At 32.4% G+C, this 72,089-nt stretch overlaps 1 protein-coding gene across 1 annotated transcript; it reads right to left on the minus strand.

The window, feature by feature from the left end:
• Positions 1 to 28,778: 28,778 nt before the first annotated feature.
• On the minus strand, positions 28,779 to 33,520 carry LOC120079430 (protein SUPPRESSOR OF MAX2 1-like). The gene is made up of 3 exons (XM_039033604.2): positions 31,408 to 33,520; positions 30,792 to 31,098; positions 28,779 to 30,685 (listed from the first exon to the last, which is right to left on the minus strand). The coding sequence occupies exons 1-3, from the start codon at positions 32,619 to 32,621 to the stop codon at positions 29,042 to 29,044; spliced, it is 3,165 nt and encodes a 1,054-aa protein (XP_038889532.1). The 5' UTR covers positions 32,622 to 33,520; the 3' UTR covers positions 28,779 to 29,041.
• Positions 33,521 to 72,089: the final 38,569 nt, after the last annotated feature.

Consider the following 72,089-nt stretch of genomic DNA (forward strand, 5'->3'; position numbering starts at 1 on the left):
AATTTTTCAAAAATTAGTTTTCTAATCTAAAATAATATAAAGAGAATATTATAGAACCTTTTAAACCTATTTTTCTAAATTTGGGGATTAAAAGGGTATATTTTGAAAATTTAGGGATCAAATGCACATATTCTAAAAAATTTGAGGATAAAAAATGTAAATTTAGAAAATTAGAGACCAAACTTTTTTTAAAATAAAATACTTTAATTACTAATTTTATTCAAATATGTAATATTTGTCCATCTAATACCGATCTTAACCAGTTTATATGGTCGTTATATGCCCTCACATCAACGAGAAATTATTTGATGAGGCCATCATAGTATGACTAGTAATTTTTTATTATTGGCTTATGAGAGAGAAATAATATTTAGGAAAAATGAAGATTTTTGAATCCACATCTAATAGTTATTATAATATAATCGCGACTTCATTAAATAATTTTTCCACGTCAACATGTTGATATTTATGTACAAGTTAAAGTGTGAAGTTGTCGTTTGAAGAGGTATACGACGGGACGGTAAATGATAGTGGTCAAAAGGTAAACGACAACGTCAACAAGTAGACGATAATGTCAAGCGATAAACGATAACATTTAAAAGGAGGTAGACGATAGAGTCAAGTGATAGATGATAGCGTTTAGAGGATTTAAACGATAACGTCTAAAGAAGGTAGATGATAGCGTCAGGAGATAAACGATGTTGTGTAGACGATAATGTCAAGAGGTAGACGAGCGTAAGCAATAGACGATGTCGTGTAGACGATAAAGTCAAGAGGTAGACGATAGTATTTAAACAAAGGTAAACGACAGTTTTAGCTAGGTTAACGATAAGGCAGAACGTACACGACAGTGGCACGCCAACCTTTTCTTTATATTTTCTTGTATATTGAAATGTATATAGGTGTTGTATTTATACAATATGGAATCTCTAATTTCGGAATGCAAGAATAACTCAACAAAAAAATGGTTTGTAACTATCCTATTCTTTTGGTAAATCCTATTCAATTGGTAAAGAGGTAAGATTGTAATTTATGAAGTCTTGCACTGCTGACGGCGCTGTTGAGTGGATTTTCCTTTCGTGACGTGGCTTGCTGTGTTGGCATCCTTAACATCCCCCCTCAAATGAGAGGGTAGTTCTACTACACTGAGTTTGGATTGAAGGTGGAAGAACTGTGAGTGTGTTAAGGTCTTGGTGAAGAATTCCGCGATTTGGTCGGAGGAAGGGACATAACGAACATCAAGCTGACCGCTGAGGACTTGATCACGAATGAAGTGAATGTCGATCTCAATGTGCTTGGTCCACGCATGAAACACCGAATTGACTCGTGTAGGTTGTCACACCACAGGACTGGAGCTGACTTCTGTTTGACACCGATCTCAGAAAGTAGTTGTTGCACCCAGATGATTTCTGCAGAGGCATGAGTAAGTGCTCTATATTCAGACTCTGTGCTGGACTGGGTGACAACGGATTGTTTCTTTGAGGACCAGAAGACAAGATTACCTCTAAGAAAGATGCAATAAGCAGCAGCTAATTTTCGATTGTCTATGTTGGTTGCCCAATCGGCATCGAAGAAGGCCGAAACAGACAAGTCGAACCCATGTTGAATGTAGAGGCCAAAGTGTCGAGTGCCACTCACATATCTTAGTACTCTCTTCACCGCTTGCCAGTGAACGTCCGTAGGTTGCTTTAAGTACTGACTTAGATGATTAACCGCATATTTAATATCAGGTCTCGTGGTGGTTAAGTACTGTAGGGCGCCAATCGTGCTTCGATAGATATAGGGATTGTCAAGAGGAGTGCCATCGGAGATAGAGAGTTGCTTGTTTAGAACACTCAGAGAGGGTGCCGATTTGAGATCTCCAAGGTCAAGGTGGTGGAGTAGGTCCTCGACATATTTTTCCTGATTCAGTATAACTCCATTGGCGACAGTGTGTAGTTGGACTCCAAGGATGTAATGGAGTTGGCCAAGATCATTTAGAGCAAACTTGGAGTCCAAGGCTATTACAAGCTTGTTGATTACCTGCGGATTGGTGCCCGTGATGATTACATCATCAACGTATACCAGTAAGAGTATCAAGGCAGAAGTGCTTCGGTATATGCAGAGAGATGTATCAGAATTAGCATTCTGAAAGCCCCAGCTACATAGTGTTGTCTTCAGTGTATTGTTCCAGGCCCTTGGCACTTGCTTGAGGCCATATATGGCCTTGTGTAAACGACGGACATGATTCAGTAGTTGAGGATGAACAAATCCTTGCGGTTGGCACATATAAACTTCTTCATCGAGTACCTCATTAAGGAAGGCGTTATTGAAATCTAACTGTCTCAGTTTCCACCCTTTGAATACAGCAAGGCTAATGATGATTCGGATGGTGGACGCCTTTACCACTAGACTAAATGTCTCGAAGAAATCAATGTCCGAGTTTTGATGAAAGCATTTTGCTACGAGTCATGCCTTGTAGCATAGAATGGAGCCATTAAAACTCAGTTTGATTCAGAATAACCACTTATTCCCAATAATGTTCATCGACTGTGACAGAGGAATTAAAGTCCAGGTCTGATTTTTCATCAGTGCTTGAAATTCATCACTCATCGCGTTGTTCCACTGCTTGGTTTTGAGCGCATTAGTGACTCGTGTAGGTTCACTTGGGGACCAATCTTTGTGGGTTTGGGAGGACAGTATTTTGGGTTTGAAGATGCGCCTTTGCACGGGTAATCACGGGATGAGTGTTTACGGGTATGGGGTGTGGGATAGTATCAGGTGAAGACTAGGCAGTGGACGACGAATGTAAACGATCGGTGGGTTGGGTGGTAGGCGATGGTGAGTCAGGAGGTAAACGATTGAAGGGTAAATAATTGGGTTGTAAACGATCGGTAGGTAAAATATCGGTGGGTACACGATCGGTAGGTAAATAATTTGTGGGTAAGCGGGTGGTGGGTAAACGATCACTGGTGTAAACGATCGCTGGGTAAATGATCGCTGGGTAAACTAGTGGTGGGTAGACGATCGGTAGGCTGGGCATTACACGATGAGGGTAAACGATCGTTAGGTAAACAATTGGTAGGTGAATGATCGTTGGGTAAACAATCGCTAGGTAAGAAACTGGTGAGTAGGCGATCAGTGGGTTGGATACTAGAGGATGAGGGTAAACGATCATCGGATAAACAATTTGTGGGTAGACGATCAGAAGAGGAAGGTGGGAAGACTGGGCTGTCTGTAGAGTTATCAGTTGGTGATTGGGTGTAGGTTGTTTTGATAATTGGTGAGGGTGAGGTTGTGGACGTAGAGGGCATAGAGTCACTGTGCGGTGTGTCTTGACTGAGGGGTAGCCAGGAAACCGGGTGGACGACAACTGCTTGCTTGGCCAGTCTGCAAGCTGAAGGAGACACCTTACATGGAAAGTCAGTTTCATCAAACACCACATGCCGAGATGTGAACAACCTACCATTGGGTTGAGGCATTTATAGCCTTTGTGATTCACAGCAGGGCTGAGGTAGATGCACCTCTCTGTACGATAGCTCAACTTATGTGAACTGTACGATCTCAGGCAGGGGAAACATGCACACCCAAATATTCGAAGCTCCTCAAACTTGAGCTTCTTTTTTAACATCACTTCCATTGGAGACTGTCCATTTAGGACAGGGGTGGGAAGGCCATTAATCAGTATAGTTGAGTATAAGAAGGCATCCCACCAATGATGTAAGGGAAGATGTGCTTGGGATAGTAGGGTTAGCCCTGTCTCCACTATGTGTCTGTGCTTCCTTTTAGCCCTTCTATTTTGTGCTGGCGTATATGGACAGGTATACTTGGAGGCAATGTTGTGTTGATGACAAACTTTGTGTGTCTTGACAAATTCTCCACCATTATCCGATTGTAGGGACTTGATCAGTGTATTGAACTGAGTTTGTATCATGGTGAGAAAGTGTTGAAAAGCTGCAAGAGTGTCACTTTTTAACCTCAGAGGATAGATCCATGTGTACCTGCTGTGATCATCAACAAAGATAGCATATTTGTACCCATCTGTAGATAGGAGAGGAGCTGGACCGCACAAATCAGTATGTATAAGTTTAAAGGTTGCAGATGCTCTTGAGTTAGAGTTAGGGAAGGCTAAAGAATGCGATTTGCCATAGCTACAAGAATTACAAAATTTGAGCTCTTCATTAGATAACATAGGGAGATTATAGCCTTTGATAATAAATCTAGCGTTTTTTACGAATGATGACTAAGTCTTTTATGCCATATAACCTTAGACACTATGCTTCGAAGATATGCTAAGAGTAGGTAAATTGTTATTCTTGTGCACTAGCTGCGATGGTACTCCGTTTTCTACTGACTTCGAGCTGACTTCTGCACCTTCTAACTGATACAATCCATCTTTAAGTACTCCCTTCATTACTGTTTGTCCCGCACCCCTGTCCTTAACAAGATAGTAATCCGTGTGAAATTCAATAAACACGTTATTGTCTTTTATTAGCTTAGATATACTGACCAAATTTTTTTCTATGGCAAGCATACGTAACATATCATTCAGTTTCAAATTGCAGGCATCACTAGACAAATATGCAGTTCTAACATGAGAAATTTCGAAAGTATTACCATTAGTTACAGTGACTGCTTCAGTACCTGAGTATTCAATCAGGTTGCCAAGATTGTTGAAGTCTGAGGTAACCTGATTGGAGTCACCATTTTCAGCATACCAATTTGCATCAGTCATGTTCTCTTGTTTTATCAGAAAGGGATTACTTCTATAGGCAGTGGCTAGGGCTGTTGGATGAGATTGAATGTTTTTGGTCTGGTTGTTGGGGAAGGGTTGCCTCTTGTTTTGAAGAGAATTGGGAACAAAATCTCTGTTATACCTGTTGAAGTAGTAGAATGCTATGTGTCATACCTTCCCACAAACTTAAGACACAGGTTTGTTGTTGTTTCTTCCTCTGCCTCGACCTCTACCATGGCCTCCACCACCTCGTTGTCCTCCCCCAGTGGATTGGTTGCTGCTATTAGTCTTGTTATTTTGGTTGACATGTCTAGTATTTGTCATATTCACTGACGCATTACTGACTTGGTTGAAGCCTACTGTCGTTTTTTGGTTTAACTGATGTTCCAATATCATTTCATACAGGAGAAGTTTCGATTGCAAATCAAGCCATGACATGTCCGCTCTCCCTTGGATCGTGGCCACGATGGCACTGTACTCTTCATCAAGTCCTAGTAGCACCTATGAAATAAGAGCTCTTGGTGGCACTAGACTACCACCTTGCTCAAGATTGTCATCATTCATTTTCATAATTGAAGGTACTCTTCCATTTTCAAATTACCTTTTCTGGTTGTTTGAAACACATTTCTCAGATAATCCTCTTCAGCCTTGGACTGAACACCAAAAAGTTGTTGAATGTTGACCCACAGATCCCTTGCACATTCACATCCCATCACTTGAATGGCAACTTCTGGTGTCATGGAATTATATAGCTAGCCTAGGAGGAGTTGATCTACATCCATCCTCGCTTCGTATTGAGGATTTACCTCAATTATTGTCGATGAGATGGAAGCACCACTGTCAGAGCTTCCTTCTACGCTACGCGGAGTTGCTCCTGCTTCAGTCGATCCAGTCGGTATGCTCTCACCGACTGCAGGTTGCAAAAACATTGGTGGACAAACTTTTTGTCTGATCAGGTGCCCTTCGAGTTAGTAGCTCCAAATGATTGGAAGCGCCAAGTTTTTCCATAGAAGAAAATTGCTGCGATCAAGTTTGATGGAGGTTATCTAATTGAGGAGTTGGTTTAGGGGTGGGCCGCTGAAGTTGGCTGTGTGAGGGTGGTTCCCAGGTTTCCTTAATTGACGTTGGTCCTTATGAGCTTTGATACCAAGTTAAAGTGTGAAGTTGTCATTTGAAGAGGTATACGACGAGACGGTAAACGATAGTGGTCAAAAGGTAAACGACAATGTCAACAAGTAGACGATAGTGTCAAGCGGTAAACGATAGCATTTAAAAGAAGGTAGACGATAGTCAAGTGATAGACAATAGCATTTAGAGGATGTAAACGATAACATCTGAAAGAGGCAGACGATAGCGTCAGAAGATAAACAATGTCATGTAGATGATAACGTTAAGAGGTAGACGATAGTATTTAGAGGTAGATGATAGCATCAAACGATAGATGATGTCGTGTAAATGATAAAGTCAAGAGGTAGACGATAGTATTTAAACAAAGGTAAATGACAGTTTTAGCTAGGTAGAAGATAAGGCAAAAGGTACACGACAGTGGTACGCCAACCTTTTCTTTATATTTTCTTGTATATTGAAATATACATAGGTGTTGTATTTATACAATATGGAATCCCTAATTTGGGAATGCAAGAATAACTCAACAAAAAAAATGGTTTGTAATCATCCTATTCTTTTGGTAAATCCTATTCAATTGGTAAAAAGGTAAGACTGTAATTTATGAAGTCTTACACTGCTGACAGGGTTGTTGAGTGAATTTTCCTTTGGTGACGTGGCTTGTTGTGTTGGCATCCTTAACAGTACATAGCCACTATATATTTTAAAACAATTAATAGAAAGATATAATGATGTAAGACTATTTTTTAAGTTTAATAAATTAAATAAAATATTTGATTAAAATGCTATTTCTGTCTTTGTATTTTAAGATTTGTTCAATTTTAATATTTGTGCTTTTAAATGTTTAAATTTAGACTCTGCATTTTTAATAAGTCTTAAATTTAGTCATTAGAAAATTAAAATTTACCAAAATAATAACAATTCAAAAAAAAAAATTTCCAATTTTTTTTTTTTAAAGAAGAGAATAACAATAAAGATTTTTAGAAAAATCAACAACAAACTAATAGTTGAGTCTATTTTTATATTTATTGAAAGTAAAAAATCTAAAATGAAAATACAGAAACTAAACCAAAACAACTCTCAAATTACCAGGGTTGAAATTGTATTTCATCTTAAAATGAATTTGAAAGTTTGCCCCATTTGTTAATCTATTGGTTTTTGAAAATTAAGTCTATTTTCTCTCAATTTCTAATGATTTGCATATTTTTTAAGTTCAAGATTTGAATTCTTAACCAAAATTTTAAAATAAAATCAAGTTTTTAAAAACTATTTTGTAAAGTTTTCAAAATTTAGCTTCACTTTTTCTTAAAAATATTGGTAAAAAATAGATAAAAGAGTAAGAAATTTAAAGATGGAATGATTATTTATAGGCTTAATTTTTAAAAACTTAAAATAAAAAACTAAGATCACATTTGAATAACCATTTGGTTTTTAATTCTTGAAAATCTATTTTTAGTTTTCAGTTTATTAAAAGATAACCTATTTGGTTACTTTTTGATTTTTTTTTTAAACAAAAAAACGAAAAACATGTTTGGTATCTATTTTATCTATTTTAAAAAAATGTAAACAAAAAATACATTTGAGAATTGCATTTTCTGAAAAAAAAAAAAAAAAAGAATCAAAATAAGTTTTGGTGATCTTTTTAGTTTATACTTCTTTTTTATGATAATGAAAATAAAACTATTTTTACAATATCTTTTCATCTAAATATACATAGTTACAAAATTATATCTTTATTTTAAACATTTTTTTAAATCTATATTTTCAAACCAATTTAGATTTGAACTTTGATATTGTTTAAAATAATGTAAGGTATTATTGTTAATATGAAAAAGGAGAATTAAGGTGGAAATGAAGCTTATGACAAGACAATATTTTGGATATCATCTCTCCTTCCATTTTATATAAAAAGTGGAAAATAAAGAGCCTTTGTGGATCGAAAGCAAGGATCATGGCATGATGCTTCAAGGTTGGGTTACAAGGGAACTTTGATTTATAAGATTTCGTTTGGTAGAGAATTTAAAAACAAAAAATTCAATGAAAACAAAGTTCTATTTTATATTTTCAGATATGCATTTGATACTATATATTTATAAATCATAAAACTAGTCGTAGTAACCGATTAATATTTACCTAACAATAAATTATTATTAATTTATTTATGAATATGATTTATGTTAAAAAAATTTATATAATAATTATTTTATAATATTAAATTTATATAAATTTTATTTTATAATATTATGTAATTTATATACATTATATAATACATATTATATATTTTTTAAGAAATGAATTGAACATGACATATTATATTTCTAAATATTTTTATTTTTATTTAATATAATTATATAATTTATAATTTATAATTCAATCTGTACTGTTTGGATCATAGAATCTAAGAATAATTTTCAGAAATAGAATTGGATTGTCTTCCAAATGCGTATTTGTTGAACTCAATGAATCTGAAATATAAAATATAATTTGAATTATTTACCAAACAAGTCCAAAACCGGGAAAATTAAAATAATATAGTAGTTTTGAAAACAATTTATAAAAATATTGTACTTTTAAAATTATTTAGAAAAATATTGTTGTTGTTATTTTTGTTTTTAAAAGGTCTAGGTTGGTCGAATTTTCAACACTTGATCTTTACATTTTTTTAAAAAAATAATTTTCAATACATCGAGTGTAGGTCAAATTTTCAACATTCGACATTTTTTTTAATTTTTTATTTTATAAAAACAATTTCTAAAAATATTTTATCATTTTATTATTTTATTTAAACTCTAAAAAGAACAAATTAAAAAAATAATATCTCATAAAAATAAAAAAAGTGTAAATTAAAATATCTCATTTATATAAAAATAATTACAAAAATCAATGTGTCCCACAAGGCGAACGTCGTCGATTTCGAGCTGGTTGTCATCGTCGAATTCGAATTTGAGGTTGTTCTGGTTCTTCTTGATGGTGCTCTAGTACCTCTGCAGGCGCTTCATGATATAAATATTCATTATGCTCTCCATGATCCCGACCATGTCCATGCATGTATGAAGACAAAGGACTAGCCTCTGAGTCATAATGTCCTAAACCAAATGCTGGCATCATCATCATCGGACTAACATAATCAGTTTGACTATGCGTCTACATCATAGGGGGCAACTCTTCCACATCATGGGCAACCTCATGAAACTCATCCTCTTCCCGTACAGGTCCTCTACGTCTAGGATCTGGTGGAAGAACAATATGTATATCGTACATATAATATATCTCCTCCATATAGCTTTGATTGTCACTACATATAGCAAGAACCTGATTCGGATCATTCACAACATCACTGAGTCTACTGTTGTTCGATCTCTGTGAATTATAAAACAATTAGATAATATTTAAAATAAAATAAATTAAAAATAATATTTATTCATTTACCAGATGACCCACAACTACTCTCGAACGAGTAACGAAGCGCCTTGTGATATTATTATACCAATGAATATAGTTTTGAGTGACATCCCTGCCAAACTGTTCAATAGAAACCCCCACTGCAATAAACCTTGCATGATAGTGCCATCGCACTCCCAAATGTGCAACTTTTTCGGACCAATTTACAGTCCTTAAGTCGATATCATGCAGTAGGGGTTCGGTATTACAAGGCGATGGGACATCCTGCTGAAAATCGAATTGTCTCATCACCCTGTCAGGACGATGCCACTCACCAATGTGAAAACATATGAGAGGACTCATCGTTTGCCATATGTTTTGACCATTCGTACAGAAATTGGGTAAAGTATGCATAATAATTTTGTATGGTTCCCAAATAACCTGAAACAAAAAATATTATATTGGAGAACATTAAAGACATACAATAAAAATGTGTATAAAATAATCAATTAGGTTCGGTGTAATGAACCTGATCAGGTGGAAGCAGATCAAACATGTATCTGTACTGGCTGATTACATGTGTGGCTGTCCTAGTCACACAAAATTTGTCTCTCTACCTAAATTTTTAAATTTATAATTTAGAATCTAAATTAACTAGATCAGTGATATAAAAATTAAATTTTATTAAAATAACATACCAAGAATTGTAGGCTCGTCCAGCCTGAGAGTCATTAACATGTTGTAGTTGTGGAGCCATTGTTGGAAATCGCTCCCAAGCCCATAGTTGCAAAAGTATGAGAGGCCAAACTATCTCACGAACCTCAGGTCTTGTTGCTTTGTATATTTGTCTATACAACCATGCCAAACATGCTCCACCCCACGAATACTGCCTTGCATCATAGAAGTTAGCTAATAGTGGCAGGAACATCAAGTAAACAAAATGACTTGATTTGTCGGAAAACAGACTTTCACCTATCATTTGTAGTATATATGCTCGCGCATATCTTATGACGATTTCCTCGTCTGCATCATCTGCGAGCTCACAGAATTGTGTTCCTAACCATATCAAACTTAACCTCGATTCTTTAATTTTATCGGCAGGTGGGGTCACACCGAGGTACAGTTGACAAACTTGTGACCAGTTATCGTACATCACTTCGGTGACCGACTCACCATCAACAGGTAACCCCAACAACACTTCTATGTCTTGTAGAGTGATAGTGCACTCTCCAACAAATAAATGTATGCGTCTCAAGCCTCCATCGCTCGACCAAGGCTGTGATCAGATGCCAATCCAACTGAATAAATCTCAATCGGCAACCCATAGAATCCAGATATGCGCAGTAGCGGTAATATTCGAGGGTGGAGTGGGATAGTGCGCTGGAGAACTGCCTCTCGACGCCTGTAAGATATTTCTCCGATAGTACGATCTCACCATACAACAGATGATCGATGAATGGATTGGTCGTACAAAACATTAGGATCGACTGGTCCTGGGTTTAAAGCCATGATCTGAAAGAAAAAAAATATTTATTTCTCAATTAAAAAATATTAATTTCTCAATTAGAAGAATAATGTACAACTTAATTAACTTAATTAAATAATGTACAATTTAATTAAAAGAATAATGTACAACTTAATTCAAAGAATAATGTACAACTTTATAAATTATAATAAAAAAAATTGAATATACAATAAAAGTATCTACACTTAATTAAATATACCTGATAAAAAGATTATTTATTTCTCAATTAAATAATGTACAACTTAATTAAAAGAATAATGTACAACTTAATTAAAAAATAATGTACAACTTAATTAAAAGTATCTACAATAAAAAAATTTGAATATACAATAAAAGTGTCTACACTTAATTAAATATACATGATAAAAGAAGTATTTATTTCTCAATTAAAATAATAATGTATAACTTTATAGATTACAATAAAAAAATTGAATATACAATAAATTATAATAAAAAGATTGAATATACAATAAAATGAATATATAGTAAAAAAAATATTTATTTCTCAATCCCTAACTATCTGGAGCCCGTCTTAGTAATGAATGATACTTTCTTCGATTATGGCCTAATTGATTACAAAATCCACATTGTTATCGAGTGACTGGCTCTGTCCAATCAATCTCGTTGTGATAACGTGAACTTTTTGGTCTACCAGGTTTTCTCAACAGCGATGGATCAGGATGTAAGACGGGCATATTAGGGTGCGTGATCTAGTAGTCTTCATGTGGTACAGGTTGAAATTGAAGAGAGTAATATTCAGGATACGTTTATAATTTATAGTAGTCCTCAATAAAGTTTTCATAGTTCATGTTAAAATGTGAGAAACGGTCATAAAATGCGAGTATGGAATGTCGTATGCTTGCCACTTGTTACATGAACACTTGTTTAGCCTCAATATTTGAACATTTCCTCCTTTGGTATTGAGACTATGACGTCTGGTCTTCACATGAAACACACCTTCATACCGATCGTATGATTGTACTTCATGTTTACTAGATCTTGCAGCCCATTTATTTATTTTCTCGTGTACGTACCTGGATTTTTACTCCATTTAGTATTATAAAATATGCTTGAAATAAATTGTTAATAATATATATATATATATATATATATATATATATATATATATATATATATAATATTATCGGATGTATTTATCTTGACGCCAATGCATCTTTATTTCTTCTCTTCTTTTCTCGAAATAATTCACGCATTTGAAGAATGTTATTTTAGCAAGTGCATTTATAGACAACATTCGAGCTCCTTTGAAGGCTCCATTTATGCACTCTGATAGATTTGTCGTCATCCACCCATATTTGAACCCTTTATCATGTGCTTGAGTCCATTACTCTAAACTAATGTTGTAAAAAAAACTCAGACAACTCCGATTTATTCTTTTGATATCTTCAATTGCTTTATTGAACTTCCAAATTTGAAACTGATACCCGAAACGATAAACATAATTTTTCAATGTATTAAATCTATACCTTTTATTAAAGTTGCTGACGATATATCGTAAGCAGAAACGATGGTGACATTTTGGTCTTGTCTAACCATTTGCTAGATTGTTTATTGCTGTGATTATGCCAACATGTCGATTTGAAATTAAACACACCTCTTCGTGTGTTACAATTTCTCTCAAGTGTTTCAGGAACCATCCCCATGAGTCTGCGGACTTTTCATCAGCAACGGAAAATGCAAGTGGAAGAAGATGTCCGTTCAAGTCAACTAATGTAGCAATCAGCAATTTTCCTCGATATTTGCCGTACAAGTGTGTGCCACCTATCTGAATTATCGGCCGACATTTATTAAAAGCTTCTATACAATGACCAAATGCTCAAAATACAGAAGTTAGGATAACATGGCCTTCAGTAAGCATTTCTTTTACTCTTCACTCTACACGTGTTCCGAGATTGGTCTACTTAACCATATACAACCACCTAGATAACAATTTGTAAGACTCATCCCAATCACCGAACACTTTAGCCAACACTTTTCTTTTGCCCTCCCATACCCTATGGTAAGGAACATGATATCCAAACTTTCGTTTGATGTCGGACTACATTTGTGCATAGATGGTTTTTCTCTTACGATATCACAGAACTCTAGTGCAATCATTGATGAATCCAATTGCATATGACTTTGATTCAGTTCTAAATAAAAACATGTATGTTGCTCATACGATTTTTTTTTTATTGTACGAAGTCTCCATTTGCAACCTTCCTCCCACTTCTTACACCGAATTGTCCAAATCGTCGGTGTCGATTCCACAACCTCATATGGTGCGTAACATTTAATTGCAAAATATTTGACTGCGTGTTGTAGCATTTCTTTATCTTAACAAATCATCCCTTTATACAATTGAGTATTGTTAACGTCCACAAGGACTACAATTGGGTCATGTTCTCGAATGCTATCCAGTACATTCATATCCAAATCGTTGAATGTATCTAAAAGTAACTCATGTTCACGATCATCGAAATCCAACTCTTCAAATTCATCGTCCGTTTCAGTTTTGAAATCTCTATATAGGTTGTTAGCCTCCATATCTTCATTATCACATAGCGATGCAATTGACTCCAGATCAGGATCAATACATTCAGTTGGATCTTCAAACTAACAAAATGATGTATTCAAGTTTATATCCACTCCTATCCTATTTACATTTGCATACAAATATACTAAATTCGGCAATGGTATTGCGATTGAGAACATCAAGTTCATAGCTTGTGCATTCGAAATAGGAAATGACATAAACCTTATCGATCTTGATGGTTCTAGGTTAGGATGTCTATATATTATTTCTATCTGATTTGTTCCCATATCTACACTAAGTGACATCCCAACCATTTCAATGAATTGTTCAAATACAATTCCACAGTTCACATTTATGCTAAAACTCCCACTTGGTGGTTGGTCATAGTCAACTTTATCAATACAATCAATCATATTACCATTTGTAAACAACAAAAATCCCAAGCATTTTGCCCGCTATTTTCTTTAAAAAAAAAAAAAGACAAACAATACATTACTAATTGTTCTACTAATTATCAAACTTAAACAAAAACAAACCACAATAAAAATCACAATAAGAAATATATATAGGAAATATAAAAAGTTTGTGGGTAAAAAAATATTAAATTTTGTATTAAACTAAAAATATTAAACTTTTTAGAAAAATCACAATAATTTTATATTATATTTTTTATAAGAAGTATATTTAAAAAATTACAATAATTTGTATTAAACTAAAAATATTAAACTTTTTAATTTATAAACATCAACTTTTTAAGTTTTATGAACATCAACTTTTTAAACATAACAATAAATTAAACATTTTATAACTATTTTTAAACATAACAACAAATTAAACTTTTCAAATATCATAAGAAATTTATACAAAAATATCACAATAATTTTGTATTAAACTAAAAATATTAAAGTTTTTAAGTTATAAATATCAACTTTTTAAACATTACAATGAGACAAACTTTTTAAAACTATTTGTTCAAATTTCATACAAATAAAAAATTAAATTAAATTAAACTTTTTCAAACTATTTTAAACTATATCTTCAAAGTTAATACTAGAAAAATCAAATATCATAAGAAATATATTTAAAAAAATCATAATAATTTTGTATTAAACTAAAAATATTAAAGGTACAAACTTCACAATTTAATGGGGGAATGTTATCATAAGAAACATAACAATAAACTATACTTAAATACAAAAAAAAAAAAAACAAAATATAAATAAGATTAACATATTGGTATAACATCCCAGCCATAAGATTAACACTAACAACTACTAAGATTAACACTAATAGAGAAAGAACTACTAACATCAATATGTAAATATTATTGAATTCAACATGATAGATCTACTAAATATAATAAAACTAGTAATAAATAAATAGTAAACTCACAAATTTAACTTACTTTTTTTTTCTTTGTTTTCCAAATAGCAACAAAAACTATATAAAAAAAAATATAATAGTATGAGAATAGGAACAAAATGTATAGTTCTTTAAAAAAAATGAAATTTTGTATAGTAAAAGGTAGAAACCTCACAATTTAATGGACGGATGTGGAAGAAGAAGAAGATTTGCTGAAGGCAGTGAGAAAATGTGAGAAAATGAGAGGCTGAAGGCAGTGAGAATGAGAGAACGAAGGCAATGAGGAGAAAATGAGAGGCTGATCTTAAAGGCCAAAAGACAATAAGGAGAATGAGGGAACGAAAGCAGTGTGAGAAAATGAGAAGAGAGGGTGGGGTTATAAACTAAAAGGTCGAGTTTTCAAAACTCGACCCACGGGTCTAGCGTTGGGAAAATAATATGGATGGCACGGGACGAGATGCTGACACGCTGCAGAGATTCGGTTTCATTTTAAAGGAGGTCAACAATTCAAATCACTTTGACGCGCGCTGCAGAGATTCAGATTCTTAGCTAAGCGATCGTGTAGGAGTTTGTAGGCGATCGTGTAGTGAGGAAAGAGAGATCTTGAGAGACCATCGCAGCGTGCAGCTCATCGTGTACTTCAACTATGCGATCGTGTAGTAAAGCTTAGCGATCGTGTAACATTTGGTATACGATCGTATAGTAAAATGTAGCAATCATATATGTTTTGAGAAGACGATTGTCTAATTGTAATAGCTAAGCGATCATGTAGGAGTTTGTGGGCAATTGTGTAGTGAGGAAAGATAGCTCTCAAGAGGCCATCGCAATGTACTGCTTGTCGTGTACTTTAACTATGCGATTGTGTAGTAAAGCTTAGCAATCATGTAGCATTTGGTATACGATCGTATAGTAAAAGGTAGGCGATCATATAGGTTTTGAGAAGGCGATCGTCTAATTGTAATAGCTAAGCGATCGTGTAGGATTTTGTGGCTGATCATGTAATGAGGAAAGAGAGCTCTCGAGAGGCCATCACAGCATACCACTCATCGTGTACTTCCACTAGGCGAGCGTGTAGTATAGCTCAACGATCGTGTAGTAAAGCTTAGTGATCGTGTAGCACTTGGTACATGATTGTATAGTAAAAGGTAGGCGATCATATAGGTTTTGAGAAGGTGATCGTCTAATTGTAATAGCTAAGCGATCGTGTAAGAGTTTGTGGGCGATCGTGTAGTGAGGAAAGAGAGCTCTCGAGAGTGGAAGTTCAGAAGACGCTGTCGCGGAGAGGCCATCGTAGCGTGCTGCTCATCATCTACTTCCACTAGGCGATCGTGTAGTAAAGCTCAACGATCGTGTAGCACTTGGTATACGTTCGTATAGTAAAAGGTATGCGATCGTATAGGTTCTGAGAAGGTGAGCGTGTTATAGTAATAGTTAAGTGATCGTATAGGAGTTTGTGGTCGATCGCAGAAGATTTAGTAAGTGATCATTTAGTCATACTGAGCGATCGTGGAGAGATTGTAAACGATCGTTTTGCATCTCATAAGTGATCGATTAATCTTGTTTGATTTCTATCGTCTAATAAAGAAGTTGTTCATCGTTCACTTGTTCTTTCCCGAAGTTTGCACCTATTGTTACGTTAATAAAGAATTACTAAACGATTACATAGTAATTTTACTAAACGATTGTGTGCGATCGTGTATAATTACTAAACGATTCTTTAATTTCCTTTAGGTGGAGGGTTTGTTCTATAATTTTCCATAGACCCTCAACCTCTTTCAAAATTTATCCTCTTCCCTCACAAATCTTCTTTTGTTTTCGACAGGTCGAGGGTTGAACCCTCGTCCTCTTCTCAATTTTCTTTAGGTCGAGGGTCAAACCCTCAATCTCTTCTTTAATTTTCGACAGGTTGAGGGTTGAACCCTCGACAAAATATTTTAAACAAAATCCCCACCTCGAAAACTCCAAAACAACCATAGATTTCTAAATAGTTTCAAAACCACTATATTTCCCTAAATTGTTTTCCTAATCACAATATTAAAAAAAAAAAAACTCCATCCAAAACCTATCCTTTTTTATATAAAGCAAATGTGTGTATTTTAAAAAATCGAAAATACCATTTTTGAAAATATTTTTTTAAAAAAAAATTTGTAAACATTTTTTAAAACGTATTTAAATTTTGAAAAATAGAAAACTTAATTGGTTACCAATTGACAGACCGTTTTTAAAAAAACTAAAAATTTGTAATAAATAACCAATTAATTATCAAATGACCTTTAAATAGTTATCGAGTCTTTGTAAATTATAATACATATTTTCAAAATTTACAAGTGAAAATATAATATTTTAAAATTTTGAGGACCAAAATCAAATTAAAAGATATTTAATTACTTGATGACCAACTTAAAATTAGAGATTTTCCAAAAAAATAAAAAAATAAAAATTAGAAATGGGTATTTGGCACTCCAAAAAGTTTAAAATAAGACAATATATCTATCAATCAAAGAAATTTGAACTTTTAAGTCACATCTCTATTATTATTGCTTTTTTTCTAATAATAGTTGGATAACAACAAAGCACTTCTGGTCACATCACATCCATACAACTAAATCAAACATATAATAATAATAATTTCTCCCTCTAAAAGTTTTGGATTATTTTGTAATTGAAAAATATTTAAATGGATTCCACTTCATCAAATTATCTAATTATAATATATCTTGTGAAAAATTATTTTTATTTATTTTTTGAAATATTTTTATTTTTATTTTTATTTTTTTTTGACGTGAATGAAGAATGAGAAAGTATAGAGATGAGTGCATCCGACCATTATCACTTGTGTTAAAATTGTTTGGATGAAAATCAAAATTCATTGCTAGTGGTTAGCATATTATTATTGTTTTTTTTTCTTTTTTTTTTTTTTTTTTTTTTTTTTTTGTGATTGCATCTATGTAATATTTTATGTTTAAAAAAGTGAGTAAACTTGGTATAATTAAATATTATGCATTTCTTCATAAATAGTACTATTTTTTTAATTTAAAAATGGCATCTTTACAACACTCTTGGACTACCTATTTGTTATTGGTATTTCCATTTCTTTTTAATTTGGTATTTTTTTCCCCTCTTCTTGTAGTTGGTCTATCATAAAATTAACAATTACAATTTGTTTTTTTTTATTTTTTTAAATAACCCCTTAAAAATTATTTCCTAAAGTTAACAAACACTATCTTTTTATATATTCTTACCAAATGTTAATACTATATGTACTTTGAAACTAAAAATGAGAGGTAGGGCTACTTTATTAGTTTGTTGGAATGTTTTTATGATTTTGAATAGATAAGGACCATCATAGAAGGTCATATTTAACCAATTTGGTACTTTGTTCTTATTGTTCATTTATAGATGAAGAAACCAATTAACTAAACAAAAATGTAGTTGATATAAAAAGCCCCTTTATAAGGAATTTCTAACTCACATCTTTAGTAAGTTTTAATTTATATAAGTTTAAGATTGAGAAAAATAAATTTAGTATAAATCTATGTTTAAACTAGATAGAAAAATTAGTTATAGAAACTTAAATGGTATTTTTGGCCGACAATTTGAAAATAGAGTTGTATTTCATGTGTGTGTGTGTTTTTTTTTTTTAATATTTCATGTGATTTTAGATATATGTTTGGTAATGGATTCGAAAATTAAATTCCAAATTAAACAATTGTTTAAATTTTGTTTGATAATATATTTATAAACATAAAATTAATTATAGTTATCAACTAAATATTAGGTTAAATAAAAATTATTATAATTAATATATGAACTTAGTTTATGTTAAATTTTTTTAATATCATATAATTAATATATTCTAATATACATATTTTAATGAACAAAAATGATTACGTTTAATAGATGAAATTCTATCTTTGTTAATGTCTTTATCTTTTTATTTTTAAATATAATTGTAAATTTTAAAATTTCAAATTCAAAATTTGAATACGCGGTAAAAATCGAATATTATTTTCAAAAATTACACTATTTAGATTGTAGAATTTTTTGAAAATAGAATTTAGATTATCTACCATACATATTTATAGAATCCAATAAATTTGAATTGTCAATTTAAGAGACCTTTAAGTTTATAAAGCTTGAATATGACCAACAGATTCATAGTGCAAGAGATAAGTTTATATAATCTCATCTCAATTGTACATCATATGAATTAAATTTTATCTCTAAAGTTTCTATTTGAAAAAGAAAAAAAATGATTAATTGATCATAATGAAGTGGGGCCATTATTTATTAGAGAGAAATCTAATAAAATGAAGGAGAACACATGCATGGTTGGGCTGAAAGGGGGGCTTATGCACATTTATTTCTTTAATGAAATGATTGAAACTTTTTGGCTATAATAAGATAATGGGTGTGTTTTAGAGATATACATGCTCTTTCATTATCATCATCAAAACTTTGGAATAAAGTTTTGACTATATTATTAAATTTTTTAAAATTTTGTGAATATTTTAAGCAATATGACAATGTTTAGCTTTATTTCATATAATATTATTATATAGAGTCTCATGTTAACCACAATAAGAACTTTATTATATTTTAGTTAGAATATATTTACTTGGTGAAGGATGATGAAAGAGATAATCCATTATTGTCTATATATGGATGTCCACAAACTATTTGCTTTAGGTAAAAAATAAACCTCTTTTTAATGCAATAGGTGTTATCTTGAACATAAGATTCAAATTTCCTTCGAAAAAAATAATTATTAATATTTCAACTTCTCAACATATAGAATATTTTGATGGAAATATCATAATATATATCTCATGAAGATTATGAGAATATCAACAAAAATATAAAAGCAACTTCAATTGAAAAGAAGTATTTTACTCTTTCTAAATCAGTTATTATAAGGTTTTTTATTTTCAGTTTTAACAACATTTTTTATTCCTAATTTTTTTAAAAAATAATAACTAAGTTTCTAACCTTTTAAATTTAAAATGTACTTTTAACTTTTTAACCATTTAATATTTAAATTTTAATATATAACAGATTTAGTTTCTATAGGAAAAAAATATTATTAAAATTTAGTGATGTTTCTAACCGATGTAAATCAATAAACTAATTTTAAAAACTAAATGAGTCTATTAGCTTAAAAAAACTAAGGGTTACATCATAAATATTGATATTTAATTTTTTTTTTTTTGGATTTTTCATGATGGGGATGAAATTGTTAAAATTTTAAATTATAAAAACTAAAGTGATACATATTAAAGTTGAAGAATTAAATTAGTACCAACTTCAAAGTACATAAAATAAATTGTTGTAAACTAGAGTTTATGGATTAAATTATTACTTTCATCAAAGTTCAAAGACTAAGAGTGATTTTGATCTAATATTATATTCGATAATACTTTTGCTAATTTTTTTTTTTTTTTTTTTTTTTTAATATGCTTCTATTTTAAAAATATCAATTTGATATCTTTATCAATGTTAAACCTTTTGATTTATAAAACTATGACCGTGTGGTGATAAATATTTTATTAATTATCCTAACTTTCTTGATATTTTTATTTTATATAATATTTATTAGGTTAGAATAATGTATATGTTATCTTATTGGTGATAACCCAACTAGCAAAGATTAGTTGGGTAAAGTTGAATTTAACAATAGGTTTTAGAAAACAATATAATATAAAATTTTAAAGATTAATTAAATCCTTAAATTCCCTTTAAGAATTTGCCTTTCTCCAAGGAAAATAAAAAACAATAGAAAATACAATTACCTTTTTAACCTACTTTGGCTTTAATTAGAGATTTTAGAAAACATTCAAAAACACGCAAAGGTAAACCATCTTTATATGATCAAAAGGTTATAATAATAGATTATTATTTTTATTATTTTTATTTTTCATTTTTTATTTTTTAAAGTTGCTAAGAAAAAGTTTAGTTCCAAAGTCAAACTGATCAACCCCTTTAGTTTTCACCTTTTTCCTTTTAATATATATAATTTTTTTTCCAATTTTTAATTTGTTTCAGGTAATCATATTTTTTTTTTTTTTAACTTAGATCATATTTTTCATTAGGGAAATTTTCATAGATAGAAAAAATATCAAACTATTTATAGAAATATAAAAAATACTGATAGACACTGGTGGACTTCTATCAACGTCTATCACATAGTATGAATGATAAATTTCTATCCGTTTCTATCACTAATAGATACTGATAGACACTAATAAATTTCTATCAACCTTTATCAGCATTTATTAAAGAAGATTAAAATTTTGTTATTTTGTGTAATGGTTTCCCTTATTTTTCTATTTTTAAAAATCTCCCTTTTCATTCTGAAAAAAGTAATAAATGAATAGTAATTTAAAAAGTTGGTCTCAATGAATTATGTTTGTTGATGTTTACCTTGTATTTCTTACTTGTACTGACATGTGGGGTCCACTGTCCAATCTATAATAAAGAATGCAAACTGATTGACGAGAGAAGGGTGATCAACTCGTTTGCATTTCAAAATTATGTTATCGTTATCGTTATCGTTATGTTAGTGTATTGTGTTACAGTATAAAAAAAATATAAATCTGTCACATTTACTGTTACCATTTAAGGTTAATCACAAATATCTTAGTTTGATCAAATCCATATATTAAAAAAATTTATATTTATAACATATTATATGTTTTGTTTCATATTTCGTAATTACATTTTAGTTCCTATATATAAATAATTTTTTTTACATCTTACAAAATGAAGGAATAAAGATGAAACAGTCAATCAATCCTACAAAATAATAAAAATATAAAATAAAATGTCAAAGGTAAAGTGCACCTAGTTCTCAAAATTAAAAAAAAAAAAAATTACTATTTTCACGAGTTTTGTTTCACATATTGCAAAAATACATAATCATCAATTAATTTTAAATTTCATACCAAAAAGAAAAAGAAAAATGGCTTAACATATTCAAAATTAATTTTCCAACATTTAAAGTGTGAATGGAGGAAGCTAAAATTAAGGGATAGAGATGGAAATTGAAATTTGACCAATCTTTCAAAAAAGAAACAAAATACAATTAATTAATGAAATAAAGAGTTTTTTTTTTTTTTTTAAAAAAAAAAAGAAAGAAAAAGAAGAAGCAAAGTGTATGTATTAAATGAAAACACATGCATGTCAATCAATGAGGGTCAAATCAAGAATCTAGAAGCACACACACATATATATAATTGATAAAATGCAAAAATAATTTTGTCAATATTCACTTGAAAAACATGAGAAATGAAATGACCCTTTTTTTCTTTGGCCTAATAAAGTGGGTTGGGTGGTTGAACATGCACTTCCTTTCATTTTTATGCCTTATTTCTTCTATTCAAAATTTTGTTGCCCTCATCCACATCACCATATGCATGGGGATTACATATTGCATTTGTTTTCAAATTGGTAGTTAGGTTTGACAATAGTGCTTTTTTTTTTTTAAAAAAATTCTATTTTGGTAGTTCATTTTTATAGAAATCTATTTTTGCTTGTGTTATGAAATCGTTAAGAAAAAAAATAGAACAACGTAAACAGTAGATAAGTGACACAAAGGTTTATATGGTTCACTAACAGTATGTTGTTAACTACGTTCATGGAAAAAGGGTGAGAATAGTTTATTATTAATGAGAATAATCAAAATATAAATCAAGAAGTGCTAGTAGAATTGAGGAATTTATATAATGCACTTCTCTAAATCTTAGGGTCAAAAATCGTAAATAATTTAAATAACATAAATGCGAATTCAACTTGATCGTTCAGAGCACCAAATAACATATTTGAGGCATTCAGTAGTCCCTAAATTTGAAAACTTTATGTCTTACTTTGGAAACTTTGCCTTGGAAACATTTTTGTACTTACCATTAATTTTTATATATAAATTATTAGTTAAATTACATGGTTGTTTAATTTTGAGGGTTATATAATAGGAATGCTGAGTCCATATATCTAAAATAGTTTTTTAAGAAAAATATCAAATTAATTATATCTCTAAATTTTTTTGTTGTATCAATTAAACTCATCAATTTAGTAATTAATTACCCCCAATTTTTTTCTTATATATTCAATAAACTAAAGAAGATACTGGATTGATAAATTATTTATTATTTATTTTTTTTTTTGGGGGGGGGGGGTGACATTAGAGGTTTTTTTGGTTGAAATTTATGAAATTTGGCAAGGTTAGTCAAGGATTAATTTGTGCCTTGATCAAGCTCTTCAACGTTTTTTACAAAACTTTATTTTATTGAAATTAACGAGTTGATTTTTACTAATGGACAAATCAATGAAAACTAAATCGAAATAAAAAATTGCAACATTTACTTAAATTTAAGATCCATATAATGAAATTGAAAATTTAGGACCTATATATTTGGAAATCTGAAAATAAAAATTTGAAAACAATGGATTCAATGATCAAAGGCATATATCATATTTTCATATATGTGTTTGGTAACAAATTCGAAATTTCAATTTTAATTTAAACATTTTTCAAACTTTTTTAGATAATATATTCCTGAACTATAAGACTAATTATAGTTACTCACTACATTTTAGGTTGAATATAAATTATTACTAATTAATTTATGTTTTTAATGTTAATAAGTTTGTATAATTATTGTTTTATAATATAATATATATTATTTTCTTTCATCTTTAATATAATATTTTGTATAATTTATGGGTTGCAACTTTTTCTTTCACCTTTTAAAATTTTTCTTTTTTTTTTTTTAAATAAACAACAATTAAGCAACTACATTTTTGGTAGGAATATGGTTGAATAAAATGGAAAACTAAAGAGAAATCAAAACTTTTGATTCCTATTTTTTCTTCATGAATCTCATCATCATCATCATTTTCTCATTTTCTTCATTTTCTTATTGTTGTTATGTATTTTTTCTCTATCGTCATGAATTTTTTTTTTAAATTGAATCTTTCCTATCTCAACAGTCAATGGAATGTCACCACATGTTTTTAACACTACCACTTTCAATTCCTCCAACTTTGGCGGACCATTAGAGAACAAATTCCAAATTTTCGCTAATTCTTGCTAGAAAATGTTCCAAGAAACAAACTCCATATTTTTTTTAAATTTTATTAATTTTATTTTGCTTTTGTTTTTGTTCATTTTTCTCAACTTTTTGTTCCACCGTTCAACTACATACTTACTTTTTTAAATTCGTAACACTCATTTGTTATGTGAATTCAATTAAATAAAAATGTACTTTACAATTCATATAAATATTGCACTTATTGTAAACAAAATATTATTATTTATATAATCAACAACTTTAGCATACTTTAACAATCATGGAGCATATGAGTTGAACGTGCACAAAAATAGGGTTGTCATTAGGGTTTAGTTACATGTTCACAAATAATAGGCTATATATATATAATCATAGCCAACAATGAGCCAATTTCAAGCATACAAAAAAAGATAGTTCATTAAAATAGTTAATTAAGTTGGTCAGTCCTACCAAGTAGATGCAAATAATACCTCTTTCTAGACTGTGCTGGGAATGTCAAAGCCCAAAGTTGTCAGATAAAGGTGGTATTGTAGTTGGTCGCTGGAGTTTTTCGTCGAAGGTGGTTGTCAGAGCCCGAAGTTAGTCGTTGGTGTTGGTCAAACAAAGGTGGTCGTTGAAGTTGATTATCAGAGGTGATTTTTGTCGGAGTTTGTAGTTAGAGATGGTTATCAAAACTCGAAGTTGGTCACATGAAGATAGTCGTCGGAGTTGGTCACCGGAGTTTGTTGTTGGAGGTGGTTGTCGGAGCCCAGAATTGGTTGTTGGAGTTGGTCATGTGCAGATAATTGTCGGAGCTTATCGTCAGAGGGGTGGTTGTCAGAGTTGGCCGTGTGAAAATGGTCATCGAAGTGTGACAATGGTAGTCGGCGACGGTGGTTGATGAATGGAGCCATTGAACATTACAAGAAAGATCACATTTAATAGCTTTTGACTATAGCACTTTTCGACCAAAACAAAGTTGTGGCTTACTTTAACCAAAAAAAAAAAAAAAAAAAATTCTAGGAGCATTCTTTTCCCATAGTTTTGAAGCACAAGTACAATGAAAAAACGAAGACGAAAACCTTGTCATGCTAAATATTGAAGATGTATTGTACTTTATGTATTAAAATATTTTTACTATAGGTGCTTATGTAATTTATTTATCTGCTTCTTGTCAATTATTTATTTAGGATGTTGTTGTGTTCATGTGTGTTAAGGCTCCCTCTGGTATGATGAAGAATGGCCAACAATAAACTGATTACATCATAATGGATTACTTATCATAATATTGATTTTTAGTGATGACACTTCGACACTTTTTAAGAAGTCTTGAGAGTGAAAGTGTTGGGCACTTTTTAGATAGTTTTTAGAGGTAAAGTGGCATTTTGATTTTTTTTAGAATTTTGTTGTGTGAGTTGTTAGACTATGCTTAGAAAACTTTGTTAGTGACTGCTCTTCCTAGAAATATGCCCTTTGCAGATATTTCTTATTGTGTTAAGTTTTTGGAATTTGTTGGTATGGATTATTTGTTATGTTTCATTTTTAGAAGAGACACAATTAAAGGAGACCAAATTCTTTTCTTTTTAATTAGTAAGAAGGTAGACTTGCCAATAAAACATGATGCAATTCATGAAGGCCAAATTCAGAAATGAAAATGCAATCGGTAGTTCAATTTCATGACCTTCTAACAAAGTTTTTATTATTTTATTTCTTTATTTCAATAATTTTACTTAACTTTTATTATTTATTGACTTTTTATAGGTTGGTGATGGACTCAATAGTGCATGCAATGTCTAAATCACTAACACAACTAAGTTGGAGTTATTTGGATTTTTTATATAAACATATTTTGTAATTTATAAAGTATGTTTTGTTTCCTCTCCAAATATCTTATACTCATACTATATCTCTTTTTTGTTCAACATGAATTGTGTGTGAATGCTTGTTTAAATATATACATTTTGATTATGTGGATTACAAATATTTTTTATGATCTTTTATGTATAGCAAAGTATAAAACACAATAATATCAATATGAATATATATATTTGATAAGCTATAAAAGATGTAATTATAAGTATTCAATAAGGCTATAAAAGTTTATAAAAGCTATGAAAAGAAAAAAATATTAAACATTTTGACAAAAACAATTTTATAGTTTTTTTTCAATGCTATCTTTCATTTTACAAAGATCAAATGTGCTATTTAAAGCTTATCCTTATAGCTTTTACAAAAGGCTATAAAAAGCCTAGCATTTCATAGCATTTACCAAGTACTATAAAAGAAGAATTTTTATAGCATGTAACAAAATGTTATAATTTTTTTTTTTACTTTTTATAGCATTTTAGAAACGCTATAAAAAGCCCCAAACTTTTAATAGCATGGGTTGCCGCAACTTTGAATAAAATGCTATAAAAGATCTGTTATAACATTTTTTCGAAGCTATGGCAAGCATTTTTTTTTTTTCATGTAGTGGAAAACATTGGGAAAAGAAAGATTTGGGGTGAGCTAGTAAAATATACCAACTCAACTCCACCAACATTTAAAGTTGGTGAAAGTTGGTAGACCAAACATTAAGTTGGTATATTTTACCAACTCAACTTAACTCATGTTAGTGAATGAAACACCCTCATAATTGATTCTATTCTTTAAAGTAGACTAAATGGTCCATAAAGTAGTTAGGGCTTCTGTTTTTATATGGTTAAAACTCAAATAGTTCTTAAAAAGAAAATCAAATGATTATATCAAGAATAATGTCTTGTAAAAAGATCTCAGAAGGTAATTACAATATGTAGTACTTTTAGAGATAATAATTAAGTGTATAGCAATATTTTTAAAGAATTGCAAGTAAAACTTATCAGTGATAAACTCTATCCTTGATAGACTCCTAGAGCTGGATCTAAATTTTATTATATTTGCAAATTCTCTTGTAGTGTTATATTTGCTATACTTTGGATATGATTAGTATATCTGCAACTAGTCAAAGCATTAGCGTAAAATTCTTTCAAAATTTCCTTCACTTGTGCTTGTTGAGAATGACTAGTCAATTGTTGGAATGATTGGTCATAAAATTATTATTTGCTTTTGTTCTGCATTGAAATATTTATAAGTGTTTTAATTCCCTATGATATGCACAACATTTTTCTTTACTTAATTTAGATCTAGAACATCTTTTGTATTTAATTTAGATCAAAAAATGTTTTTTGTATTTAATCGAGATATGAAGTGTTTTTTTGTATTTAATTCTGATATGAAACATTTTCTATATTTAATTTAGATAAAAAAATGTTTTGGTTTGGGTTTTTATAAGTGATTGTCTGAGTTCTTTAGAAGGCTCTTAGCTTTTGGTAATGTCTTTCTTTCTATTTTCATTCTAATCTTAGCAAAGTTTCCACTTGATTCCAATCATTCTTAGATAGATGCACATTTGAAAAGGGTGTTGCATTAACCTTGGGAACCAACTAGTAAAAAATGATCTAGTACCAAAGTCGTATTGAAATTTACTTTCTTCACAGTGATCATGACACAACAATCAATAGTGCTCAATTGAGTTTATTTATTAATCAGGTTGAACAATCTCAAGCATACAAGTGTCATGTTTTTAAATTCCTTAAAAATTACAAAACTCCTTTTGTGCATCAATGAGAATACAAAATGATTTGCATTTGTGACTCGTTTTGATAAAAACTCTCAAGTTGCCTTTAGAGTCACTACAAAAAAATATTCCATGACATTTAAAAAGTACTGTTGCAACTAATATTCGACATTCCATGATATTTAAAAACTGTCGTAACTAATATTTGTGGCAGTTATTTTCAATTATTGTATTGTATATCAAAGTAAAAATATTAACGATACTTTAAAAAATATCATAATTAGCTTTTTAATGATAAAAATTCATTGTCAACAATAAACCACTACTTGACAATTGTAAATTGTCAACTGTCAAATCGTACTATGACAAGTTATCATCGTCTTGTTTTTCCTTCTGTATATTAATTAGAAAAAGCATATATATATATATATATATATAAAAAGAATGTTAATAATAGTCATAAATCAGTGATGCTTTAAAATACAAAAATCTCTACGTTTTCTCACTGAAAGTAAATTTTTTAGTATTTATGATATTTTATCCTCTCTTTACTTAAATTGGCTATATCCTTATACTATAAAAAATCATTTTTGTTGTAGAGTACTTTATTTCATAGTTAAATTTCCGAATGAGACTCAAGTATAATTTGATTAGAGATATCAACCCTTTTCAATTTAGTTGACTTAACACCACTAAACACTTTAGAATTCTTATATTTTAATAATTAGGATGCTTTTCAACCTACATCTACCTTTAAAGCAATTAAAAAGTTGAGTTTAATTAACTATATTCTAATCTAATATATAGTTATGTCACACCTTTAAAGCAAATATGTCATATCAACATTTTATTATCAAAGTTCATGAATGTAATTCAATTTTCTTACACTTATAAAAATTAAATAGACATAAATGCACAGCTTAAATATAATTTAGACATATACAATTAATTCAAGAAATTAGATGTTTAATTTTCTAAGCCTCATGTTCGTAAAAAACAGCCATAAGTGGTCAAAATTCATAGGCTAAATGTATAGTTTTACTTATATCAAAATATATGATTAGAAAAGAAATAAAGAAAAGTTACGACCCATTTGAAAACATTTTTGTTTTTTGTTTTTATTTTTGATAATTAAATCTATTGACACTATTTTTCTCTCCAAATTTCTTCTTTTGTTATCTATTTTTCACCAATGTTTTAAAAAATCAAACCAAAATTTAAAAATAAAAAAAATAATTTTCTAAATAGTTATTGTTTTTAGAATTTGACTAAGAATTCAAGATGCAGACTATTGAAAGAAATTGGAATGAAATGAGCTTAATTTTAAAAAACAAAACGAAAAACAAAATTACCAAGCAAACCTAAATGGACCATCAAATCAAAGAAATTTGATTTTGAAATCGTAACTAATATGACAACTTTACCCTTACTTTGTAACCCATAAAAAAATAAGAAACTTGAGCTATATTGGAAACTATTAACCGTCACCCACCTTATTAATTCAATAAAATAATATCTATAATTCTTTAATTCCTATAAATTTGGAGGTAGTAAACATAAAGAAATCAAATAATTTAAGAAAAAATATTGGGAAAAAGAAAAAAGTAAACTTGGCCTAAGCCCTCTCAGGCTCCCTCATATGGCTCTTTTAACTTCTTTTTTTTTCTTTCTTTTACGATTTTACCCTTCCATTCAAGCATATTTACATCTCTATCCAACAAAGTTACAAAATTCCAACTGCTATGAACCTCGGCACATCTCACAGTTTTTCCCCCACAACCACCTTGATGCTACAAGGCAGCTGACTTTCTGAGCTCCGGCAACCCAAGTCGCTGTCGGACTCCAGCTTAACCACCATGGACTCAAAGGCATTGGCAGTCGGAAGGCGAGCTTTGAGCTCTTTCAAGCTTGGAACGAGATACTTCTCGGTCCATTCATCGACGTTCGTGTTCCCGAGCCATACCCCACTAGTGATTTTCTCAAGAGCATTCTCCTGTAATTCAAGTGAAATCTTCTCTCCAACAATGGATGAAAACTTCTTGTTGATGGAGCTTGTGATGTTGTGCTTGATTGGAGAGAAGTCCACTGGTTTGAAGACGATTGCATCGTCGACTGTATTGAACATCTCTCGTGATGCTGAATGAGTCATGAATGATAATTGTCGAGTGTTGAGGCCGTGCTCGGTTTCGTGATCAGTTGTTACGTCACTGGAATTCAATGATCCGTCTGTTTTCTCATCCTCTGCATCTGCAGATTCGTTGAGATCAAATGCTATGGCTGAACCAGTTTCTACTCTGGGTTTCAAACACCGTTCTTCACCGTGCGTCCATTCGCCTCGACGTTTAACTGTCTGCTCACTAACGGATAGTTTCAACTGCCAAGTTCTTCTTGCTAAACTAGCAAATTTCTCTTCCTCGAGCTGATTCCCGTTAGACAAGTGTTTCATATCATCCGGTACCCAGGTTGCTGTAAGGATGAAGATGATATTACCAAGACTGATTTCACGGCCGTGAGAATCGGTGAACCGACCTCTCTCCATGGCCCTTCTTATGCTTCCACAGACCAACAGATCAGATTCATCGAAATCGTCAAGCACAATGACAGAAAATCGATTTCTTCTAACCGCCTCCAAAATTCTATCTAACACGGTTCTACCACGGATACTGATATCTGATTCTCCATCACTGCGTTTTGAGCCAAGACAAATGGTTACAGGATTGGACCCAGATACCAGCTCTGCAAGAGCAGTTGCCATCTTCTTCTTTCCAACTCGGTCGGGACCCAAGAACAAGAGCCACATGTCTCCTTTCGGAACCGTACCTCGTCGTTTTCCATTTCCCAATTTGAACTGAGTCACACTTGTAGCCAAAGCAGATGCTGCTTCTTGCTGCCACCATACCTTCTCCAGTATACCTTTAAAAAGCCTCTTGTACGAGTCAATATCCGATGTATTGACAAATTTACTACTCCGTAGTTCGCAGACTTTGTTCTCGGGTTCAGAAGATATGCAACCCAGAAAGTCCTTCACACGCTCTTTGTGTGTTTCCTCAGCCAAGATTTCACCAACATTCTTTCGTCCAAGAGCCAACTCTGTCCTTACAGGGCTATTCGGTCGCAAAATCGATACAACTTTTTCAGATGGTTTACTAGCCAGAAGTGGATTTGTTTTCAGTTGCAGGGTTTCACCAAATCCTTTATTCAATTGTAACTTTGGTTGGGAAGGTTGATGCCCGAGCAAGTTCGGACCGTACAAACCTGTTAAAGGAAGAGACACCGGTACAGTTCTCTCTGAACCAAACTTGTTCAGATTATGGAAATTAGGATGAAGACGAAAGCATATATCGTGCCATTTCTTCTGTAGTTCTTGAGTCTTTTGCTTTCGCATCAGTTCTTTATCCAAATTCTGAAACAGGAAAGATTGCTCATTTAACAAATGCAGATTACCAATAATGATTACAATAAAAAAGAGAAATGAAAATGATTAAAACAAGAATCGTAGTAGAACTTACATCGGTTGTTTCGGGTTTCTTTGCATCTTCATCTTGGGCCTTTGCATTCTGCAGCCACGGAGGGAGAGTGGATGCTTTGGCTCCTTCCGTTTTAGGTACAGAAGATGGTTTGTCCAGCTCATTGGCCACAAATTTTTCCAGTTCCCGTTCATAATTTTGCATACATTGAGAGCAACAACTTGTTTTCTGAGAAGAATCCAGGTTCTCATGCATCACTGGTCGCATCGGAATGGTGGTGACTGTCGGAAATCCCTTGATCGAGGATAATGATTCAATCGGACTATTAAGAATCCCAGTGGTACCAAGCCTAATAAACAGGACACAGATTAAGTTTGAAGAATTCAATATAAACCAACGACAGAATTTGAGAACTTCAGCTGTTCTAAACTCAAGTTGAATCTGAGAAATGAAGAAGTATCTTTCTAATTAGATTGAGAATCAAAATTTCATCTAATTTGGCAATTCGAATCATATCGGTCAACTCCTAACCACTTAATCAAATCAGATGCAAACTACTACCACAGCTAAATAATTCAAAGCTACAAAAAAACATTGGCAAAACTTGAATAAGCTATTCGTTAACAGGTCGAAATGGATCAAAGACTGTGAACAATACCTCGGAAACAATCCGGTAAGAGGTGCTCGGGCAGCAATGGGCACAGCCTGCAAGTCCCAATCATTCTCCATGGAAGGGTGATAGACTTGACACCTTAAATATGTCTCACAAGTCGCAGTACCAATCAACCAAAGCCGACTACCGCTACCATTGCCATACTTGGCAAGAAGCTTCCCCATCTCCGTCACTGCAGCACGCCCACCTTCCGAAACAACCTGCTGCTGCACCGCACCCGACCCCGAACCACCCCCGGTTGCAGGTGGCTGCTGAACCAGCCATTTCAAATCCCCCATATCAAGAATAACCCCTCCACCACCATTTAAATTCTCCATTCTACTCTCCACGAAATCTCCCAATTCCTTAAGCCTACCAGCAATCTGCAACCTATCAGAAGAACAGATCTCCTTCTCCAAATGAATTATCTGAACATTACCAAGTGTCCCATCCCCCAATTCTCTATTCTCAATTCTCCTCAACAATTCCTTCACCACGGCCTCCGGCTCCGACTCCCCCACGAGCACCGGATTCCTCTTCTTTGATCGGAGCAATATATCAAACACCTTCCGGACTTCCTCCCCCCTCTGCTGCACCGGTGGGGCGACGCTCCCCTGCTGTTGCAGCCGTGGATTTAAGTACAAATTCCTCGGCGGTCCTACCGGAGAAGGTCGAAACCCCAATCCCCCAATCGGCGAAGAACTTGCCGGGGCCGGTGAATTCATGGATTGTTCAATGGTGGCCTTAACAGCGGGGCTAGAAAAACTAGCCTCCCTCATAACACGGCTCACACTTGGGTCATCAAGAATCGAGATAATTAACTGTTCGAGCTCAACTTTGACGGCTAAGAGCGGCTGTTGCTGTTGCTCCGGACAGCCACGGCGCTGGTGAGCTTGGGCGCGCTTAAGGGCAGCCATAAGCGCGTTGGAAATGGGCGGCTCAGCGCCGGGACTAGCGTTTTGAGCTGTCGGAAGCCGCTCAAGGGCAACGCTAAAACAGAGCTCAAGAGCTCGGCACTGAAGGGGATGCGAGGAATTTGGGTGGGATTTGATACAAGCTTGCCTGAGAAACCCACTCGGTGAAGAGAGAAGCGTTGCAGCCACATGAAGCGGCGTCGTTTGGCCATGGTTCCGGCGACCGGCTTCAGCTATGGAATGATTCAGCACACTCGCCGCCTCCGGCGTAAGAGTCTGCTGAATCGTACTTAACCCAGCTCTCATTTATAGAAACAAAACAAAACCCAGTTCCGAAATTTGCTCAAAAACCAAAGGAATGAAAGAAATCAAAGATTAAAGATGAAAAACCCAGATGAAGAAGGTCAATGAGCAGATGAAATTAAGAAATTCCCATACCCAAGAAGGGAAAAATAAAATTAAGAAGCTTAAAGGATTTATGAAATTATAAAGATCAATCCATGAGAGTATCCATTTAGAATCAGAACCAAGTGTAAGAAGAAGAAAGAAAAAGCAAAGGGGGAAGCAAAGTCAGAATTCAACAGAGAGAAAGAAAGAAAAGATCCCCTGATTCACAAGAACATCTATCTGTTTCCTTTTTATTTTCTTTTAATCTCTCTCTCTCTACAACTTTTTTATCAGCATCCATCTGGAAGAATAACCCAAAATATCCTAGACAAAATTTCCTGAGTAATAATTGGAAATAGTAAAAGAAATTAAGGAACAGAAATGTGAAGAAGAAGAAGAAGTAGAAGAAGAAGAAGAAGAAGAAAAAAGGGGTCTCATGAGTTTCATCTTTTGAAATATGATTTTACAAATCTGAATAAAACAGAGGCAAGTGAGTAAAAATTTGAGAAAAAAAGGAAAGAATTTCTGGAAAATGAAGGAATTGAAAGTACTATATAATCAGTTGCAAGGATTTCTGGAAAATGCTTTTTGGGCAGAGTAAAAGAGCTCTTCTTTTGGTGTCATTAAAAAAAAAAGAAGAAGATTAATAACTAAAAATAAATCAAAAATGAAAAAAAAAATGAAAAAATGAAAAATATATTCTTGAATGTAAAGGAAGAAGCTTTTTTAAACCAGTTTTGTCTCAATATATTAGAGATAATGGAGAGAGAAAGAGAAGGGGTCAGATACTGCCTTTTTTAGAGAGAGAAAATGGGGATTAAGGCTTTTTTTTTTTTTTTTTTTAGGACTTTATTGGATTTGACTCTTTATAATTTTATTGTGAACAAAATATTTTTTATCCTTCTATTTTCATTTTCATTTTTATTTAGTTTTTAAATTTACAATTATCATCTTTTTAAATTTTAAATTTGATTTTAATAAAGTTGAATTTTATTTTCATTTTGTCTCTTAATTTGAAGATTTATATTTATAAACTTGATTTTTTACTAAACATTCACTTTTATTCTTTAATGTTGATATTTATTAATTAATTTTACTATATTTTTATAATTATTAAAATTAATTTAAAAATATTTTTAATTAATTTATAAATACTAACACCAAAGACTGAAAATAAATATCTAGTAAAAATTAAAATCTACCAATATAAATCTTACATATTAAAGACGGAACTAATTTAAAATAAATTTAAAATCTTAAAAGATAAAAGGGTAACCTTTTAGAATTTAGAAACTACATTAAAATTAAATTAAAAAATTAATAAATAAAAATATAATATTAAATATAGTAAAATTTCATAATCTATATGAAATTTTACTAAATTAATGAAATAGTTTTTCAATAAAATAATAATTAGAACCTAATCTCACGCGCCTTTTTAGGGGTTTTGAGTTTCATTTGGAGTCAGTTAGCGTGGATACACGCGCTAAAATTTGGGTTTAAAACAAAAACCTTTTTTTTTTTTTTTTGTGCACCAAATTTCAGCTTTTCACACGCAATCGCTGCAAAGGCAATGCACGGGTTTCGCCTTTTCATACTTTGCACTGTCTTTTTAACTTCCTCTTTTCTCTCTCTTAATCATATTATTATCTCTCTCTCTAACTTTTAAATTTTTCCCTTACCCTTTTTTTTTCCTTACAATTAAATCTCCCCACCTCTCTCATTCTATCTCGTTTCGCTGATCGTTACGATTAAATTGATAATTTTATTTGAAAAAAATAAAGATATTTTATTTTTTATTACTATTGTAATCGATTGTACAAACATAGATGTAACTAAAGATACATTTAACTATGGTTAGTTTTATATTTTTCGGATACTTAAAAAGAAAATTTCAAAAGGTATTTTAAATATTTATTTTATGAGTGTTAAAAATAAATTTTGAATAGGATCAATTTCATGATTATTAGGAAGTAGTTATATTTATGACGTCTTTCATAGAATAACACACTGATATGCAATAAAAATGAAAAAGATATTCAATGTTAGGGATGATGAAATCACAATAAATCTCTACGAAATGGTATGATATTGACTACTTTGGACATAATCTTTCAGGAGTTTGCTTTTAATTTCACTCCAAAAGGTCTCATATATATTAATAATATATTGTCCCTTACTTATACGCCTACGATTTTTTCCTTATCTAATGAATGTGGAACTTTAGTCATACTTCTAAGAACCAAACTACAAGCAAAGTAATCAAGTCAGTAAATCACGATAATAAGTCATAAAAATATATAATAAATATACTAATTCACCTCAAACTTAGAACTACGTGTTCTACTATAATAGAGATTAGAAAATCCTCACATTTTCAAGGCATTACATTTGATAGTTTATGATATAACAATCAAATAAACCCCTCGACTTGGAATAACTGCCAATATAGTATACATTGTATTGCTTTTCACGGCCTAAAAATGCGAAAAGAGCTCTACACATCTCAACACTATTTTCTTGATCCAATTAGTTCATTTTTTAGGTTGACTTATAAATTTAGTTTCTAGTTTCAATCGGGTCACTATTATTTTAAAAGTTTTTATTATTGTTTTTTTTCAACAATGTGAAGGGTGGAGATTCAAATTAAACATCTAACATTTTGGTCAAAAGAATACATCTTTAGTTGAATTATATGTTCACGTTGGCTCAAAAGTTTCATTTCAATCTCTTTGATTTCAACTTTGTTTCAAATAGTATTTTTTTTTTAATTAAACCTCACATAACAACTTTAAATTATCTTCTACTAGAAAAAACACAAAGCAAAACAAAAATCACCGTATTTCTTTCTTAATGCTTTTTTTTTACTTAGTCATATACCACAATGCAATCAACCAACAAACTTAAGCTTATAGTAATGGCTAGGACGAGTTTTAAGGTTTGAACTATACTAGAAAACTTAAATTTAATTTTTGGGTTTTCTTTTAAAATAAACAAAGCAAATAATTTCTAATTAATTCTATTATTTGAAAAATGTGTTATTTTTATGTATTCAATTTGTTGATTTCCATGGGTTATGTGTGTATATATTTGATCTTTTAACTAAAAACCGAATCTCAAATCCTTATTGTTTTTATTTCGATAACTAAATGATGATATAGTATATCCATATTGAACTAATATTTATCTGTTGGTATTATGAAGAGTTGAGTAGAAGAGCCAAAGTAAGCATAACTTAACTAACATTTGAATGCATTAGTGGTCGAGAGATCTATAGTTCGAATCTTCATAATCCTATTGTACTAAAAGAAAAGGCGAGTAAAAGAAAGTAGACAATTAGACAAAATAAAGTAACATATATGATTTATGAAAAAGTTTTACATGTTTATTCATAAATAGAATATGTTACATGTACCACTTTATTATAAAAGAATTTTATTAGATAGAAAATTATACTGGTATTAATTATGATACATTTAATAAAGTGGGATTTTAGTTTGAAATTTTAATAACCTTGTGTTTATATAATGATATAAAGTTGGAACATGAATTTGTACAATGTAAAATATATTTAGGTTATATATAAATATGCAACTTTTTTTTTAGCATTAGACATATAGAAGTGGGATTAAAAATCCAATATTTGGATAGAAAATATAATGTCCTATCTAGTTGCACTATATTTAGATTTACAAATTTAATTTATGTAATTTGTATTTGATTTGTATCCTCTTTTTTAAATTTATAAATGCAATTTTTACATGAAGCCTAAATAACAAATTTATAACCTATGATACATAAATATATATATACCACAAATCTAATTAATTAAATGGCCCTTAATGTATACCAAAAACAAAATTATAATACATAATGGATTGAAATATAAACCCTAAAAAAAATTAACCAAAGGTTAGGAAAAAGTTATTAATAAAAGAATAATAACAATATAGTGGAAAATTCTAGATTCATAAAATTTATGAATTATTATCTAAAAAATGTGATATTTATGATATATTTGAAATGAAAAAGAAAGATCTCAAACATTGAATCGCCCTCATTTCTAGGGAAGCAAACAAAAACACAATTGGGACTTGAGCAAATTGAAGTGAACACATGTCACCTTTTCAATTGCACCCATATCTCAAAAAAGGAGAAAACACACAATATCACCTTTAAATTATTCAAATAATATGGGCCAAAATGGAAAGAAAAAAAATTAGAAGGAATTTCAGGGGCTTGTTTAATAAATATTTCTGTTTCTCATTACTTGGTTTTCAAGAATAAATACACTTGTTGGGTTTATGTCACAATTTATATTTAATCAAAGGTATCTTTATAATAATTCCATGTATAATTAATTTGAACTAATTTGAACTTTATTGATAAAGATATATACTTTTGATCAAGAAATTAAAGATGGGATGGGTTGATATATGTGTGTGTATATATATATATATATATTTGTTAACTATAGGGCACAAAAAAACAAACATTATTAAATTCAAAAAGGCCTTCTATTATGCAAGAGAAAGAAAAATCGGTTTTAAATTTAGGAAGAAAAAAGAAAGGAAGATAATAATGATCATTTGTCCCATTGTATGATTCATTTTTTCAATTGTGACAATTTTTTATGGTTGTAAATATAAATCTTTAAGAGAATTAAGGAAAATATATCTAAAGAAATAAAGAAAATGAATGCAATATATAAGTTAAAAATGAAGGTAATAGAAACTCTTCAAAAGAAAAAAAAAAAAACAAAGAAAGAAGGCAATAATATTAATCTTGATATTAAAAATTAATTGTTATATTGGTTGATCAGTAACAATAATGAAAATTTTATTTCCCATATCTTTGCTTTGTTTTTATGTAGAATGTTACATTATGTGAACAGATAGAAATATAATTCTAATATATAGTCTACAAAGATATGTAGCTAATGAGTATTTGTATATTATTGATGCTAAAATTTGAAAAGAAAAATGTACATCAACAGTGAATTTGTGATATAGGAAAGATGTGACTTTGTAAAAGAAGGAGAATCTAGATACTAGTGTAGTACTTGCCACAATACCTTTGATGTCTAAGTTCGTAAGAGACTTTTAATTGTAGCAAGAGTTTTAGAGACAAGAATGAACTTACTTTTTATGAAGTTCTAGTGATATGTATATATATTGGTCAATCGAGTCAGGATTTTCCCTTTGATCTGAATTATTGGTGTGCAGATCGCCACTTTCAAATCGAAGGGTCACTCTCGACCTCATCTCAGGTGGAGGTTGAGGATAACTCCTCATGAGCCTCGGTTCGTGGCTTGCCCGGTCCAAGGTCCATTTGAGTCTTGAGTCGGGTACTTCAATCTTGAATTTTTCCTTTTATCTCATTTGAGCCCGATTCTCCTGGAGTCCAAATCTATCCCTATCATATACATTTATTTGATTTAGGCTAAGTGTATCACAATTCCTAATCTTTTACACAATTTCAGATTAGCTCTTTAATTTTTTTTATAGTTCTCAATTGTATCCGTAATGCATTGAAAATTCTCAATGAAGTCATTTGAACAAATATTTATTAAATTTTACAACAGTTTATGTATAATCAAAGTAATAGTTTAGGGGTTTTCTCAAAAATAAAAAATAAAAGAACACAAATAGTAAAATTTAATTATGGTTGTGATAAATTGTTATCAAAATCTATCATAGATAAACGCTGATAGAAATCTATCAACATCTAATAGTGATAAAAACTTATACAAGTCTATCATTGATAGACGCTGATAGAAGCCTATCAATGTCTATCTGTGATAGAAACTGATAAAAGTCCATCATTGATAGAGGCTGATAGATAGGGGCCGATAGAAGTCTATTAGTGTCTATTAGTGATAGAAACTAGTAGAAGTCTATCATTGATATTATCAATGATAGAAACTGATACAAGTCTATCATTGATAGAGGTTGATAGAAGTCTATAAGTGTTTATCAATTTTTTTTTTTTTTTTTTGCTATTTCTGTAAATAGTTTTGACATTTTTTCTATCTTTGAAAAATTCTAAATAGTTTGTTAACATATGTGACACATGACATTATGCTAGTTGAGCATGTCATTTTATAAGGACATTGAGATTTGTTAATAGATAGGTCTAATTTTGAGGATGAGCGAATTAATCTTTTGATTATCCATCGACTTCTTTCTTTTCTAAAAAAGTGATAATTTCAAAAATAGAAAAATAAGAGAAACTATTTACACAAAATAGCAAAATTTTAATTCTTTGATAGAGACTCATAGAGGTTGATAGAAGTCTATCAATGTTATCAGTGATAGAAACTGATAGAAATCTATCACTGATAAACGCTGATTGAAATCTATTAGTGTTTACTGACATTTTTTTTTTTTGCTATTTCTATAAATAATTGACATTTTTTAAATTTTCTTTTAAAAAACTATATTTCAATAAATTTTTAACAATGAATTATCTAATTAAGAATTTTGAAATAATAAAAAAATAGAATAATTTTTTTTTTCAAATATTAAGAAATAAATTGAAATTTGTTAGAAAGATGTTCCGTTAACATTTATTAGTAAGTAAAAGAAAGTTTTGGCAAGAGAAAATAAATTATAGGCTAAATTATAGAAAATATTCGTTAATTTTATGTTTTGTTTCCAAATAACTCTAAAACTTTAAAAGTTATATGAATATGTTAAGGATATTAAGGATGCCAATACATAAAGTCTTGTCTATCTATCAAAAGAATAGGACTTACCAAAGGAATAGGTTGGTTACAAACAAAGCTCTAACCATTTGTATTTGTTGAGTTATTTTTGCATTCCCAAATTAGGGACTCCATATTGTATAAATACCTCACCTATGTACATTTCAAATACAAGAAATCATAAAGGAAAACTTGGCTTGCTACTGTCGTTTTCTATCTATCGTCTACTTGATTGAGCTATCATTTACCTTATCTAAGTGTTATCGTTCACAGCATGAGTCAAGCCATATCCTTCAACCTCTCTTTCCTAACTTGGTATCAGAGCACATAATGACCAACGTCAATCAAGGAAACCTGGGAGCCACCATCGGCACAGCCAACTTCAGTGGCCCACCTTTGAACCAACTCCTCAATCAGATAACCTCAATTAAACTTGATTGTAGCAATTTCCTCCTATGGAAAAACTTAGCGCTTCCAATCCTTCGGAGTTATCGACTCGAAGGACACCTGACCAGACAAAAAGTTTGTCCCCCAATGTTTCTGCAACCTACAGTCAGTGAGAGCATATCGACTGGATCGACTAGAGCAGGAGCTACTCCGCGCAGCACAGAAGGAAGCTTCGGCAGTGGTACTTCCAACTCATCGACAGCACTTAAGGTAAATCCTCAATATGAAGTGTGGATGGCTGTAGATCAACTTCTCCTCAATTAGTTATATAACTCCATGACACCAGAGGTTGCCATTCAAGTGATGGGATGTGAATGTGCAAAGGATCTATAGACCAGCATTCAACAACTTTGGTGTTCAGTCCAGAACTGAAGAAGATTATCTAAGACATGTGTTTTAAACAACCAGAAAAGGTAATTTGAAAATAGAAGAGTACCTTCGAACTATGAAAATTAATACTGACAATCTCGAGCAAGCTGGTAGTCTTGTGCCATCAAGAGCCTTTGTTTCACAGGTACTACTAGGACTTGATGAAGAATACAATGCCATCGTGGCCACGATCCAAGGGAGAGCGGACATGTCGTGGCTTGATATGCAGTCAAAACTTCTCCTGTATGAAAGGAGATTGAAACATCAGTCAAACCAAAAGACGACAGTAGGCTTCAACCAATTCAGTAATGCATCAGTGAATATGATAAACACTAGACATGTCGACCAAAACAACAAGTCTAGTAGTAGCAATCAATCTATTGATGGAGGATAACGAGGTGGTGATGGCCATGGCAGAGGTCGAGGCAGGGGAAGAAACAACAATAAACCTGTGTGTCAAGTCTGTGGGAAGGTGGGACACATAACGTTCTACTGCTTCAACAGGTATAATAGAGATTTTGTTCCCAATTCTCCTCAAAACAAGGGATAACCCTTCCCTAACAATCAGACCAAAAACACACAACCTCGCCCAATAGCCCTAGCCATTGCTTATGGGATTAACCCCTTTCTAACAAGACAAGAAAACATGACTGATGCAAATTGGCTGAAAGTGGTGCCTCCAATCATGTTACCTCAGAATTTAACAATCTTGACAATCCGAATGAATACTCAGGTACTGAAGCAGTCACTATAGCTAATGGTAATACTCTAGAAATTTCTCATGTTGGAACTGCATGTCTGTCTAGTGATGTCTGCAATTTGAAACTGAATGATATGTTATATGTGCCTGCCATAACAAAAAATTTGGTCAGTATATCTAAGCTAACAAAAGATAATAACGTGTTTATTGAATTTCACACAGATTACTGTCTTGTTAAGGACAAGGGTATGAGATAAACGGTAATGAAGGGAATGCTTAAAGATGGATTGTATCAGTTAGAGGGTGCATAAATCAACTCGAAGTCGGTAGGAAACGGAGTACCATCGCAACCAGTGCACAAGAATAAAAATCTGTCTGCTTTTAGCATATCTTCGAAGCATAGGGTGTCTAAGATTACATGGCATAGAAGACTTGGCCATCTTTCGTCAAAAACACTAGAGTTTATTATCAAAAACTGTAATCTTCCTATGTTATCTAATGAAGAGCTTAACTTTTGTGATTCTTGTAGCTATGGAAAATCACATTCTTTAGCCTTCCCTAACTCTAATTCAAGAGCATCTGCAACCTTTGAACTTATACATACTGATTTGTGGGGTTCAGCTCCTCTCTTTTCAACAGATAGGTATAAATATTATGCTATCTTTGTTGATGATCACAACAGATACACATGGATCTATCCTCTGAGGTTAAAAAGTGACACACTGGCAGCTTTTCAACATTTTCTCACCATGGTACAAACTCAATTTAATACACTGATCAAGTCCCTACAGTCGGATAATGGCGGAGAATTTGTCTAGATACACAAAGTCTGTCATCAGCTTGGCATTACTTCTAGATACACCTATCCATATACGTCAGCACAAGATGGAAGGGCTGAGAGGAAGCACAGACACATAGTTGAGACAGGGCTAACCCTACTAGCACAAGCACATCTTCCTTTACATCATTGGTAGGATGCATTCTTATACTCAACTTTGCTGATTAATGGCCTTCCAACCCCTATCCTAAATGGACAATCTCCAATGGAAGTGATGTTAAAAAGAAGCTTAGGTCCGAGGAGCTTCGAATATTTGGGTGTGCATGTTTCCCCTACTTGAGATCGTACAATTCACATAAGTTGAGCTATCGCACAGAGAAGTGCATCTATCTCGGTCTGGCTGTGAATCACAAAGGCTACAAATGCCTCAACCCCAGGGTAGGCTATTCATCTCTCGACATGTTGTGTTTGATGAAACGAACTTTCCTTGTCAGGTGTCTTCTTCAGCTTGCAGACCAGCCAAGTAAGCAGTTGCCGTCCACCTGATTTCTTGGCTGCCCCTCAGTCAGGTCACACCGCATAGTGACTCCATGCCTTCTACATCCACAACCTCACTCTCACCAACTGTCAGAACAACTCACACTCAATCACCAACTAATACCTCTACAGAAAGCCCAACCTTCCCACATCCTTCCCCTGATCGTCTACCCACCAATTGTGTACCCGACGATCGTTTACCCTCATCGTTTAGTGACCAGCCCACTGATCATCTACCCACCAGTTACTTACCCAGCAATCACCCACCTAACGATCGTTCACCTACCGATAATTTACCCAGGATCATTTACCTACCACCCACTTACCCACCGATCATATACCCACGGATCGTGTACCCTCCGATTGTTTACCACCTGACTCACCATCACTTACCGCCCAACCCACTGATAGTTCACTTTCATCATCCCCTGCACAATCTTTACCCGATACTGACCCACACCCTGTGCTCGTGTCTACTCATCCCATGATTATCCGAGGAAAGGCAGACATCTTCAAACCCAAAAAGACTGGTCCATAACCGAACCTACTTGAGTCAGTGATGCGCTCAAAACCCGCAGTGGAACAAAGCATTGAGTGATGAATTTCAAATTAGTGAACAATCAGACCTGGACTTTGGTTCCTCCGTCACCGTCAATGAACGTTGTTGGCAATAAATGGGCATTCAGAATCAAACGGAGTCCTAATAGCTCCATTCTACACTACAAAGCACGCCTCGTAGCAAAAGGCTTCCATCAAAACCCAGGCATTGATTTCTTTGAGATGTTTAGTCCAGTGGTCAAGGCATCTACCATCCGGATCATCATTAGCCTTGTGGTATCCAAAGGATGGCAACTGAGACAGTTAGATTTCAATAATGCCTTCTTTAATGGCGTCATCGATGAAGAAGTTTACATGCGCCAACCGTAGGGATTTGTTGATTCTCAACTACCAAATCACGTCTGTCGCTTACACAAGGCCATATATGGCCTTAACAAGCACTAAGGGCCTGGAACAACACACTGAAAACAACATTATGTAGTGGGGGCTTTCAGAATGCTAAGTTTGATACATCTCTCTTCATATATAGGAGCACTTTTACCTTGATACTCTTACTAGTATATGTTGATGATGTAATTATCATCGACAATGATCAGCAGGCAATCAATAAGCTTATAACAGCCTTGGACTCCAAGTTTGCTCTAAAAGATCTTGGCCAACCTCATTACTTCCTTGGAATCCAACTGCACAATGTCCCCAATGGAGTTCTACTGAATCAGGAAAAGTATGTCGAGGACCTACTTCACTGTCTTGACCTTAGAGATCTAAAACCGACACCCTCTCCAAGTGTTCTAAACTAGCAACTTTCTATCTCTGATGGCACTTCTCTTGACAATCCCTATATCTATCGGAGCACGATTGGCGCCCTATAGTACTTAACCACCACGAAAGCTCACATTACATATGCGGTTAATCATCTAAGCCAGTACTTAAAGCAACCTACGGACGTTCACTGGCAAGCGGTGAAGAGAGTTCTAAGATATGTCAGTAGCACTCGACACTTTGGCCTCTATATTTAACATGGGTCTGACCTCTCTGTTTCGGCCTTCTCCGATACCGATTGGGCAACCAACATAGAAGATCGAAAATCAGTTGTTGCTTATTTCATCTTCCTTGAAGGTAATCTTGTCTCCTGGTCCTCCAAGAAACAATCCGTTGTCGCACGATCCAGCACAGAGTCTGAATATAGAGCGCTTGCTCATGCCTCTGTAGAAATCATATGGGTGCAATAACTACTATCTGAGATTGGTGTCAAACATAAGTCGGCTCTAGTCCTGTGGTGTGACAACCTCAGCGCTGATGCTCTAGCCGCCAATCTGGTGTTTCATGCATGGACCAAGCACATTGAGATCGACATTCACTTCGTTCGTGATCAAGTCCTCCGTGGTCAACTTGATGTTCATTATGTCCCATCCTCTGACCAAATCGCTGACTGCCTCACCAAGCCTTTAACACACTCACAGTTCTTCCACCTTCGATCCAAACTCGGTGTAGTAGAACTACCCTCTCGTTTGAGGGGGGATGTTAAGGATATTAAGGATGCCAACACATAAAGTCTTGCGTATCTACCAAAAGAATAGGACTTACCAAAGGAATAGGTTGGTTACAAACAAATCTCTAACCATTTGTATTTATTGAGTTATTTTTGCATTCCCAAATTAGGGATTCCATATTGTATAAATACCTCACTTATGTACATTTCAAATACAATAAATCATAAAGGAAAACTTGGCTTGCCACTGTCATTTGCTACCTATCGTCTACTTGATTGAGCTATCATTTACTTTGTCTAAGTGCTATCGTCCGCAGCGTGAATCAAGTCATATTCTTCAACCTCTCTTTCCTAACTGAATATACTTAAATTAAAAAAAATAAAAAATACTCTTACGATTACTTTTTTATCAAAACCATTAGTACTTTATTTCGAAAAGATTCTTCTAGATTTTCAAAACTTTCATCAATATCCTTAAACTTTGAGAAAAAAGTTTGTAAATACTATTTTATCATTAGTATATGGATGAAAACCGCTACTACCTCGTTAAAAATAATATACTCCTAAATTTTCAAAAATTTTTCAATAAAACGAAAGATTAAAAAATATCCTTAGCGTTATTATATGGATGTTAATCACCTCCATCCTTCATTTCTTCTTTCTCCTCTATTACAATCTATGACCTAACACTTTCCTATTTCTCATTATTTTTTCTTCATTTCTATAATACCCTCTTTATCCCCCTCTTCATTCTTCAATCTTTAAAACTTCCTCAATTTCTCGTACTTTTTTTTTTCTCTCTTCTTAAATATCATAACTTTACATAAACAAGAGGAGCTTTCTTATTTCTAAGTATACCAATATAAATATAAGACATTTCAACATTCCAAATAATCAACTTATTTGAAAAATTACTTCAATTGGGAAAGAACCCATTTGAAAACAATTCATACAATTTATCTCATTTTTTTTTCATATATTTACTCACACTTTTTCTTCATTTTTCCTAAACTTACATCAATTTTCTTAGCAACCAAATAGGATAAAAGAACTTTAAGTTTAAGTATAAAAAATCTCATACAATCTCAAAATCATCAAAATCTAAGAAAACCATGAATCACCAAATACAAAAAGGCTAAGAAAGGAACACCATATGCAATCATGGGAACCTCCTTAGTTGACCACAACAAATTAACTAATTTGAACAGTAAAAAGAATCAACAAAATTTTCATTGTTACATAAATTTGGTAATGCACATGTTTCTTTCTTTTTCCCTTCCTCTGACTACCCTCAAAATTAAGATCAAAATTCTCAATGTTTCTCTCTTTTGATATATGCAACCCAAATGAATTAACTCGCACACAACTATTAATGTACAACATTGGTTAAAACATTTAAATCCTAAGGTCCATTATTAGGTGATGTATTATTCTTCTTTTTTCTCATTATAGCTTATGTATCTTGATTGAAGAGAATAGGTCTAGAGATTGGAGCTAAGAAATGTGATTAAGAGGTATTGAAGAAGAGAGGGCAAAAAGATGTAACATATGGAAGTGTTAGGTCATAGATTGAAGCAAAGGAGAGAGATAAACTTTTGAAAGTTCGAAGATATGTATAGAACGAAGTACGTTAACTCTTTCCATTCAAAAACTAATGACAATGATATTTTTTGAATGTTTTCTAAAATTTAATAGTCTTATTGAAATTTCTGAAAGTTGGTATTTTTGAAATAAAGTACAAAGTTCATAGGTCTTTTCTATAATTTAATCAAAATTATGTACAAATTCATAATTGTCACATAATCAAATAATAAATTCACATAATGTTACATAATCATTTAATACCATGTAATTAGAAATTGATTCTAAAAGACTAATTTTTTCCACATGAACATTACTCAATTGGCATAAGATGTGAGAGGTTTGAATCTTCCCTAATTATTATCCTAAAAAACTAATTTTAACCATTAATTAGAGCACCAAGCGTTAAAGTTTTTTTATTTTTCACATTTATAACATTAAATGTATATTTCTGTCATTTTTATAATTTAGGATTGAAAAAAATAGTGTATGTATTAACGAGTGAGCTATGCTTATAAATTAATAGTTCAATATCTTTTCTTTTTATAAAAAAAGAAAAAAAAAACCCCTACTTAACAATTGCTGACTCGACATCACAATTTCTCTAAGCATATGCAAAAAGCTGAAGTATTGAATAAAATATCCCCAATATATTTTTTTAAAAAATTAATGAAAAGAAATTCTTGTAATTACCACAAAGTTCATCAAGTCAACAAAAAGGGGGAAAAAAACGTAATTACAAAAAAACTCAAATTCTAGTTTTGAAAAATCCAACATGATCTAAAAGAACCAACTGCCATAAAAATAATCTCACTTTGACCTCAATAAACTACCCATAACTAACCACAAGCTTAAAAGATGTTTTTAAATTGTTTCACTAATATTGTCGATCTACACATAACTCAAACTAGTTCAATTATATACATTTAACTAAAATATCATAAATTTGAATCTTCCATGAACTAAAAACTCCAGCAATATAGTCATTTCAATTTAAGTTTCTACAAATAACTCAAACTAGTCCATCACCATGCACCCCTTCAATCATAAAGAAAAAACTATAAAATATATATTTTTTAATAAAAAAGTTTATGTTTGGACATTTGAGTGAGTTACACAAAGATGGGTGCAATCGAAGATGTACTCAAGATTTTTCATCTGAAAATAGTTATGTGGATACAACATTAATTATCGACGTATATGATCTCTCATCTAGGAAAAGGTTTACAAAATTGAAAATTTATGGTGGATTAAGATTGACCCAACAAATTAACACATGAAGTTAAATGATTAATTTGTTTAGAAAAATGAAGGGTCAAATACATTAATGATATATATAAAGAGATGGAGAAAGAAGTAAAAAGGAAAGAGGAATAAATGCATGGAAACAAAATAGGTGAGAAGCAAAGTGAGCAATAAATTAAAGGAAGGGAAAAGGAAAATGGCCTACAAGCTTTCGAATTTATGAATTTGATTTATTTTTATTATTATTATTATTATTTTATTAGGAGGTTAGGTCGGTCGGTCTTCTTCATTCATTTTCAACTTTTCATTTTCAATTTCCCTCAACTACGTACCACTTACGTCTCTTCCTTCTTTTCATTTTTTTTTAAAACTTTAATTTAAATCAAATCAAATCAAATGCACTATTACGACAATGAGTCTCTTTTTATCATTGTAATAATGTCATATCCACAAATATTTTTCTTCTGGTATGTTTTAAAATGTTATATTTTTAGGTTTTATTTGATAATTATTTTGTTTTTTATTTTTGTTTTCGAAAATTAAGTTTATAAACACTATATCTACTTTCAAAATTCTTCCTTTGTTATCTACATTTCACCAATGATTTTAAAAACCAAGCTCAATTTTGAAAACTAAAAAAAAGTAGCTTTCAAAAAGTTTTTATTTTTTATTTTTTATTTTTGGAATTTGGTTAAGAATCTAACCATTGTACTTTAGAAAGATGCATATCATTATAAGAAATGTGGATGAAATAAGCTTAATTTTCAAAAACGAAAACAAAAAGACAAATGATTACTAAATGGAACCTTAGTTATTAAGTTTTGAGGTTGATTTCAGTTTAGTTTTTAAGTTTCAAAATGTTATAATTGTACTATTGGGATTGGAGTTTTATTTCAATTTAGTCTTTAGGTTTAAAGATTTATACTTTTTTTCTTTGATTTTTTTTTTACTAAATATTCACTTTCATCTTTAGTGTTAAATGTACGTTTATTAAATTTAAAATTTAAAAGAATTATAATTAATTAAGTTTAACTATTTATTATCTTTATAAAATTAATTTATTTTTATATTTCATTTCCTATTTATTTTAAATTAACTGACGAGCATTAACGTCAAAGATTGAAGTGAGTATTTAGTGGAAAAAATCATGGTTAAAAGTGTAAAATTTGAAATCCAATGATCAAATTTTGAAATCTATGAAATAAATTGAAATCAAATACAGAACTTGAGGAATAAAAGTGTAACATTTTGAAGTATATGGTCGAAATGAAAACTTGACCTAAAACTTAAGTACCAAAACGATTTCTTTTTCTTTTTCTTTTTTATTTTTTTAGATGAAGGTGAAAGTCTGAAAGGTTTTTAATCTACATGAGAAAATTCCGAGCATGCTTTGTTAGAATTCTTTAGGGAAAATGCGATTGGGATCGTTTTGGTTTTATTAGGTAATCATTTGGTTTTTAGTTTTCGAAAATTAACCCATTTTTTCTAAATTTCTTTAATCGTTCTACATATTTCTTAAGTAAAAGAGTTGAGCTCTTAGCTAAATTCTAAAAACATAAATAAAAATTGACTTAATTTTTGAAAACATTGATAAAAAGTAAAGAAGAAATTAAAAATTTTGTAAAATAGATATTTATAGACTTATTTTGTTTTTAAAAAATCAAATAGTTTGCAAATATTTTATTTTGAGAACGTTTCATTTGTTAAATCCCGTGAGGTGGTTAGTTAATATATTTGGTTTAACTTTTTACGTGTTTAAAAATAGCAATGTTTTTATCTCTTAGTTAGATTTATGGATCTTTGTTAAAAAAAAGGGAAAAAAAAAGAGAAAAAGAAAAGAAAATAGAGATGTTGTTCTTATAAAAATAATCAGTTAGAATCTTCTTTATATCTAACTATGGATATGACACTAGGGTTGAGGTGGAGTTGGAAAAAAATCTACCTTTTTTTTTTGTGAAAGAGAAATTTGTTATTTTAAAAATTAGAGGAAATTACTGGAATTATTTTTAAATATAAAAAAAGAATCTGTTTATTTATAAACACAGTAAAATGTCACGATGGTCTATCAAGAATAGTAAATGATATTAATTTTATCATTTAAAATAATTATCTAAAATTTAATTTATTCATTATTAAGAATTTCATACAAAAATATTTGAACGTAAAAAATAATAAGTAATTTTTTTAAGATAAAAAGGTAGAGCTAGTGATAAAGTCACTAAGTGGAAACTATATTCTCCTTATCTTACATTGTATCCAAATTTGAGTAAAGAATATATATATATATATATATATATATATATATGCCTCTATGTTGGCATTTTCAATATGCTCACTCAATTGAAACTACTTTTATTTAATTATATATTGATTAATTATTTCCATGAAGCTTACTTTAGTTTAATTAGTTACATATATTTAATTTCCCATAGTTGATTATGTAATCTTTCAAGGCTCATTATCCCAAACCACACTCCAATTTATATATGATCAATTGGGGCATTGGCACCCACATTTAAAAAGCTTTCCCAAAAAGAAACCAAAGCAAATTAAAGAAACATGCTCCAATGGCAAGCATTTTCTCAATTTTTTAATAAATTTTTTGATAATATAAACTCAATCATGCTTACATTCCTTCATTTAAATATTGATTTAAGAGCATTTCACTAAAGGACAATAATATGAGGCTTACTAATGATAATCACACTTTTTTGGGGATTCCCAAACCCCATATTGCTTCCCAATTACCACTCTCATTTTTCTTTTCTCAAAAAAAAAAAAAAAAAAAAAAAAAAAAATTAGTTGTATCTTATAATGGATCATTATTTTAAAGTATGGGTAGACTTTACGTACTGTGTAACAATAATATATTATAGCATTAGTTGAGTTCATAATGTTATTTATCTTGGTTAGAGATTTAGTCTTGACAATTTTTCTTAAGAATGTTGTGGCAGTTATTTCTTGAGATGTTTGTCAGTTTGTCTCTTGAATTGTTATTTAAGATGTTCCTTCGAATATTGATCTTTTAGAATATATTTTCCTTATATGGAAAAAACTGGTTGTTTATTCTCACGGATTTATTCCTTTTATGAGCTATATGGATTGTGATTTGGATTTGGTTCTCCTTTTTTTCTACTATACATATCTAATGGCTATACTCTTTTTAGGATTAACGCTTTGAAGAATAGTGGAGTCATTGTCTTTTGTTTGTACCATAAATACAAGTGTGCCAATCCATGTAATTGTGAAGCTTTTGTTACTGTCGATCTTGAATGGTTCTCTAGATCTTATTAAATCATTCTACTATATCTTGAGAAGGGAGTCTGTTGAGTATAATTACTTCAAAGATAACAAATATACCAGAATATCACCGAGAACACAAAAGTAGTGGAGAGATTTGTGATGAGAGGAAGAAAGGAACTCAAGAGATTTATAATGGTTTGATCATGATCTACATCCACTATAGTCACTTTTGTTTAGGTTTCTTTTTAGCAGCTTACAATACATGATACAAAATAGGGATCATTGAGAAGAAAAAAAAATCCAATTACCTAAACAAAGTGTGTACTTCAAAGAAAGTGAACCAACCTTCCACTCTCCATGGATGATGGCTAAAAGCTTTCTCTATATTTTCTCTAAAATACCAATAAAAATGACCCTTCACAAAACTTTCTTTATACAGGATATATTTTGAGAGTTTTTAGACAACTCTTAAACTCTCAATGGTAATACCCTAGTAAATGCATTTGTTGCATTATCATTTGTGCTTATTTTCTTTAATGTAAACTTACCACTCATCAAAATATCTCTAAGAAAGTGGTATCGAACATCTATGTGTTTCATTCTATTATGAAAAGTTTGATTTTTAGACAGATACACAGCACTTTAGCTATCACAAAAAAATTTGACCACACTCTCATTATGCATCAGTTCATTTGTGATTTCTTTCAACCATATTGCTTCCTTGAAAGCATCTGGCTACAATATACTCTGTTTCTATAGTAGATAAGGCTATTACTGATTGTAACATTGTTTTCCAGCTAATTAAATTTCCAAAATAGGTGAAAACATACCCATAAAGTGATTTCCTCTTATCATAATCTGCTGCATAGTCAACATCCACATAACCAATCCAAGAGACTTTGATTTATACTATCTTGTGTAGACAACAAACCTACTAATAGAGTTGACTTTACATACCTCATTATCTATTTGACAACATTCCAATGTTCTTTACTTGGATTTTTCATATATCTGCTTATAACACTCATTGAATGTGCTAAATCAAGCCTGGTATAAACCATCAAATACCTTAAACTACCAACTACACTAGCACAAGGTACATCAGTCATGTAAAGTTTCTCTTATTCAGTTTTTGGTGTTTGTTCAATACAAAGTTTAAAATGCTTGGCTAAAGGAGTAGTAACTCCTTTACAATCAGACATGTTAAACTTAGAAAGTATTTTAGTAAAGTACAATTCTTGGGATAATGCAATCTTTCGTTGATTTCTATCTCTTCTAATGTCAATGTGTAGAATTCTTCTAGTCGGTCCAAGTTCTTTCATTTCAAACTTTTCCTTCAACTAGTATTTTAGTTTCTCTATCTCTAGTTTATCCTTACAAGCAATCAACATGTCATCTACATAAAGTAACAAGAAAATTGGTGATCTATCTTCAGCATGATTAAAATATACACAGTGATCAAGTCTGCTTCTAGAGAATCCACAAGAAACCATAAACGAATCAAATTTCAAATACCATAACCTTGGAGTCTGCTTCAAACCATATAAAGATTTGCTAAGGAGACATACCTTTTTCTTAGTCCCCTTATCAACAAATCCAGTTAATTGTGACATATATATAGTTTTTTTAATATCTCCATGTAAAAAGGTTGTTTTAACATTGAGTTTCTCTAATTCAAAGTCAAAAGTAACCATTAAAGACAATAATATTCTGATAGATGTATGCCTAACAACCGATGAAAATTTTTTTCCCATAGTTTATGGCTTAAGTTTGAGTAAATCCTTTTGCTACCAACCTAGCCTTAAATCTAGGTGGCTCTTTTTCATCAACATTTGGTTTTATCTAAAGATCCACTTACAACTAACTAATTTATGATCATTTGGTTTATCAACTAAGGTCCAGGTATATTTTTATGTAAGGATTCCATTTCTTCTTTCATAGCATACATCCATTTTTCACAATCAGGTGAGTTTATTGCTTCATTGTAAGTTAAAGGATCATTATCCACTTCAAGCATTTCAGCATTTAATGTATAGTATACTAAATCAACAGATGCATACCTTAGGCATCTGACACGTTCTAATAGTGTTCTGTTCATGCGTTCAGTTACTCCATTTTGCTGTGGTGTGCCTCTTACAGTGTAATACCTTTCAATCCCCTCTTTTCTACACATGTCCTTGAATTATTGATTCACAAATTCAAGTCCATAATCAGTACGAATGCATTTCAGCTTCTTATTTACCTTGTTTTCTATGAGTACTTTCCATTGTTGGAATTTTTGAAAGATCTCCTCCTTAGATTTCAGTGGGTAGACCCAAACTCTCCTCAAATAATCATCTACAATTGAAAAGAAGTATTTAGCTCCACTAAGTGAGGGAGTCTTCTCTGGCCCTCATAGATCAGCATGTACATACTTCAAGATGTCTGTGGTGCTATATTTTCCCTTTCTAAAGAATACTCGAGTGGTTTTTCCATAGATGCAGTGTTTGCACAAGCCAAAGGAACTTGTGGAATTTAATCCAAGAAACCCTTGTTTGTTTAATTCCATCAGTCCTTTTTCACTGACATGACCAAGTCTATCATGTTATAACTTGGCTTTTCCTTGGTCCTTTTGATGATCAACTGCTGCTGTTCCAAGAATGGTTGACCCCTTCAAAATATACAATCCATTGATCAACTTCCCTTTGAGTTTTTACCATGGCTTCTCTAATAATTTTCATCACACCGCTCTCGGGAATTAGCCACAACATTACTATTATCACAATAAAGTGTGATGGGCTTTGACATGTCTGGAACAACTTCCAGATCAGTCAAGAATTTTTTGAGCCAAACGGCTTCCTTAGCAGCTTCACAAGCCGTTACATACTCAGCCTTCATGGTGGAGTCAGCGGAAGTCTTGATGCTTTGATTGTCGTATTTCGAATGTTGGATTTGTCTGCAAAGACTCGTCTATAATAAAGACATTTTCTACTATGTGTTTGAAATCTAGTTCCTCAGATAATTGTAGATTTCCATTTGTTTCACTATAATCTTTCCAAAGCATCTCACGTTTTGATTGGGTTTTTTGTTTGCATTTTGATAGATTCAATTCGAGCATCTTTGACAAAATAGAGTCTCCTTCCGTGTAGGGGGCTCTCGTAGCGCTTAGTGTAGTAAGGGCCTTTTGCTTCTTTTTTTTCCATCATCACTATCTGCTTTATAATCGAATCTGGAGAATATGAACTCATCACATTCTTCTTTTTGGTATGTTGTTATGAGCTGATCTAGTGCTTAATCGTAAATTACGATGTGTTGCCCGAGGTCACTTGAGCCCCCCCTATACCAACTACCCTTTATCAAAACTTCCCATTTGAATAATAATAAGGTCAGCTTGGGTTCCAAACCTTTTGATATGCAGTCTCGCTATTCTTTGTTTGCATTCAAAGGTCTTGTGCCTGCACCCCTGCTTGGTGCTTTGCCATAATACTACCCCTTCGTTAAGAGTGAACACTGATCCTAATGTGTATTTTCAAGAATCTCTATCAGTTTGAAAATCAGAGTCCGTGTATCCCGTAAGGATCAAATCCTTAGAACCATACATAAGCATGTAGTTCCTCGTTCTCTGTAGATACTTGAGGATGTTCTTAACGGCTACCTAGTGATCTAATCTTGGATTAGATTGATATCTACTGACTTTGCCCACTGCATAGCAGATGCCAGGTCTAGTATATAACATCACATACATCAAACTGCCTACAACAGATGCATAGGGGATCCGTCTCATCTTTTCAACCTCTTGAGGTGTCTTAGGACACTGTTTATTATACAATGTAACTCCGTGCCTGAAAGGAAATAAGCCATTGTTGGAGTTCTGCATCGAATATTTGACAAGTATCTTGTCAATATACGACGCATGAGACAATGCTAGCATTTTGTTTTTATGATCTTGAAAGATCTGAATACCCAGAACAAACTGAGCCTCTCCCAAATCTTTCATTTGGAATTGAGTTACTAATCAGTTCTTAACTTTAGTCAGTAAACCTACATCATTCCCAATGAGTAGGTTATCATCTACTTACAACACTAAAAAAACTACTGAACTGTTGATGGTCTTCTTATAGACATAAGACTCATCAACGTTTTGATCAAAGCCATAAAATTTGATTGCAGTATCAAACCTTATGTTCTAAGATTGAGATGCTTGTTTCAGTCCATAAATGGACTGATTAAGTTTAAACCTTTTACTCTTAACCTTGGGTTATGAATCCCTCGAACTGCATCATATAAATGGTATCCTCAAGATTGCCATACAGAAAAGCAGTATTGACATCCATTTGCCAAATCTCATAGTCATAATATGAGGCAATGGATAGGAGGATCCGTATAGACTTTAGCATGGCAACAACGAGAAAGTCTCCTCATAGTCGATTCCATTTACCCGGGTATAACCCTTTGCCACTAGTCTAGCCTTGAAGGTTTGCACCTTCCCATCTACACCCCATTTCCTCTTGTAGATTCATTTACAACCTATAGGTTTTACCCCATCAAGTTGATCTACAAGATCCCATACTGAATTGAAGTACAAGACTCCATTTTGAGATTTATGGCTTTGATCCATTCATCTCTATCAACATTCTCTATTGCCTTCTTATAAAACAATGGATCCTCAACTTCGCCATCAGCTACCATAGCTAGGACTTCAGTTAAACCTATATAGCGAATAGGTCGGTTCGCAACCCTCCGACTACGTCGAGGTTCCTTCAACACTTGAGGTGGATTTGACATACTAGATGAACCTACTTCAACAACTCTTGTTGAGGTACTAGGCTTTTCAACAACTATTGCTGAAGATTCAGTAGTTATTGGGGATGATGCTCTAAAGTCTCATGTCCTGTAGTTTGTTAACACACTTTTGTACGAACACTTGTGATGTATAATATATGATATTTTCTCCACTACTCGATTTTGCACATTGGATGTTTTATTTTCTTTACCACAAACAACTAAACTAAAATACCTAGTTGTCATTATGTAACTTAAGCATGTATGTGGTGACATACAAGTGGATCACATCTTAAATGATAACCGAAATGGTCTATAGTATATGGATGTAGGAGGGAAACGTTATCCTGGTAACACTACGTATGCGACCCGCTTTGTGGAATGGTTACAAGTGTTGTAACTTGCTACAGATGGTCTGATCCTGATCATTCGTGTGGGGATATGCGAGCGGGGGTGTCCTATACAAAGAGTTTGTATAAGACCTGACCACGAAATGTTAACGTCTCGTTATTTAACGTCGTTCATGATAGAGACTTCATTTCACTAGGATGACCATAGGTAACATGACCTCAATCCTGAGTAAGTTGGGAACTTCTACCATTGAGGACGGTTCTTTGATTTGCATGGGTGCGAGTTGCCAGGTCACTGACTCAAACCTACCAGGGATTCGTCTGATTTGGGAGTTGGGAACTTAGCTACACAAGATGGAATTCACTCCTTCCTCGAAGCAGAGGTAAGTAGATAGATTGCTCCCTTAAGGACTGATCCTAGGGCTTGAACGATGTGGCAACACACCTTTTCATGGCCTGAGAGGTATCCATACATAGTAGGAGTATGTTGTATTGTTCATTAGAGGGATATGTGGTATTTAAGGAGTTAGATGTAATTGCAGGGGAAAAACGGTAAATTGGCCTAGTTGTACTTACGAGCATCTGTGAAGAGTTATTGTACTGTTGATTGATTATATTCGATAGACACATAAATATATCTGTGGTAAGAAGAGTTCAGCTGTCAGTCTTTAGTGGAATGCCTGGAAGTTAATGGATGGTGGATCTCGTGGCTAAAGAGTTTAGTCAGTTATTCACGTACCGTTAGAGCTTCGAGCCATAGGTTCATAAGGTTCTCTTGGTAGCTCAACGGATTCATGTTGAGAATCAGTTTTTGAGTTAGTTTGAAATGTTCAAATTGACAAGAGGGAGTTTGATTATATATGATATGATTGAACTTGTTAATTATATATGATATGATAGACTTTATGTATGAGATACATTAATTGGAGGAAAATGGATATAAATATGATTTATATCTAGTGGAGGAGAAAACACTATGATTGATATATGATATTAAACTATAGGTTAATGAATATAATATGATTATATTTTTTATTTTTTAATTGAACAATTATAGGATAATTGGCCGCCGTTTTCTCCTTAAATGTGCGTTAATGGGAAGTTCCAATCGGTTTTCATAACTGAAGAATAAAATGAAAATTGTTTTCATTTTGCACATGACACACTATTAATTGCTCACAAAAGTGTTTGTTGCCTACCGCTTAGTAAATTGAGAGACTATACGATAGCTCACATTTACTACACTTTGCTTACACGCGCGCACCATCTTCTAAATGATCGCTTACCTTATAGTAAACGATTGTCTAGTACTGAACTTTTATTAAATGATCGTATGACGATTGCTGCCCTTTTCCTACACGATTGTGTACTTCATCTAAATGATAAAGCACTTTTTCTATACGATGGATTTAGTTTTCTCCCACTTTCTTGATTGTTGTATACGATCTCTTGTCCTCCTCCCCTCTATCAATTCTGAACAGAGCCCACTCTTTCGATTCTCACATCAAGAATACTAAGGGTTCCAAGTGGGGGTCGTCCCCATCTTCATCTGTTCGTGTGGAGGTCGTTCGTGGTAGACAATCGAAGTTTTACTAAACGATAGCTTGACGTTCCAGCGAAAGCGAGAGCACCTGTTCCTTGGAGAGAGCAAGATTTCTGCTGAAGAGAGTCTTCAACTAGTAAGTTTTCTTGTTCTATTTGTTGTTTATTCTTAAAGTATGCCGGTAATTTTATAGTATGATGCATATCTGTTTGTTTGTATGTAAATGTGGTAATTATGTCACAATGTCTTTGGAAAGATCTACTTCTGCTCATAGGTTCTCTTGAATAAGAGTTCTTTCAGATAGTATCAAAGCCAGGTTACGATCTTGGGACCTGTGGGTTATGGATTGTGTAGGAAAAGGGCAACAATCGTTTATACGATTGTTTAGTAAAAGCTTAGCACTAGACAACCGTTTAGTACAAGGTAGGCGATCGTTTAGAAGATGGCATGCATGTGTAAGCGACCGTGTAGTAAATGTGAGCTATCTATAGTCTCTCAATTTACTAAGCGATAGGTAGCAACTCTTGGGTTAGCAACAACCTTCCCCTTTCCACCCTTCTTCGTCTTCCACTTTTTGGTGCCAGAGAAAGAAGGTACAGACTTAGTTCCAGAGGTCATACCTTTGTGGACCTTTTTAGAAGATAAAGTAGCATTTGCTTCACCTTTCTTCTCATTGATTTTGAACAAGGATTTGATAGTCTGCAGCTCGTCGAGCAGGGTAGTCAGATTGTAGTCAATCTTGTTCAAAATAACATTACTACGGAAGTGCAGGAAACTTTCAGGTAAAGATTCCAATATTATGCTAACCTGGCTGGCCTCATCGATGTTTGACCCGTTCATCTCTGCCACGTTGAAGTGGATCATCATGTTGAGAACGTATTCTCGACAGATGCTCCCTCTTGAATACGGGCATTGAAGATGTATTTAAGACCATCGTGCCTGAGCTGTGCAGACAGTTGTTCAAACATTCCCCTAAGGGACTTCATGATCTCACGGGTTGTGAGCATGGGCTCATGCTTAAGGCTTACCAAGATATATGCTTGGGCCTTCTCGTTTTCCCTTATCCAGCGTTCGTATGCTTCCTGAATGTTTCGAGGAGCATTAAGAGGTGGAATGAGAGGACACTTCTCCATCAGGATAAAAGTATTGATCGTGTTTTTCCAGCTAGCGTAGTTCTAGCCCATTAATTTATCGATGGCTAGTAAACTAAGAGTAGCAGTAGCCATTTTAAATTTCTGAAAAGAACAAACTTATTTTTAGTCTACTTGCAATAAGCGACTTTTAGAAAACCAATCAAGTTTTTAGAAAAATATTTTAATGTACCCTAAGTACATCTATTTTGCAATGATGCTTCAGTGAGGCAAGACAAAAGTCATTGTAGGGTGATTAAGTGCCCCTTCACTGAAATGAGACATTCTCAACCATTAAACAGAAACAACTCCTTGTAACCGTAATTAATAGTGACCATTGTTCGGTCCAGAATTTGTTAACATCCTTAACAATTATGTGTAAGTGTAACCCTTCATTTTAGGTTTTAGAGTCCCGCTCTAATGAGCCAACTTTCAGGAAAATCCGATTGGAATAAGTGACCAAAGTAACCCTATCCATTTCTGGAGATCAAATACAACGTCATGTAATACAACCATCCTTTAGGGGGACACCCACGATGCCTCGAAGCGATGCATGAAACTTTATCCAACCTAATGAGAGAGACTAAGGGATGTGTTGTCACAAAGTCCCACTCCCACTTACTATAAACACTCTCTCCATTCACCTTGTTATTGACCTACCTAAATGCCACCTGTAGGGGGACACGCATGGTGCCTCGAGGTCGAGAGTAGATTTCATGGTGTGAACTTTTAGGGAGAAACGTGCAGAGGTAAAATTGAAGTATCATATACCCCATTTTCCTCCCACTGAGTGTTCTACCTAGGGTTAATTAACTTAGGAAAATTCGGCTAATGATTTTAGATAAGTGTTTGTTTATTTTGCTAAAAAACAACTATTGTGTTTGATGATTAAACAATTTTGATTTAGGTCTCATTAAACTCTTTAATAAACTTTCATCAAACTTGCATGCATGTAATAAATCTATCTAATTCACCTTTCCAGGTAGGTTCCCAGGTAGGGGTATGTCGTTTCCATCGACTTAAGTACCCCAGCCTAGCCAGAACCCGCCTTAGACAAAAGGTCCCTTATAGATATATTTGTTACATATTTAATCTTTTATTAGGAATCAGTTTAATCCTATTAAATCGATTTAAAAGATTCAATTTAGATTTCTAATCTCATTAGAAATGTGATCTTAGGTCTATCTCAATCGTATTTTAAAACAATTTTAAAAAATAATTATTGCCTAAGTTTTGTATGCAACTCCTTACTATTGATTTTAATTCTAATTACATTTAATTATAACAATTATAAATAAATGAAATAATTAAAACCAACTATTATGTGATAGACATACATAAGTTAATTATAACAATTATAAATTAACCTAAGGTAATGTCCTGCTTCATGCAATGTTCATTCATTACTAATATATAACTTTTATATAACTAAGTAATGAACCATGCTATAACATACATTCTATACAACCATTCAACCTTATATTATAACACTTATAATATAAATGATACATAGATATGCTATAATGCATGCATACATATATAACTCTTATATTATATGATGCATGAGCATGCTTTATGTAATTAAATCATGCATACTAGATGTTATAACACTTATAATATAAAATGATGCATGAAAATAAATGCATAACCTATAGTGGGTTTTAAAGCTATATGACATACATTATGACATATAATAAAAACATACATCATATGTATATTTATACTAAAAATTGATGGATCAGGATAGAACCTCTCTAAAAAGAAAAAAAAAGCTAACTATTACAAGAATTGAGTCAACCGATTCGGAATAAGTGAAATGGGTCTTGAATCGTTTGACCCGAACCTCTCCTTAAAGAACACCTTGCAGTTGATCGTGTAGCAAACGCACCATGTGTTGAGTATACAACACTATGCGATCGCATAGCTAATGAATATGCGATGAGCACGATAGTTTACGCGATCGTGTAACACACAAGGAAGCATTGAGTATCCAATACTGCATGATCGTTCAGCAAGCGAGTGCCTATGCGATCATGTAGCCAACGCAACACAATCGTGTAGCAAACTCTACACGATTCCGTAGTATTAGCTATGCGATCGTTTAACAAATGTTACACAATCATGTAGCAAAATCTATACGATCGCATAGAAAAAAGCTACCCAATCGATTAGCTCTAGCTACACGATCTGGAACCTCTTTTTTATCTTATCCATCAAAACTCCGATCTGCAACCCTTGTTTGAAGCTTCCAGAATACCACAAGCGACTCAAAACTAACTAATACAATCTTGATTGCAATATCATGCCAAAAAACGCAAGGGCCCTTTACAAACCAACTTTGTAAATTTAAAGAAAGCCTTTAAATTGAGAGTTCTATCCTGAAACATCCATCAACAATATTATCCACAAACATTTATCATATAAATGGAATGTAGATTATAAAACCCACCATTACTGTAAACGATTCAATACAAGAATGGAATTTGGAATCAGAAACCAACAACCTAGCTTTGATACCAATTGAAGGAACTCTTCGAGTGAGGAGAACCTTGAGTGGAAGCGGATTGACCAAATTCCATTAATTATCAAATGCAAAATTTACAATAAACATACAAACATATATGCATTTAAATTAAACTACAACATGCTATTCAAGAAAAAGGGTTGTAAAAAACCTCACATTTGAGGAACCTTTCTTCGTGAAACTCCCTCGAACAGTCACGTACAACTTGAAGACCTTTTTCAAGAATTTCTCGAACCAAAACTCGGACACAACCACAACGCTACCTTAGTATTCTCGGGGTGAGAACCTAGAAGTGGTGGACTCTGATTATTTTGGTTTAGAGGGAAAGGTTAATGTGTGGAGGAAGAAGATGAAGAGTTATCACACAAGAAATTCACAGAACTTTTCTGTAACTTTCTCTCAATCGTTCAGCCAAATTGCATATCGTACTGTAGAAGAGAAAGAAAAACTATATTTTTTTATTCCTCTTACCATAAAAAACATAACAAGTGGGTGGAGAGAAAAGATAGAGAAGGGAGTAGTAACTCCATTCTTTATTATTCAAATAATAATATAATATAATATAAATAAATATGATAACTAACTTATCATATTATATTTATACTAAATTACCTGTTATATCAAATATAACATATAACCTATAGTTTTAATATTGTATCACATACAATATAAACTATAGATTCTTTTCTCTATTATATGGCATGATATAAATCTTATTTATATTAAATTTAACAACAATGAATCACATTCATAGAAAATATATTTAAATCTCATTCAAATATTTATTTCCTCCCATTAAGCTATAATGTATCAAATACATTATGACAATTATATCACATATAATTGAAACAATTTAATTATATCATATATTATTAAATCCCTATATTAATTTTAACAATTCAAATTAATCCAAAAAACGATTCTCAACTAAATCCTTTTGAGCTACCAAGGGGATCTCATGGACCTGTAGTTTGAAACTCTAATGATACATGAATAATTAATTAAACATTTTAATTACATTATTCTATTCACCATTCATTAATTGTCGAGCACTCTACTAAAGACCAACAGTTGTACTCTTCGCACTACAAATATATTTCTATGTCCATTGGATATAACTAATCAACAATACAATAACCCTTCGTAAATTGCCCGTAAGAATAGCTAGGCCAAATTACCGTTTTTCCCCTGTAGTTACATCTAACTTCTTAAGTACCATTGATCCCTCTAATAAACAATAAATCACAGTCCTACTTAGTGGGGTTGATACCCTAAATCTCGTAGGGTCATATAATTTGTAAACACTTGCATGAACAAATTTTTGTGATGTATTAATATAAGATATTTTATTCACTACTGTTTATAAAATATGAGATATTTTAGTTGTGCTTACCACAAACTAATAAACTAAGATCCCTGGTTGTCGTTGTAACTTAAGTATGTATGTGCAGACATACAATGAATCGTCTTTAAGTAATAACCTAAATGGTCTGTAGTATATGGATAACGGAGGAAAATCTTATCCTGGTGACGCTACGAGTGTGGCCCGCTTTGTATATGTTACAAGTTTTGTAAAGTGCTACAAATGGTCTGATCCTTACCATTAATGTATTAGACATGCAAGTGAGGATGCTCTATACAAAGAAGTTTGTATAAGACCGGACCACATGATGTTTAGTCTTGTTATATAACGCCGTTCATGAAAGAGACTTTCATTTCACTAGGATGACCATAGGTAACATGACCTTAATCCTGAGTGAGTTGGGAACTCCTGCCTACGAGGGCGGTCCTTTGATTTGCATAAGTGCGAGGATCGTCGACTTAAACTTACCACTTTGGAAATTTGTCTGATTTGGGAGCTGGGAACTCAGCTACACAAGACGGAATTCACTTCTTCCCTAAAGCAGGGGTAAGAAGATAAATTACTTCCCTAAGGGTTAATTCCAGGGCTTGAACAATGTGGCACCACACCTTCTCATGGCCCGAGAAGGGTTTACTCATAATAGGACTATGATGTATTGTTCATTAGAGGAATCAGTGGTACTTAAAGAGTTAGATGTAATTATAGGGTCAAAATGGTAAATTGGCCCGACTGTACTTACGAGTGATTTGTGAAGGGTCATCATATGTTGATTGGTTATATCCAATGGACACAGAAATACATCTGCAGCGCGAAGAGTGCAACTGTCGGTTTTTAGTGGAGTGTTTGACAGTTAACGGATAGTGGATATCGTGATAAAGAGTTTAGTCAGTTATTCACATATCGTTAGAGCTTCAAGTGATAGGTCCATAAGGTCTCATTGATAGCTCAATGGATTCATGTTGAGAATCAGTTTTTGGGTTAGTTTGAAGCATTCAAATTAACAATAGGGAATTTGATTATATATGATATAAATAAACTGCTTCAATTATATGTGATATGATTGATTTGATGTATTAGATACAGTAATTGGAAGAATTAATGTTAAATGCCATAAAGGAGAAAAAAAAATTATGGTTTATATATTACATGAGATGTGATATTAAAACTATAGGTTATGGATATATTATTTATTTATAGTTAAAACAATTATGGGATAATTTGTTTCGATTTTTTCTCCTAATAACCAACTTAGTCCGAAGTGATCAGTTATGATAACTGATGAATAAAATGAAAATCGATTTCATTTTTTCATGATTGAACGATAATCGAATGCACATTAAAGAAAAGCTATACGATAGCTTGAGAGAGTAAACGATCGTACATCGAGTTTTCTATACGATAGTCGCTCACCACTAAACGATCGAGTATCCAAGTCTACATAATAAACTCCTATCTTCTCCCACTTACTCGATCATCTACATAATCGTTCAATTCCTCATGCCCTCTACTAAATCCATACAGAGCTTACAACTCCTGGATTCTCACACCGAGAATACCAAAGTAGCCTCGTGGTAGTGTTTCCTTGCAAGTTCGAGGATCGAGGGTCGAGTGTTACTCGTTGCTGTTCGAGGATATTGTTGTGCGGTTGAGCGTTCGTGCTGTTTGATCGAGAGATACGAGAAGAAAAGTTCTTCAAGGGTATGTTCACTCGATCTTTACTGTTATTTTGATGAAACATGTTGCAATTTCAAGTTTATGCATAACTGGTGCTGTTTGATTGTAAATGTGTATATTCTTTCACAATGGGGTTTGGAACGATCTTACTTCCTCTCACGGGTTCTCTTGTTAAGTGTTCCTTCACTACTATGACTAAACCGCTCTTGGGTCAGGAGAGAGTGTGGTGCCACATTGTTTAAGACTCGGAATTAGCCCTTAAGGGAGCAATTTATCTGCTTACCCCTGCATCGAGGAAGGAGTGAATTTCATCTTGTGTAGCAGTATTCCTAGCTCCTTAATCATACGAATCCACAAAATGGTAGGCTTGTTGAGTCGGCGATCTGGTCACTCTCACCCCTACAAATCAAAGGACCACCTTCATAGACAAGAGTTCACAACTCACTCAAGATTCAGGTCATGTTACCTATGGTCATCCTGGTGAAATGTAAGTCTCTATTATGAATGGTGTTATATAGTGAGGCTAAACATTTTGTGGTTCGGTCTTATACAAACTCCTTTATATAGAATATTCCTGCTTGTATGTCTAGTACATGAATGATCAAGATTAGATCATTTGTAGCACTTTACAACAATTATAACACCTACAAAGTAGGGCATACTCGTAGTGTCATCAGGATAAAGTACCCGACCTTATCTATATACTACATACCATTTAGGTTATCACTTAAACATGATCCGCCTATATGTCTCCACATATATGTTTAAGTTACAAAGATAACTTTGGATATTAGTGTATTGGTTTATGGTTAATGCAACTAAAACATTATATATTTTTATATACAAAGTGAATAAAATATCATATATTTTATTAATCACATAATGAGTTTGTTCATACAATGTTTACAAACTATAGGACCCTACGAGATTTAGGGCATTAACCCAAAAAATTTTGATCTAGTTAGTTATGCATATTTTGGATATTTATCTGATCCACACAAAGCTAGATCTCAAACAGGCTATCTATTCACATATGGAGGAACTACTTGTATCGTGGCGGTTAGTGAAACGGACCATAACAGAGGATATTATTGCAATTATTGCAATTTACGAGACTAGTCGAAAATGTGTATGACTAAGATCAGTGACTCAGCACATTTTGTGAAACATGTGATTTGTATTCTAATAAAAATCTTCCAACAATAATATATGAAAACAACACAGCATGCATATTCCAAATCAGAGGAGGATATATTAAAGGAGATAGAACAACACATATTTCACTGAAGCTTTTCTATACTCATGAGACCTTGAAGAAAATGGTGACATCACTGTACAAAAGATTTGTTCGAAAGATAACCTGGAAGACTTATTTACAAATGTATTACCTACCGCAATCTTTGAAAAACTGATTCACAACATTGAAATGCAGTGACTTAGAGATTTCAAGTGATGTTTCCATAAGGGGGAGTAAATATACTTTTTAGGGGTATAAATTATATGAAATGTGTATTTTTTTTCTCTTCACTATGATTTTTGTTTCATTGGGTTTTTTTCCTAGTAAGGCTTTAACGAGGCACATTTCATATATATAATGGGCACCTAAGAGGGAGTATTATAAATATTATGATAATATATGCCCATTAGATATTCATGCTTAGTTTTCATTGACCATCTGTCATTCTCTCATTTCAAAAAGTGTTGTCCATGTGTCTCAACATTACACATTATTAGTGTCCATATAATCCACCTCCTACTTGCCAAATTATCAATAAATAGTGGCATTTGGTGGGTTTTGGAAGACACACATTAGGCAAAGTCCATGAAAATTGGAGAACTTGGAGAATTTATAGAAATTTCTTATTTTATATTTTGGTAATTTATTTTTTTTATTTATAGATTATGTTTAATTTATTTTAATATTAATTTATTTTATTATTATATTATATTATATTTATTTTAATATTATATTTTATTAGTATCCGTGTTCACGTTGTGCTCCTCAAATTCACAAATTTTTTACTTTTTCATCCTTCTTTAAAATCTAAAAAGAGTGATTCTTTATTTAAAAAGAAAAATTATGAAAAATAAAAATTTGACTTTTATAATAAATGTGTAAATTCAGACAAAAGTCAAAGTGATGCGAAAAAATTATGTAAATTAGAAATTTATATCCTTTGTCAATCATCAACTTTTAGATTCATGTTTATTTGGTCTTTGAATTTTAACCGTATATAATAAATCTTTAACTTTTAGTTTTATGTCCAATAATGTCCATGAATTTTTAAAAAATGTCTAATAGATTGTTAAAATTTTAATTGATGTGTAAATTTTAAATTTTGAGTATGGTACGTAGATTTTAAATATTTAATACTTTTAAATTCTCGAATCTATTAGATAAAAACAATAGAAAGTTTAGAATTTTATTAAACATAAAATTCAAGATTATAACTAATATTGATAGATCAATAACTAATTTTCAAAATTTGTGAATATGTGTCATTGATTTCTATTAGACACAAAATTGAAAAGTTTAGAGAATCTGTTAGATATTTTAAATTTTAAGGATCAATCGGATATTTTTAAAATTCAAGAGCCTATTAAACACGAAATTAAGAGTTCAGAGACCTTTTACAAACTTTTAAAAATTTAGTTTGGACACTAAAGTTTTAATTTAATAAAAATTATATTATACATTAAAAAAAGATTTTTTTACCTAGCCAAATATGATTGCGATAAATTTTAATATCCTAAAATTAAAACCTTAATTTGAATAAAGGGTAAGATTAATACCTCAATAAGTTTTTTTTAGTTTAACAATTGGGTGAAAATCGAGTCATAAACCTTTAAAATGATATTGGGTGATTTTTATTTTTATTTTATTTTTTACAAAAAATAATAATGATATGCCTTATCTACTTTTAGTTGGATTTGTGTTTTTTCCTTGTATGTTTCTTGATTTTAATTCTGGTTTAATTTTGAGTGTTTTATGGCTAGATTTAGACCTTTATGTGGCCATGTTTTAGCATTTTGTTGGTCTGATTTGTTATGATTTATTGATTTGGATTCTTTTTTATAATAGTTCAATAATTAAGAAATGTATTAGTCAACTTTCCTACCTTTTAAAATGGGTCCTTTTTAAATAAAAAATGAGTAAATTTATTTATAAATATAATAAAATATCATTATTTATCCGTGATAGAATTTTAGTCTGTCACTCATTGATAAAAGTCTATCACGGTCTATTACCGATAGACACTTACCTTTTGTTACTTGAAAATATTTTCAATAGTTTTATCATTTAAAACAATTACCCTTTTAAAATTGCTTCCTTATATTTTAAAGGGGTTTTAAAAAATAGAAAGATAAAGAGAACTATTTATCCAAAATAACAAAATTTTAATCTTCTTTAATAGAGATTGATAGAGGCTGATAGAAGTCTATTAGTATCTATCAAGGATAGAAATTGATAGAAATTTATCAGTGTCTATCAATATTTTTTTTATTTCTATTTCTATAAATAAGTTGATATTTTTCTATCAAGTTGAGTTGATAGTAAACTAATATACCTCCAAATTACTAAAAATAGTGAGGATAAATATTTTACTCTTTGTCTTTTAAATAATCCATTTATAGATTTTTTTCCAATTTAATAACTCTTCTTTTTAGTTCAATGAAATGAAATTCGAACCATAAACTTCCTAATCATTAGTACATACTTCCCGCAACCTTGATTTGGGGTTTTCACACATCTGATTTGCTAGGATTTGAAGAAGAAGAAGAAAGAAAAATCTAAAATCGACTCGATTTGGGGGTTTTATAATAGAACTCCCACCGGACAATGATGCCCGTCAAGAGTTCCCACACAACTCTTGACGAATTAATGCACTTATCGGGAGTTTGGCTAATCTCCCGAGGGGCATGGGCAACTTGTTGGGAGTTTGGTCTGTGTTGACAAACTCTCACACCCAACTTCAGACAAATTGTTCTATTCGTCGAGAGTTCTTTTATATCTCTTAATGGTCATAGGAGGTGTCGGGAGATCCTTCGTGGAGAATGGTCTTCTATTCCCATCTCTCGACGCCTCTTTTTTGGGCGTCAAGAGTTCTTACCAACTTCCGACGCCTCACTTATGCGTCGAGAGTTATCGAGCGCTCTCGACGCCACCCTTACGTAGTTGGAAGAGATCCTCTCTCCATTCGATTTATCTCCCTCCGGTCGTTTTAGGCGTCGAGAGAGTCCATTTTTCTTGTACTGTAATTATAATTCTTTTAATTCATTTACAATAATCAATAGACTTTAACACTAAATATTGAAAATGAGTATTTAAAAGTAATCTTGAAATCTAGAGACCAAATTGAAACAAAACTCAAATCTCAGGGATAAAATTATATTTTGAAATTGAAATTAAATTTAAAATTTATACTAAAAATATAACATTTTAAAACATAAGAACCAAATAGATAGTCGACGGACCAAAGATGTATTTTACATAATTTTAAATCAAAAAAATTATATCATCTCCTATATTAGAATGAGTGGTCTAAATAATTACTTCTTGACCTCAAATGTTTTTTTTTCTAAGATAATAATAAAAAATCAACATCCTTTTTCAAATCTACTAAAATTATATGAAAAAGAAAAAAAATCATAGTCACAAGAGAGAGGGAGGAAAAAGAAATAATAATAAAAATGATGATGATAAATAGCTTTTTGAAAGCGCACGCGTTGGTGAGTTTGACTTAGGGCTTACGCGTTTTTTAAAGACCTCAACTTAATCCAATCTAAACACACACACAACTTTTTCAATCAAAATTTACACCTAACGTGGATCCTCTTTTTAAAAGCCACATTTCTTCTTTGCTCATAAAAAAAGAAAAATAAATGAGAAGATTAATGATGAAATTTGCTTGTATCCATTAGGTCCAATAAAAAAAAATCTCATAATTGTTCAAACAATGTAGAAGAAAGAGAGATTCAAATGGTTGATCTTTAAAATTGATAGGTTGGATTTTGGTAAAATATTAGAAGAGTGATTGTTCTACATCGAAAAGATTTAAGGAAGTGATTGACTTCAAACATTATGAAAGGAGCTTGTGACTTTGGTTTTATAAATAGTTCCAATTAGAAACACGTTAAAATTGAATGGGCTAGAAAATTCCTTTTTGTATTCTCTAGTTTGAGAGTGGAATTAAATAGTGTGAGTAATACAAAAGCTTTCGGAGAGTGTTCTGGTTCATAGAGTGCCTTTTTTATTTGTAATGAAGATCTACTTCGCTTCTTAAAATTTTAGTTAATATATATGTTTGATTAATTAACGTTTTAAAAACATTTTGTTCTAATGTATGAACTTGGCAGAAATATAAAGTGTTAGTCATTTTTATTTGATAAAATTGAAGGAAAACTATTAATTTTTTAGAGAGCAACCTAAAAGATATAGTTATAGGTAGATTTAGTTGTTTAGAGGAACTCATAGGTTTAGTTGCTTAGAGGAACTCATGAGAGCTTATAGTGAACTTAGATGACCCATTGAGAGAGCATAGTGGAACTTAGATGACCTCATAGAAGAGCCTAGGAGAGCTCAAAGGACTTGTGAGAGAGCCTAAAAGAACTCAAAGGACCCAAAAGATAATCTAAAATAGTTTGGAGGACCCATGGAATGAACTTAGTGGAGCTGAGAGAACCCCATGGGATGAGCCTAGTGAAGCCATGGAAGCCTAAGAGAAGTTAGAGAACCGAGAGTTTAGTGGACCTCAAAGAACCTATAGGAGAGTCTAGTGAAGTTCAAATGACTCATATGAGGGCCTAGTAGAGTTCAGAGGATTCATGGGAAAGCCTAGTGGAGCTTAGAGGAACCATGAGAAGAGCCTAGGATAGCTCAAAGGATTCACGGGAGAGTTAATGAGAGCTTAGAGAACCAATGAGACAGACTAAGAGAGCTGAGAGAACTTATAGGAGAGTCTAGTGAAGCTCAAAGTGTTGGGGTTGATGCCCTAAACTCTCGTTGGGTCCTGTAGTTTGTAAACACTGTATTGAACAAACGCTTGTGATGTAATAAAATATGATATTTTCTTTACTGTTGTTTATGAAACATTGGATGTTTTAATTGCTTTACCACAAACCAATAAACGAAGATCCCTGGTTGTTGTTAAAACTTAAGCATGTATGTAGAGACATATAGGTGGATCACGTCTTAAGTGATAACTAAAATGGTTTATAGTATATGGATATAGGAGGAAAACCTTACCTTGGTGATGCTATAAATGTGGCCCACTTTGTAGAAAAGTTACAAGTGTTGTGACTTGCTACAGATGGTCTGACCCTGATCATTTATATAGAGACATGCGAGCGGGGGCGTCCTATACAAAGGATTTTGTATAAGATCGGACCACGAAGTGTTATAGTCTCGTTATATAACACCATTCTTGATAGAGACTTCACTTCACTAGGATGACCATATGTAACATGACCTTAATCTTGAGTGAGTTGGGAACTCCTGCCTTTGAGGGCAGTCCTTTGATTTACATGGGTGCGAGTGACCAGATTACTGACTCAAACCTACCACTTTGGGAATTCGTCTGATTTGGGAGCTGGGAACTCAACTACACAAGATGGAATTCCCTCATTCCTCAAAGCAGGGGTAAGTAGATAGATTGCTCCCTTAAGAATTGATTCCGAGGCTTGAACGATGTGGTGCCATACACCTTCTCATGGCCCGAGAGGTGTCTACACATAGTAGGACTATGTTATATTATTCAATAGAAAGATAAGTGGTACTTAAGGATGTAACTACAGGGGAAAAACGGTAAATTGTCCCAACTGTACTTACGAGCATCTGTGAAGGGTTATCATACTACTGATTGGTTATATCCGATGGACACAGAAATATATCTGTAGTGAGAAGAGTGTAGTTGTTGGTCTTTAGTAGAATGTCTGACAGTTAATGGATGGTGGATCTCATGGTTAAAGAGTTTAGTAAGCTATTCACGTACCGTTGGAGCTTCGAGCCACAGGTCCATAAGGTCCCCTTAGTAGCTCAATGGATTCAAGTTGAGAATTAGTTTTTGGGTCAGTTGAAGTGTTCAAATTGACAAGATGGAGGTTGATTATATATGATATGATTAAACTGGTCAATTATATATGATATAGTTGACATGATGTATGAGATACATTAACTGGAGGAAAAAGGATATAAATATGATTTATATCTAGTGGAGGAGAAAAGAACTATGGTTTATATGTTGCATATGATGTGATATTAAACTATAGGTTATAAATATAGTATGATTATATTTATTTCTAATTAAACAATTATAAGATAATTGTTGGCGATTTTTTTCTCCATAACCGAATGAGATAGTGGGAGGTTGCATTCAGTTTTAGTAACTGAAGGATAAAATGAAAATGGTTTTCATTCTGCAGAGTGATTGGATAATCGCTTCACGATTTAGTACACTGCCCATCGTCTAATAAATGAGAGCCTACACGATAGTTTAAGTTGTCCTAAACGATCGTGTACACGCGCGGATTACCTAAATGATCGCATAGTCTTTTCTAAACGATCGCGCGCTTGAGCGATTTTACTAAATGATCGTCTAAACGATCAACCATTTTTACTACACGATCGTGTACCTTTTGCTAAACGATCAAACACCCGTCTATACGATAGACTCCATACCTTTTCCACTTACTTGGTCATGGTAAACTATCGTCGTTTCCTCCTCCCCTCTACCAAATCTAACAAAGCCCACAGTTCCTAGATTATCATTCCGAGAATACCAAGGTTACCAAATGGTAGTGTCCTCCTTTCTGTTTTTTTTCTAAGAAGTTCGTTCGATGGTAGACGACAGTGAGATTTGGTGGACGATAGACTTGACGATCTTAACGACAATGAGAGTTGCTGGCTTGACGAGATCGAGATTTAAAGAGAAAAAGAGTTCTTCAACTGGTATGTCTCTCGTTCCTTTGCATTTAAGTTTTGTTCAAAGCATGCTGTAATTTGTTGTTAAATGCATAACTTGTATGTCTGATTGTGAATGAGGTATTTTTGTCACAATGAATTTGGAACGATCTTGCTTCTGCTCATAGGTACTCTTTGATAAGAGTTCCTTCACAAAGGACCCATGGAAAGAGCCTAGGAAAGCTCAAATGACCTATGAGAGAGCCTAGTGAAGCTGAAAGAACCCATAAGAAAATCTAAGAGATCTCAAAGGACCAATGAGAGATCCCAAGAGAGCTAAGAGGACCCATGAAAAAGCCTAGGATATCTCAAAAAGGACCCATCGGGAGAGTCTAGGTGGAGACCTCAAAGTGATTGAGTCCGAAACCAACCATATTCATAACGGACATGCCATAAAAGAAACATTGAAAATCTGAGTGGATGGTG

The sequence above is a fragment of the Benincasa hispida genome, chromosome 6, assembly GCF_027475165.1.
Source record: "Benincasa hispida cultivar pf3 chromosome 6, pf3_genome.v1.1, whole genome shotgun sequence".
NCBI classification, from domain to species: Eukaryota; Viridiplantae; Streptophyta; class Magnoliopsida; order Cucurbitales; family Cucurbitaceae; genus Benincasa; species Benincasa hispida.

Excerpts from the sequence above, each read along its gene's own strand:
- LOC120079430 (XM_039033604.2), bottom strand. The coding sequence starts at position 32,621 with ATGAGAGCTGGGTTAAGTACGATTCAGCAGACTCTTACGCCGGAGGCG. Across the intron at positions 31,099-31,407 it reads CTTACCGGATTGTTTCCGAG|GCTTGGTACCACTGGGATTC; the intron begins GTATTGTTCACA and ends CCTGTTTATTAG. Across the intron at positions 30,686-30,791 it reads AGAAACCCGAAACAACCGAT|AATTTGGATAAAGAACTGAT; the intron begins GTAAGTTCTACT and ends TTCCTGTTTCAG.